Here is a 72,089-nt window from a genome sequence, read left to right on the forward strand (position 1 = left end):
TTTTAACTTGTTGAAGCTTAGGACAGTAGTGGTTAAACAAAATGCTTATAAATAGTACTCCTTTTCTTTTCTCTGTAACCTCCTCCCCCAGTATGTACAAATATATACCCGTCACAGGCAATATACCCCACACACCAAATACACACACATGAGCACACACACATTCAGGTTCTAAGGCAAAAATCTTTCCCAAAAGACAGTATGCTAGAAAACAAGCAATTGTGGGGATGAAAGTCTTCCTTATCCTCCTAAAGCAATAAGGAGTACAATAAATAAGAAAACAGAACTATTTATGATTCACTACAGAAAGAGGTGTTTGTAAGTCTTTTATAGCACCATATAATTATAATCATAAAAGGCAGAGACTTAGAAATAATTCAGAGATGACAGTGATGTTAGAAATCACCCCTTCTCTTTGGGTTCTTGTTTCTTTGAGACAGGGTCTTGCTCTCTCACTCAGGCTGAAGTGCAGTGGTGCGACCCTAGTTCACTGCAGCCTCGACTTCCCAGGCTCAAGCAATCCTTCCACCTCAGCCTCCCAAGTAGGTGGGACCACAGGTGTGCACCACCATGCCCTGCTAATTTTTCTGTGTTTAATAGAGACAGGGTCACACCATGTTGTCCAATATGGTATTGAACTCCTGGGCTCAAGTGATCCTCCTGCTTGGGCCTCCCAAAGTGCTGGGATTATAGGTATGAACCAACACACTGGCCTTTTTTTTTTTTTTTTTTTTTCTTGAAAGCAGTAAACTGATGCTGAGGAGCTACACAGGTAGTTATTGGTGTGTGGGGACCACAGTGTAGGTCTTTTTGCTCCAAGTCCATTCTGTTATATTTTGCAGTAGAAATATCTGTGCAAGGCCGGGGGCAGTGGCTCATGCCTGTAATCCCAGCATTTTGGGAGGCTGAGGCGGGCGGATCACGAAGTCAAGAGATCGAGACCATCCTGCCCAACATGGTGAAACCCTGTCTCTATTAAAAATACAAAAATTAACTGAGTGTGGTGGCGCAAGCCTGTAGTCCCAGCTACTCGGGAGGCTGAGGCAGGAGAATTGCTTGAACCCTGGAGGTGGAGGTTGCAGTGAGCCAAGATGGCGCCAATGCACTCCAGCCTGGTGACGGAGCGAGACTCCATCTCAAAAAAAAAAAAAAAAAAAAAAAAAAGAAATATCTGTGCAAGCTGTCCCTAGCATTGAGAAGCTGATCTTTCTATTAGGTTCTGAAAGCCAAACTATATAAGTAACAAGAATCTGGAAAGGAAGTTCAGTTGGAAAATATTGCCAAATAAAAAATGAATTAGGACATAAAAAGTAAGCCTTCCCTAAAGAGAAGAATTCTAATAGGAACAAAAAAATGCCTAAAAATAAACTATGAAATGGAAGGCTTTATTGTTACTAATTTAGAGCCATTAGTAACAAACATGTAGACACTAAGTAAATGCATGGTTTATATCTTGCTTTTGATTGAACCACAGGAAGAACTATGAATGAGGACATAGAACAGACTTGAGGCTGCTGTGTCTTTAATTTGATACTGCCCCTTTAACATAAAGAATGTAAAAATTATCAAAACCTACCACAGTAATCTGAATACTAATAATAGAGTTGCTGTCTGTGTTTGGTGAGACTACAAATTCAATTAATTCCAATGCTGGTTCCAATAAGCTCTTTATGAGTCTAAAGGGATTATTAACACTGCGAAGTCTGAAAGATTGAATCACAATAACAATTTCTTGCAAGATTTTTGAAGCTTTGAGCAGGCTTGCTTTCATGGAAATAATAATCTGTTAACCTAATGCAGTAGACAGAGCAAGCAGGAAGAGAGGGAGCAAAGGAATGAGGGATAAAAGGTGGAGAGGGGAATCACATGTCTCATTCTGATTCATCTGCCAAGTCAAAGTCTGAGCTCAGTGTCAATGTCAGGTTGGTTTGTTTGGTTTTTTTTTTTTTTTTTGGCTGACCCCAAAAGGATGAGTTTCATTTAGGATCCATTTTGTAAGACTGGGATATTTGACAAAGACTGAATAAGGCTGGGATCTTTTTGAAGTCCACGTGTGCAACTGTAAATAAACTGACTTGGTCTCTGTCTAGGCACCTAGACTGGGCAATGTGTCTAATTGGCAGACATGGTGCTGGTGGTAGTGGCGCTAGTGGTGGCAGGGAAGCGTCATTCCATAATCTGGTACTAGAAAAAAAATAACAAATTATTTGAGAACGCCCTTCAAAAGAAGTAGGAGGTAAGTCTCTACTGGTTTGTTAAATGATTAATTTAGGTCTAAATATTACATTATCATGGGGAAAATACTTCCACACAGTCAGGGTTCAACACAGTCTTCACTCATTTATGGCTAGAGGCAAACCTCATCCTTAGCCCGAGTCTGTACTTTTGTTTTATTTAAAATACATTCAAGGTTTTCATAAATTCAAGGCCTGAATTGAATGACTCTTCTATTTCACCAGAAGCTATGGGGGCCCATATTTTTCCAGAGTCTTATTACGTGGTGTTAGAGTCGTGCTATCCTTGCTATAAAAATACCTTCTCGGCCTGGCACGGTGGCTCACGCCTGTAATCCCAGCACTTTGGGAGGCTGAGGCAGCTGGATCACCTGAGGTCAGAAGTTTGAGACCAGCCTGGCCAACATGGTGAAACTCTGTCTCTACTGAAAATAGAAAATTAGCCAGGTGTGGTGGCACGCACCTGTAATCCCAGCTACTAGGCTGAGGCAGGAGAATCGCTTGAACCCGGGAGATGGAGGTTGCAGTGAGCTGAGATCATGCCATTGCACTATAGCCTGGGCAAAAACAGCAAAACTCCAAAAAAAAAAAAAAAAAAAAAAAAAAAAAAAAAAAAGAAAGAAAGAAAGAAAGAAAGAAAATGCCTTCTGCAACCATATTGTCACATTTCCTTCTCTCAGCCTTTGCAAATGTATAGATCACATCACCCTGGGCTGGGATGGGGTTTCTCCTGCTCTACTTTTATAGGAGTCTGAGCTATTTCTTTAGCCCCCTGGTCCCAAGGACAGGTCTCAGGGCATGCCTCCACCCTGGCTGACTGGCCACGTACTGACATAGTCATTGGTCCTGTCTCTCTTTTCTGGACTTGATAACTCTCCAGGCTTCTCTACCAATACTACCAATTTGCCACCAATTAATCTGTGCCCAGGGTTGAGATGATCCCTCATCTGCTGCTCTGTGGACGTCTCATGTGTCATCTGTTCTGATCTACAATGTCTGGGAACTGCTCCTCGGTCCACTGGAAACTGTTGGGAGTTTCCTCCCCTAGTGAGGGAAGGGATGGCAGAGCCTGCAGGCAGCAAGCTATTTGAATGACCGTTTCTTAAATACAACAAGCCCTTTCTTTACGCCCTTTCCTGTTTCTCTGCTTCCCAAAGACTCCTTTGCTGTATCTATCCAGGATGAAAGGGTTGCCTCAGGCACCTCAAAGATCATTAAAGTGAAAAGCCAGGGAGGGGAGGGGGACTTTGAAAATCCTATTGCTCCACCCTTCACTCTGGCCAGTACTGCGGGTCACACAGACCTCACTGATGTCCCTGTGTTTTCTCTCCCATCATCTGTCTTTCTTCCTGGTGTGGGGCAGTCATGGAGCTGGGTGGGTCGGCCAGAGGGAGTAGGAAAGCATTGCCCGAATGTGGAACCGCTTTCTTACAATGCCTTTATTTTGAGCCATAGGGAGGGTTATGGGAATTAAAAATACCGACTATCCCTTGTAAGGTAGAAATGTTATATTTGGCCAAGTTTGACAAATGATGAGAAGGGAAAATGGAAGTGGGGATAGTAAGAAAACAGACTTCTTGGCACTAAGATTTCTTGGGTCTTGGGCAGCGCAGTTGGATCAGCCTGCTTTGCTAGGCTGTGGGCCTTCTGGTTTCTCATAGGAGAGTCAGCTTTTGTCACTGCATTTTTATTCTGGTCCCAGGAATCAGAGAATGGAGAAGGAGAATTGCTCACATGCCACGTGGGCTCCCTCATTTTCATCTGGAAACAGTTGTAGGAGCCTTTTCAGCATCTCCTGGCTCTTGTTCGTTCGAAGTCCTAGGAAAAGAAGAGGGAGGAATATGAAACCAGAGGGGGAGACTCTGGGTACCCCCAGAGGCTGCCTGCCCACGGAAGGCTGTCCCATGGGCAATGCCATCCATGAGTGATCTTCTCTGCACCCTGAATTGAAAGATCCTGGAGTTGAAAAGACCCCAGCATCATGATTGTTGGGAGAAGCATGAACATTTAAAGTGTCCAGAAGGCCAGGGGAATATATGAACTATGTGAACAATAAAGTCAAGAAATAGAGAATTGAAGCAAAAACTGTTTAGGCAATCCCTGAAGCCCACCTTCAAAAAAGTGGTTACTTGGAATGACTTGACTACCCATTGCTGTCTACCTGGTCTTGAGCTGGAGTTGCTCTCAGTGAGCCAGGAAAAGAAATCACCTTAAATCCGGGGCAGAGCATAAGTTGTGTGCTTGGTCTCAGCCTGACTGGTGATTCCAGTGGCCAAGAGGACAGGATAGAGTTTGGAAGAGAGGAAGAGTGCCGAGTAGGACGGGGTGCCAAGAAGATGCTGCTGGCGATGGAGCAGCTGGCATCTTGCTCTCACTGAGATTGGCTGGCCCAGGAGGATCCTAATTACAGCACAACTGCTGCCTCCATAATCACTGTGACAGGAGCAGTGTGGGCCGGAAGGAGATGTGAGATGGAGCTGGTGGCTGCTGAAGAGGATGTTGGAATCATTGTTCTTTGCCGGGGCTTCATAGGGGGCTGCTGCCAGCTGCCTGCTAAGGTTGAAACAGCTGCCACCAAAAAAGGGGCCAGCCCTTCCTGCCTCATCTCCAGAGGATGCACCAGCTCCAGCCTGTAGGTCTGCCTCCGGGCCCTCTGACTAGAGGGGGATGGCAGGCTTCCAGATAGGCCTTTGAGTAGTTCTGTTTATGGGAGGCTAGAGGGAGAATTCAACAGTATGGTGAGGGGGTTCTGAAGAGCTGGCTGGGAAATGAACCCAGGTTAAAAAACAACAAAATAATACACTTCTATGGAATTATCCTCAAATCAGAGAAAAGAACTGTGAAATTAATCATTTGAGGATACTGTTTAGGTGATCTTCTGGTGTCGTGTCATCAAGGAAAAATAAATCCCTTCCTCAGCCCTCATGCTTCATCTGAGATTTTTTTGTTTGTCTGGCAAAGTCCCAGGTTTAAGGGTGAAAAGTCTCCTGAATGGTGACACGAACAGTACCCTCGAGGCCACCTTTCCAATGGAGTGTGAGAATTAGCTGGGGGCATCAGAGATAAACCAGGGGTGTCAGAACTGGGGTGAAATGCGTGCCAGTGGGAAGGGAGGCAATTGTGGAGACGGATGTATGCCCTGCTTTGATTTGCCTGTTTTGCTTGGCTTTCAGAAAAATACCAAGACTGGCCCCTTACAGGGACTTCCAATAAGGCAGTGGTGTTCTCTGCAAGCTTTTACCAGGTTTTTTGACTTTTGATACTAAGGAAACTTCTGGAAGAAGAAAAGGCATAATGCATTTGTTGGCCAGTCATGTTCCCCTTGGGAGACAGGCAACTGGTTACAATGGCGCTGACATGTGGAAGGGTGAGCTGCTGATGCTCAGAATGGGCTCGCTAGGGGAGAATCCTTGCGCAGTCCTAGAATTTAATAGCTTCTTCCTCCACTTGATTCAGCACAGCACCCATTTTATTGAGCCTCTGGTTCCAATGCATTACATCATCATACTATTTCCTATTGCAGTATGCTGGGCCTTCAGGCTCCTGTGTGTCAAGCCAGTCATTCTCATGTAGTCTTTTCGGGATCTGGGATTTAGCTCTAGATTATGGCTCCTTTTCAGTTGCTTCACTAGATAATAGAACAAAAGTGGTGAAGCTGGGAGGCTGAGATGTCCACATCCTAATTCTTTGTATAAAAAGCTACTTTATATTTTGAGGGAAGAAACTTTTGTTTCCCAGGTTTTCTGTTTATTCCTTACAAATCCTTTTCACTTAGTTTGTAAGACCAAATGTGACTCTAATAACCATTCCCCTTGAAAAGCAGCCAGTGACAGCATCTCTCACGTGTTGTTATCAGAGACTGCAATTTCACCATGAACTTTTAGTTGAGCCTTTGGAGAGCATTTGGAAGAAAAGGGGACTCAAGTTTCTTTTCCACACTTCTGGGAGTGTTGTAGACCCTGATTTTTGACATTTGCGGTAGCCATCAGAGAGATTTGGGCTTTGGATAGGGAGGTGGAATTGGAATTTGGAAAGGGGTAGAAGAACCATTTTAATGTGCTATCACTGCTATAACATTTCATATATCTTCCAGCTTTAAAAATTACAGAAACATTAGAATGATGATATATTAGGCGAATTGGGCATGGTTTGACTGCAATATGTTAGGCTGCATGGCAGCTGGTTTTTCTCTTAAATGATAATCGAAACAAAGAATCTCAAAGAAGACAAGAATAGAATGGCTGTTGGCATTTTAATGAGTGTCGTATTGGAAACAATAATTAGAATCATGTATTCAGGGGGCAAAGATTAATTGAGTAAATAACACCATATACATATATATAGCTTATGGCTGGCCCCAGTGCACCATGAATCAGCTACTATGTGTTCACACATGGAATCATTTATGGCCCTTCGAGTAGGGGGAATGGAAACCATGCAGCCTGGATGGTGTGCTGTTGACATGAACCATTGGAAAGTGTTATTTTCTTCCTCTGGGTATTAGAATCTCCCCACCCCCACACTTGCCCAGTATGGTTTTGGCATTGACTACTAAGGATGGGGTTGAGGATAGAGGTGGATGTCTCCCTGTTCCCCAGATTCACATACAGACCACTCAGACTAATTTAGTTTCCTATAACTTCAAAACTTTGTTTTACATCTAGGCTAAATAAATTACGTAAAGAATTATGTGATTACTTATTGTGTTGTTCTGTTGTGCTTTAATTGGCTTTGTACATACATCTTAAATGTGTGTATACACATTTTTATCATAGCTGATCAAACAGTTGATTTAGTATGGTGTTAACTTGATATTTAATATAATCAAAGTGTTGAACAATAGGTGAAGTTATATAAACTAGTGTATACCCATGTGGATTAATATATAGACATCACTACTAATATTTATGAATGCAAAAATGCTCAATATATGACATTAAGTACCAAGATGAGAATACAAAACTATATATTACAGTGATCTCATATCTGTCAAAATATTGCAGAGGAAAGAAACATATAGAAAATATGCCAAAGTATGAATAGTGGTTATCTGTTGGTAGTGAGATTGCAGTTGATTTTTCTTTTCTGAAAAACATTTTCTACAATAAACACAGTTTTTAAAATCAGAAAGGTATTTTTATTCTAGAATTTTCTCTTGGACAATTTTTAATAAAAATATTTTTTATAATAAAAATAGTTATAACATGGATTTTAAAAAATTTATGTAGCATTGAATATAAGTATTTCCTTTACACCTGCTCAAAGAGTTGACTGAATATATCTAAATAAAATTTGGGAACCAGGCTCTGATCAGGAACATACCACTGTTAGAAAATAGTTTCTAAAAAAAATATGGTCTGAGGATATTTTTACTCTCATTGCCTTCTGTAGGCACCTAATCTGCCAGGAATTGGGGGCCTGCCAGGGGGCTTAACAAATGAGGTTTATAAGCCTTTCTTCAGTTCATATTGGTAGCACTTCCTTACTAAGATGTAAATACCATGGCTGGTGAAGTGGAGCCGTTAGCATTGCGAAGTATATTGGGGGATTTGAAGAAAGGGTCAGGAGAACCATCATGGGCTATGATTGCAGGTCAAAGGCAGGAGATGCTCTTTTCTCCATCCTCTGAAAAGATAGGAAATATTAGCTGGTCATATGTGGAGAAGAGAAAATCCTCTTGCTTTGAGAGCTGACCACACAATGTCTTTTGTAGGAAAGTGCTATTGTTTGGCTTGACCATTTTGCTTGGGTAAAGAAAGCTGTTATGGCCAGGATGATCTGAGCAAGAGAAGTCTTAGTTGAATGACTCTCAGTGAGAATCAGATGGGACATTTGGAGTATAGGAGCCAGTGTAGTAGGGAGGAAAGAGAAGGAGGAGGAGATTAGAGGTGTGGGTATGGTTAACAATGTAGAGTCTTAACAGAAGACAAAAAATTCTGTAGTCATGATAGAGTGATGGTGTTATATGACAGCTGCAGGACTTTTAAGAAGAGGAGCAGGAATTTCTCTTCTGCTAGCGTGTGCTACATTGTACAGAACCATCCCACCTCCTCAGCCAATGTGACCTAGAATTTTCAGTAAAGAGTCTGCTATGTGCCATGGCCATGTGTCAGTAGTCGTTTTGCAAAATAAAAAAGAAGGGGTTGCATCCCATGAATGAGTTGACATAAAAAAGAGAGAGGGGAATGACCACAAGAAGTGAGACATTAGGATTTTGGTATAGAATTGGAGCCAAAGACGTCAATATAAAACATAAGCCTCCCGAGGGTCCCCAGAAATACTGAGAGGCTTGCTGGGCTCCCTGCTGCATTTAGAATAAGGTTTGAAACAATTTGGTCAGAATCTCAAAGGCAGAATCACCCCAGTTGACATCTGTGTTACATTTGTACTTTTGCAAAAGCAGATATTTAATAGGGAGTACTTCCAGGTTAATTGACTAATTGATTTTGGCTAACCAAATGCCTAGTTCAGGAAAAGCTCAGTCCAAAGTTTGGACATTTATCAGGTCCAAGTAGGTTTAGTCTTTCACTGCTTGGTTTAAGTGATACAATTTGTAGTTGAGACTTGCAATTGTCAATTATCTGTTCTCCTGGCAATATTTTAAAAAGTAGGCATGGGAAGAAAATAACCATAAAGACATTTAATCAGTTAGAAGAATGGGGATGATTTCTCCCTACTGGGTGATGTTTTCCAAAAAGTCTTCAGAGAGTTTAAGCTGATTAATATCTGTCACATCAAAACCACATAATCGCAATTCAGCCTATTAGAATGCCCATATCTTATGGCACAGGGCACAGCAATCAACTTGTCACCAAAATTCCATTCGTTTATTACTCAAATAAGAGAGCAGAATTGGATATTATGCATGCTGGTAGTGATTTTTGGGGCTTTTATTTTTCCCTTAGTAATTGAAGTGTTAGATCCGGGATATTTCCAAGTGTAAAAGCCAAATCCATGAGTATGGCAATGGAGCACATCCTGGTATCAGCTATTAATCAAGGTACTGAAAAGTGATGGCAAGAGACCTCATTTTGGACACTTCAGTTTCTTATTCATGAATTCAGAGGATTTTCTTTTTTTAAATGTCTTTTTCCCCCCTCTGTCCTCTGTTTTTTATTAGATGATCTCATTTTATTGGGACCAACTAGGAAAAATGAGTACATAGGGATTATCTGTGCTTAAAAATGCACATTTATGGAAGTGTAATTTCAGGTTGAAGTATTATTAGACAAACTAAATATGGCATACTAAAAAAGGAGTAGAGAGTAGGAGGTTTGGCTTTAGTTTATACTTTATTTCTTGCCAGCTCTTGGATGTTGGGCAAGTCACTTAGCTTTTCAGTCCCTCACTTATCTAATCTACTGGATGGGGATAATGATATATGTCCTACCTGCAGACACAGGATTGAGCTAAATGACAACCTCCCTGCCCTATCTATACAGCACTTTCCCTCCAGAGCCCCTTACCCCACTTTGTTTTTATTCATAGCATTTATCACTACCTGACCTTTTACTATGTATATGCTTGATTTTTTTATTATCTGTTGATCCAAGTAGAAAGTCAGCTCCATGAAAACAGAGCTCTCTCTGTGTTATTGCCAGTACTAGCGCAGTGACTCACATATAGTGTATGATCAATAAATATTTGCTGGAAAGACAAATTCTAGCTCTAAGACCTAGGATTATAAAACAGAAAACAGAATCCGGTATGGTCTGGTGGTTAAGCTCAGTTGTCAAGATGCCATAGTTCAAATCTCAGCTCCATCATTTCTGGTTGTGTGACCTTGGGTAAGTTACTTAGCTCTTTAGGGCTTCAATTTTAGCTTTTGTCACAGGTAATATGGACCTAATAATATGCCTCATAACTCAAAGTTGTTAAATAAATACAATAATTCATGTAAAGTAATCAGCACAGGATCTGAGTTTAGGTCACTTGTTGCTATGCGTGTCTGGGTTCACAAAGCATCGACTCACCTTTTCCAAGCTAGGATGAAAAAATTCAGTGGTATCCCAGAGAAGACTTACAATGACAAATGTTTGTTGTTGTCTTATAATGATACCATCTCCTAGTAATCCAATTTTTAAGATGTAGTTATGTTTGCATTTTTGAGGTGGGAGAACAGACTGAAAGTTCTTTTACCGGATGACCTCCTGTCACTATCTTATGGTCTTACTGCATGGTTAAAGTGACAATCAGGATGGGGACAGGCCAAGTTGAAGTAGGTTATGAATTATTTTGAGGCCTGTTGGCTGTTCTTGTATTGCTATAAAAAATACCTGAGACTGGGTAATTTATAAAGAAAATAGGTTTACTTGGCTCATGATTCTGCAGGCTCTACAGGAAGCATAGTGCTGGCATCTGCTTCTGGAGAAGCATCAGGAAGCTTACAATCATGGAAGAAAGTGAAGGGGGAGCAGGCATCTCACATGGCAAGAGAAGGAGCAAGAGAGGAAGAAGGGAGAAGGGGAGGTACCACATACTTATAAACAACCAGATCTTGCAATAACTCACCACCAAGGAGATGGGCTAAGCCATTCATGAAGGATATGCTCCCATGATCCACTCACCTCCCACCTGGCCCTACCTCCAATACCTGGGATTACAATTCAATGTGAGATTGGTGGGGACAACATCCAGTTGATATCATTCTGTCCCTGGTCCCACAAATCTCACTTCCTTCTCACATTCCAAAATACCATCATCCTTTTCCAATAGTTCCCCAGAGGTCTCAACTCATTTCAGCATCACTCAAAAGTCCAAAGTCCAAAGTCTCATCTGAGACAAGGCAAGTCCCCTTCCACCTACAAGCCTGTAAAATAAAAAAAACAAGTTGTTTACTTCCAAGATACAATGGGGGAACAGGCATTTGGTAAACATTCCCATTTCAAAAGGGAGAAATTGGCTAAAAGAAAGGGTCTACAGTACCCACACAAGTCTAGAACCCAGCAGGGCAGTCATTAAATTATAAAACTCCAAAGTAATCTCCTTTGACTCCATGTCCCATATCCAGGGCACACTAATGTGAGGGCTGGGCTCCCATGGCCTTGGGAAGCTCTGCCTCTGTGGCTTTTCCATGCTGAGCTTGCAAGCTGTTGGTGAATCTACCATTCTGCAGTCTGGAAGGCAGCAGTCCCTTTCCCATAGCTCCACTAAGCAGTGCCGCAGTGAGGGAGTCTATGTGAGGGCTCCAACCCCACACTTCCCCTTGGCACTGCCCTTGTAGAGTTTCTCTGTGAGAGTTCTTCCCCTGCAACAGGCTTCTGCCTGGCCACCCAGGCTTTCTCATACATTCTCTAAAATCTAGTTGGAGACTGCCAAGCCTCCTTCACTCTTGCACTCTGTGCACCTGAAGACTTAACACCACATGGAAGCCATGAAGGCTTATGGCTTGCACCCTTTATAGTGGAGCATAGGCCTGAGCTCCTTTGAGCTGCATCTGGAGCTGGAGCAGCTGGGATATGGGGAGCAGTATCCTGAGGCTGTGTAGAGCAGTGGGGCCCTGGGCCTGCCCTCTGAAATCATTCAGTCCTGCTAGGCCTCTGGGACTGTACTGATCATGGCTGCCTCTTAGATCTCTGAAATGCCTTCCAGGTCTTTTCCCCATTGTCTTGGATATTAACAGTTGTCTCCCTTTTAGTTATTTAAATCTCTCTTACAAGTAATTGCTCCATGACCTGCTTGAGTTCCCTTGGCAATAATGCTTTTTCTTTTCCACATGGCTAGGCTGCAAGTTTTCCAAATTGTAGGCTCTGTTTCCCCTTTAAATATAACTTCCCACTTTAGATCATTTATTTGATCCCATATCTGAACATAGGCTGTTAGAAGCAGCCAGACCACATCTTGAATGCTTTGGATTCAAGGATTGATTGAAGATTAAGTCAGATGGCCCTGAGCTTGTATGGGACTTAGCAGGATGAAGCTGTGCTTCTGCTCAGACCCAATTTCATTCCTCTGCTGTCTTGAAACCACGGAAACCCCAATAGCTGAAGGAGATTAGGGAGGAATAAGGAAGACAGGAAAGTAACATTTACTTAGCACCCCCTATTTGTCAGTTACTGTTCATCATTTTAAAAAGTGGTTATCTCATCTAGTCTTTATAATAATTCTTAAAATAAGAATTTTATTTATTTAATAAAGACCTGAGGCTGAGGAAGGTTAAATAACTCACTCAGCATTGATAGCAAGTAAAGGCCTGTACAGAGGTTTGAATTTAGACTTTTCTGACTCAAAAGACTGTGCTCTTTCAATGTAATAGTCTGATCTCCATAGAGAGGGACAGGACCAGGTGGGCTCAGCACTTAGATCTAGAAGAACTCATGCAGAGCATCTGCAGCAATGGGGAACACTGAGTCAACCTGCTTTTTAGGTGGCTCTTCCATATTTCCCTCCAGCTTAAGATCTGAACTGGACATAGCCTTAAGGTAAAATCATATAGGCTGATGGAGAAGCAGAGTTTACAAACTCTGCTTCGTCCTGGCCCCTCGCTCCCCAAGACTATGCAGATTTAGGTACTTTTCCTGTGCACTCCTATATGGTACTTTGTGAATGCACCCAGCTCTGTAGTTGACTCATTGTTTTCTATCTTCTTATGTGTCTGTCATCTGCTCTAGTATGTGATATCCTTGAGTGCAGGGGAAGTAGCTTAGTCATCATTTTGTCCTTTCTGCCTAATACACTGCCTGGCACAGAGTTGGTATTCATGGCTGCTGAAACTTTGAGTGAGGTGAGTGGATGGGAGTCATAGTTGGAGTTGGCCCTGAAAATGTCAGCAGCTGTTGCTTTGCTTCTGTTATGATGACTCTGTTTTAGTATTTTGGTTCCATGATCTTCCTTCCTGTCTCTACTCTTTCTTCCTGCAGACAGGAATAAAATGGGCAGCAGTGGTTCTAGAAGCAAGGGCACTCTTCTTTCTGTGGGAGAGTGTGGGAAGAAGCTGGTGGTATTGAGCCAAGGCTATTTCATGCACAATTTGTCTATCTTGGGCTAGGTCAAGAAGTTATGCCTTGACTAGGAATGGTTTGCCAGAGTTGAAAAATACTGTAGAAGTCACTGATTGGAGAGATGAAGGTATGTAAAAAATCACAGATGGTACCCATGGGAAGGAAACCTATTATGGTGTTGTCTTTGGTCAAGCATCGTATTTTAATTGAATACCAGCAGCTTTTATGTGTACAATGTAAACTTCTGCCCTGAAGCTAGAGAGGCGGTTTAGTGGAGTAGTTACATGAATGGACTCTGGATCTAGTCTGCATTCGAACCTGATTCTCATACTTACTGGCTCTGCTTGTGGTAAATGTTGGTAAGACCCATGTTTTAGTTTCCTCATCTGTAAAACGGCAATGTTTAGATGATTACATACATTAATTTATATGACACCCTTAGAAGTATGTCTGCCACTTTGGAAGCCTTATTGAGTACATTATTATTATGGGATTGTTCAAAACTTTATAGAAGGATTGTCACACAGATTTCAAAACTTTGAGGATTTGCCTGTCAAACTGGACAGTGTGCATTGATGCTCACTTTACGCTACAGTTTTCAGTACTAAAAAATCAAAGAAGCAAATGACGGGTAAATAACTAAGTGTAGTGGAACAATCACTAGAATCCACTGGATTCAGAATTGAAAGTCCTGCCACTAATAGCAGCATGATCTTGAAAAAGTCCCTTGATCTTTTGGTCTCAATGTTCTTTTCTTTTATTTGAAATGAAACTGTTGAATTAGATCTGAGATGGCAGGTAAGTACAAGTCAGTTGCAAGTCCACCCACCTGTGGCCATGGAAGGCATGGCTAATAGATATCAGCTCACTTTCCTGCTGCTTGTAATGTGGCTGTAGACTGCAGGCCAGGAAGCCATTACCAGTTGATTGGTGTGGGCAAATAAAAAGACGGATTTTCCACTCATCATATCATATGTTCTTGAAGGTCCCTTCTTGCCCTATACATCTGTGATTTAATGACTCAAAAATGAGTGAATATGTTAGAAGTGGATTTTTACAGATTTCATATAGCTAGCATTGGGAGATTTCCAGAAGGCTGAAGGATTCAGGGAGATTGTAAAGCTTTCTTCAAAGTCAGGATAAGAAAATGTTCTCTGATTGTTTACCATGATTCTTATGTTTAAAGGGGAAATCTTTGAAGTAAAAGAAGACCCAGTAAGGAGGAAGTCTGGATGTTCAAAATTCTTTCTTTCTGGTATTGCCCAAACCTGCTTTTTGGAAAGGACTGCATATAGTTTCAGGTAGGCAAGGTGCAGGCACTTTGCCCTTCTGACTGAAGATGTTTGAAGGTACTAATGATATATTTTGATGCGTTTAAAATGGAGAACTTCCCATGAAGAGGGCTGGCTTCAGATCTGTGAGTTGAAAACAAACCAACACAGGGGAGTTATCAGAGGCCAACCATCTTTCCTGGTTTCTATTTATGCTTTCTATAGATATCGTAATCAGATTTTTGACAAGCAACTGATAACCTTGGGTAGAGCCTGGCTTTGTGACAAGGTGCTGTTTATTTGGAATTAAAGTTTGGGACCCTAGCCTATTTGTATAAATATATTTCAAAAAAGTGGTGATGTGGACATCTTTCAGAGAATGGTGTATATTTCAGAAAAGGCTTTGGTGTTGAGTTCCCCTCTGACCCTCATGTTGCTGAAATCTCATTTCTCCTCTGCTTTTGGAGGAAAACTCTGGTGCACGCATTCCTGTTCTTATAATTTCTGAGCTAACAGTTTCTGCATATCTGAGACTGGTAAATAGCAACTGCTGAGAAATCAAGAAATGTAGAACTGAAGAAAGTCACTGTCATCGTGCATTTGGGCTGCTACAACAGAATACCTTAGGCTTCATATTATAAAGGACAGACATTTATTGCTCACAGTTCTTTGACCTGTGAAGTCCAAAATCAAGGTGTCAGTAGATTTGGTGTTTAGTGAAGGTCATTCTCTGCAAAGAATCCTCTAGTATTGCTGGAGCAGTTTTGGGCTTTCCTGAAATTTACATTTGTGTATTTCTCTCACGTGTGTGTGTTTTTTTAAATAGAAAAGTCTTTTCGAGTTTCTTTGAGATGATTGGTGAAACTAGAGCCGAAAATGGCATAAGGAGAAATAGATAAAGTGAATCAACTATTGGAAGGTGGGGATGGTAGAGTAAGATAAGTGAAGTGTGTTTTGGGGTCTTTCTAGTTCCATTAGTTTTGTTCACAAAACTGAAGGTTAGCATGTTTGTGTGTCCTCGTTGCTAACTTTGTCAAAATTTTGCTTTCTTACTAGCTCTAAAATATAAGGGACTGGTTACTCTTAAAGTGTCTCCTTGCTTGGACAACATCCTCTCTATTATTCTGAAATCACTCTGGGAGTGATTACCAACCACGATAATCATACCCACAGTGAACACTTTCTGATCACTCATTATGTATTAGGTGCTGTTCCAAGCACTTTCCATGCTGTCTCTCACATCATCCCACCACTTCCTTTTGTGTTTGGTGTAAACTCTCATCACTGTCTTATAGATGGAGCATGTGAGGGCTATCAGATAACTTGCCTGGGCTCACATAGCTAATACGTGGTGGAGCTGGGATTTCAACCAATGCACTATCAATAATGTTCCAGAAATTTTTTCTCAGGATATCATTTGATCAGGGTTGTTTGATGACATAGTGAAATGTTGCAACTGATAAGGAGAAAATGAAGTTGGCTAAGTATTTTGTATGGACCATAAATGAATTATAACCTGTGTGCTTGGTCTTCCACTTTCAATGGGTTCTCCTGGCAAACGTGATAAGACGTCTGAGAACAAAGCAGTCATGGAGAAGAGAGGAAATCATGGTAGGCTGACAGTCATTGTGGAAATAAAACAAATGTTGAGGTGTCCTTAAAGTCTAATCACTAGTCTTATACTCTAAAGGGAAACTTTGATACCAAGCACGAAGAATTTAACCCTCTTCATAATTCCGAATACTGGGCATATAGTTTGTGTGGGGATTACAACCTGAATCTTCTTAGGTACCTCCGGTTTCTGACACAGCAGCAGTCTTTGAATCACGGAGTGTTTTTTCCCTGCCGCTTAATCTTTGTAGCAGCCAATTTATAGACGGGAGGAGTTTTTACTTTATCTGTTCCAACCACACTTCCACTTTATACCTTTGTACTGGGAAGCAGCTTTGGCTGTCTGTGGCTCAGTGTAGGTGTGCCAATGTGAGTGCACTTTCCTGTATGTGTATCTGGATATTCCTAAAGATGTTGGAAATAATGGTGAACAAGGAAGGGAGGGAGAGGACCTTTATTGTGTAACAAACTGAAGGCACCAAGGAGGCTGCATTTGTTGTGAGTCAAAAGGTTTATACAAAGATTTTCTTAGTAATGTCTAAGATTTTAATAGGGTAATTAATCTTTTTAAATGTTAGTGCCAGATTATGGGATCAGCTATTATCCCTGGCTGCAGAGTGGTCCTTTGTGTGTTGCTATGAACAGGGCTAAGTGAAGAGAATACTCAGGTTGCCAAACAAAGATATGGCTGCAGCTAGCTTGTTTAGGTTTTTAAATGCATTTTCTTGTGCAGTTAAAAGAACTCCTGTTTCCGTGGGGCTATCATTGCCCTTTAATAGCCATTGAGTTGAGGGGAGAGATAGAGAAATAAAATACAGGCTTTGTGCTTTTTACTTCTTAACAACCAATTATTATTATTTTTAAAATAATGATGGGTATATTCATTCGAGACATTATTTTAAGTCAGGAGAAACAATTTAACAGAAAGAAAGCTCTAAAAGAATAGGAGTGAAAGGTTTTCATCTGATTTAAAAGTTCGGCCTGTTTCTCTTTCCTTAACCTAAGTTTAGTGAAAATTGCCAAGCAATCCAGCAAGCCAACAAAAATGAAAGGGAAAACACAGCAGCTAATGAGACTTGGCTGTGGCCTTTAAGCAAGAGTGATTATTTAACATAGCTTATCAAAATATTGATTAAAAATAGATGGCTTGTTTCTTTCAAGTTTTGATACATATGAAAGAAAAAAAGTTCAGAACATAGGGCATCATGTAAAAACCCTGTAGGTATAATGATATTGTTGCAGCCCAGCCATGACCTCTACTCTGGCTTTGCTTAAACTACCCCTTGGCTTCGACTTGGATTTCTGCTCTGGCTGTCTAAATAAGGCAGTTTGTCAGAACCACATGTCTATTTGTTTGGCAATTGATTGTGGTTGCTGCTTATTTTCCAAACTGTTCCAACTATTTTGTTTACATGAACTATTGTGATTCTCAGCTGCTAAATACTGCTGTAGACAAGATTTCTCTTTTGAATTGTAGCTCTGCCCCTGTCCATGGGGCCACACCCTTTGTGTTAGCTCCTGTATTGTAACCAGCTGTGTACCATAGGAAAGATTCCTAGGTTTGTTCTTTCTTGCTCCTTTCCCTTCCTTTCCTTTCCCTTCCTTTCCTTTCCCTTCCTTTCCTTTCCCTTCCTTTCCTTTCCCTTCCTTTCCTTTCCCTTCCCTTCCCTTCCCTCCCTTCCCCTCCCCTCCCCTCCCCTCCCCTTCCCTTCCTTTCCCCTTTCCCCTTTCCCCTTTCTTTTCTTGGAGTCTCACTCTGTCGCCAGGCTGGAGTGCAGTGGTGCGATCTCAGCTCACTGCAACCTCCGCCTCCTGGGTTCAAGTGATTTTCCTGCCTTAGCCTCTCAAGTAGCTGGGACTACAGGCACTTGCCACCATGCCCAGCTAATTTTTGTATTTTTAGTAGAGACGGGATTTCACCACGTTAGCCAGGATGGTCTCCATCTCTTGACATAGTGATCCGCCTGCCTTGGGCTCCCAAAGTGCTGGGATTACAGGCGTGAGCCACCGCGCCTGGCCGGTTTGTTCTTTCTTGAATAACATCTGTATTTGGGGCATTAAGTTCTACTTATGTTTGAGGTACACCAGAGGTTGCTGGTGGACAGTGGGAAGACATTCTGTAATTTTCTTGCCGTTTATATTGAAGTGATATGAGAATGATGACTTACACAAGATGTACCCAAGTATTCTCCTGTGTAGAGTAGAGCGGTGTGTTTTACGCAAAGTTTTGAGGAGTAGGGGAGAACTTGGACTGAATGTTTTAGTGGTCTTAGAGTCATATTAGTGCCTTAAACATATCTCTAAAGCAGCGGTCAGTCATCTCTCCCTATCAAACTTACAGTACCTGAGCTGGTGGGAGGAGGGCCAGAGGAAGAGGGAAAGATGCTCATGAGAGTAAGAGGATGGTTGGGATGCATGGGCATGTCACACAGCCTACATGCCAAAAAATGGGTCATGCAGCAGCCTGGGGTGGGGGTGCATGCCAGTGTAGCCCATATATTTTAGGTGATACTTGCAAGTGATATTCCCGGACTGTTGCTGCTCTTGAGGGAATATTACCCAGCGACTTTCATAATATTATTCAATGATGGTCAAATAAGAAATTATGTTTCTCAACAAAAGGGGTTTAAAAATGCTCTTCTCATTGTCACACCATGCAGAATGTTGATTATGCTGGACAGGTGAATCTAAATAGTACATGCAAAAAAGTGTGTGAGTGGCTGCAGCATCTGGCAGTCATTCCTGTTAATAAGTAAAAGTAACTGCCAACATTTTGCACAGCATATATGTGGGAGAAAAGCATCCTGGATAAATCAATAATACTGATTCAGGATTTAAAATGAGTATTAGCCTTTGAGAAAAGCCCAAGCTTTTGGGGCAATTCTTAGGGATTAGCATGCTGAAGCTATTCAAGAGACAGGAAGAGGGTCAGCACTGCCTGGAAGAATCCCAGGTGGAGAAGAGGAGAGACAATTTGTCAGATGAGGAGGAAGTGGATATTGAAGTTAGGAAACACTGTATACTCCCTATTAGTGGTTTTATATTAGTGTGTGCACGTAGGTTTTATTTCAATGTATGGCTTGTAACATATCCTTTTGTTTTACTAAAACTCTGAATGTTGTTGAGTATTTGGTTGGGTGGACTGTTCTTGACTTTTCCAGGCAAGATTCTGGGTCCCATGCTGGCTCAAATGGAGAAGTAGGAGCTCAGATAGAAAGCTGCCTTGATAAGCCTTACTTCTGAGTGAGTGTGCTCAATGCCAGTATACGTGAATAGTCACAATGGTAAAGTAAATAAGAAAATCCTCATTTAGATTGCATTTGAAATGTTGCTAAGGACATGCTGTCAATGTGGATAGCTAAAAATCTTTCTATGGCTTTTTTTTTCTTTTCTTTTTTTTTTTTTTGCTGGCCATTGTAGAGGTGAAAAAAATTGAGGGGAAGAAGTGATAAGGTGAGATCGAGAGAGACGGTGAGATTCATTCCCCTCGATGGAGAGCAGGTTAGAGTAATACTTTATTCTGCTACAGCCATTTATCTCATTAGGTCAAGTATCCACAGGTTGGAACTCAAACAGTTTTTTCCAGTGCTTTAGTGGGTTCATAACAGCTCCAGCATAAGTCACCAGGAATAGCGAAAAGCAAGCAGAAATTCAACCTGTTGGTGAGAAGAATGACTACACTTTCATATAATTTATCATAGTTTCTCATGTTCTGGAAAATTCCAGATACAGAATTATTTTATGGATGTCAATATATTTATCAACTCAGTTTATGAGAGTCCTAGAGTTTTTTTCACATCAAGCAGCGGGAAATAATAAATCTCTTTTATGTAGAGACTTTATTTTCTTTTTAGTATCTTAAAATTGAGTTTTAGGCTAATTCATGGCCATGGCAAAAAAATCAGAATTAACAAAAGCATATAGTTAGATGTAACAAAATACTGAGTTCTTTTTATTTTAATTTTTTTTGGCAGAGAGTTTGTGTTGCCCTCTTGCATTTTCTAAATAAATAGAAATCACAAATATATGCTTTTAATTTGGAAGCTTCTTCTTTTGCTGTGTTTTATTTTTGTTTTAAAACTCAAGTGTATTGGTTAAATTGGTTTACTTCTTAAGTAAATCGAATCTTAGAAACTCTTCTGTGATCTTGGAAAATGTCCATCAGGTGAAGCTGGAGTTGGGGCCTAATGGGAGGTTATGTTAGGCTGTTCCTGGCATTGATATAGAGAAATACCTGAGACTAGGTAATTTATAAGAAAGAGGTTTAATTGGCTCACAGTTCTGCAGGCTACACAGGAAGCACAACACTGGTATCTGCTTCTGGGGAGGCCTCAGGATGTTTCCAATCATGGTGGAAGGTGAAGGGAGAGCAAGTGTCTCACATGGTGGGAACAGGAAGGCACAAGAGAGAGATAGAGGTGTCACACACTTAACCAGATCTTGCATGAAGTCACTGACTTTTTCAAGGATAGTATCAAGGAGATGTTGCTCAACCATTCATAGAAATCCACCCCCATTATTCAATCACCTCCCACCAGACCCCACCACCAATCTTGGGGATTACAATTCAACGTGATATTTGGGTTGGGATAAATATCCAAATCATAATTCTGCCCTGATCCTCTGAAATCTCATGTTTCTGCCATTTTAAAGTAAAGTCATCTCTTCCCAGCAGTCCCTCCAAGTCTTAACTCATTACAGCATTATCTCAGAAGTCCAAAGTCCAGTGTCTCATCTGAGACAAGGCAAGTCCCTTCCACCTATGAGCCTGTAAAATAAAAAAACAAGTTATTTACCTCCAAGGTACAATGAGGGTCTAGGCACTGGGTAAACATTCGCTTTTCAAAAGGGAAAAATCAGCCAAAAGAAAGGGGCTATAGGCCCCACTCAAGTTTAAAACCCAGCAGGGCAATCATTAAGTCTTAAAGCTCCAAAATAATCTCCTTTGACTCCATGTCCTACATCCAGGGCACACTGGTGTGAAGAGTGGGCTCCCAAGGGCTTAGGCAGCTCTTCTCCTATGGCTTTGCAGGGTTCAGCCCCTGCCAGCTGCTCTCATGTTGTTGAGTATATGCAGCTTTTCTAGGTGCAGGATGCAAGCTGTTGGTGGATCTACCATTCTGGGGTCTGAAGGATGGTGGCCTTCTCACAGCTCTACTAGGCAGTGCCCAAGTGGGGACTCTGTGTGGGAGTTCCAACCTCACATTTCCATACCACACTGCCCTTATAGAGTTTCTCTGTGAGGGCTCTTCCCCCGCAACAGGCTTCTGCCTGGACACCAAGGCTTTTCCATATATCCTCTGAAATCTAGGCAGAGACTCTGTGGCTGGGATGCAGGGAGCAGTGTCCTGAGGCTGCACAAGGCAGCAGGGCCCTGGGTCTGGCCCACAAAACTGTTCTTCCCTCCTAGGCTTCTGGGCCTGTGATGGGAGGGGCTGACATGAAGGTCTCTAAAATGCCTTTGAGACCTTTCTCTGAGTGTCTTGTCTATCAGCATATGGCTTCTTTATGGTTATACAAATCTTGCTAGTAAGTGGTTGCTCCACAGCCTGCTTGGATTCCTCTCTGCAAAATCTTTTCGTTCTTTGCCACATGACCAGGCCGCACATTTTCCAAACTTTTACCAAGCATTTTCCAAATGCTTCCTTTTTAAATACAAGTTCCAACTTCAAGCCATTCCTTTGCTCCCACATCTTCACATAGGCTGTTAGAAGAAGCCAGGCCACAGCTGCTGCTTAGAAATTTCTTCTGCCACATACCCTAGGTTATCACTCTCAAGCTCCAACTTCCACAGATCCCTAAGGCATAGACACAATTCAGCCAAGTTAATTGGTAAGGCATAACAAAAGTGACTTTTGCTCCAGTTCCCAATAAGTTCCTCATTTCTATCTGAGATCTCATCAGCCTGGACTTCACTATCTGTATCACTATCAGCATTTTGGTCAAATCACTATCAGCATTTTGGTCACAACCATTTAATCATTCTCTAAGAAGCTTGAAACTTTTTCTCATCTTGTTGTCTTCTGTTGAATTCTCCAGATTCTTCCAACTTCTGCCTGTTACTCAGTTCCAAAGTTGCTTCCACATTTTTAGGTATCTTTATAGCAATGCCCCACTCCTGGTACCAAGTTTTTTGAGTTAGGCCATTCTTGCATTGCTATAAAGAAATACTTGAGAGTGGGTAATTTATAAGAAAAGAGGTTTAATTGGCTCATGGTTCTGTAGGTTGTACAGGAAGCATAACACTGGTATCTGCTTCTGGTGAGGACTCAGAAAGTTTATAATCATAGTGGAAGGCTAAGGGGGAGCAGCTGTCTCACATGGTGGGATTAGGAAGAAGAGAGAGAGAGAGAGAAAGTGAGATACCACACACTTTTAAACAAGCAGATTTTGAAAGAAGTCACTGGCTTTCAAGCGGACAGCAACAAGGGAGTGGTGCTAAACCATTCCCATTCCTGAGAAATCCACCTTCATGATTCTATCACCTCCCACCAAGCCCCACCTCCAATACTGGGGATTATAATTCAACATGAGATTTGGGCAGGGACATATAGTCAAACTATATCAGAGATGTCCGGGTCATGGGGATGGATCCCTCATGAACAGATTAATGCCTTCCCTGAGGGAGGGGAAGTGAGTGAGTTCTCACTCTATTAGTTCTCATGAGAGCTGGTTGTTAAAAAAAGCCTAGCATCTCCCCGTGCCTCTTGCTTCTTTTCTTACCATGTGATCTCTGCACACATTGGCTACCCTTCACCTTCTGCCATGAGTGGTAGCTTAAGCCCTAAGAACTTAGGCTACCTGCCCAGGGTCATCAAAATATGTTTGTCAGAGCCATGTGCAAAACCCAGACTTTGGACACCCTAACCTTTCCCTATTATAACACTGCATTGTGTGTTTGTTTGCATATCTTTTAGCCAACCTGATTTTGAAAATTAAAAACAGAAAAACAAAGAATGGTACAAACTATGATCACCAATATACCAATATACTCTTGATTATTTGCTAACATTTTGCCACATTTGTCTCTCTCCGTATGTATACATATGTATGCCTGTTTCTATATATGTATATGCATATGTATATCTTTTCTACACTTTCTTTTTCCTTTTTCTCTAACCTATTTGAAAGGAAGTGGCAGCTGTCACCTTTATATAGTTCAGCATGTGTCTTCTAACAACAAAGGCATTTTTTTCTCCATAAGCACAATAAATGATCACAACCAAGATTTTTAACATTGATACATTATTATTATTATATAATATTTAATTTCTATTCTGATTTTCTAGCTCATCATGTAAGTCCTTTAGTTTTTCTTCCTCAATTTAGTGATCTGAGTAAGGATCACACCTTACTTTTAGTTGTCAGATTTGTTTAGTTTCTGTTAATCTGGAATAATTCTCCTGTCAGCTTTTTAAGGGTCTTTTATAACACATTTTTGAAGAGTTAGGCCCTGTTGTCTGGTTGAATTTGGGTTTGTCTGATTGTTTCCCCATGATTAGATTCAAGATAAGCATTTTAAAGGCAAGAACACCCCTTAGGTAATGCTATTTTACTTCCCATTGCATTACATTTATACAAATATATTGTTGGATTGCCCCATTATTGGTGAGTATAATATTTACATTTCTTTCTAATAAATCTGTACAAAAAAGACATTTTAGGGCATGAAAAACACTATGAGAAGAAAATAATCTCACTCAGATAATTCTATGTGTTTGTAATAGAAAAAGTCACACAATCAACACAGACTTAGAAGTAAATTTTGAGTTACTCAAAGCAGTGTGTCTTGCATCTAGGGCATTTAAATCTGATGACTGTTGCTGTAGTCTAAATGTTTGTGAACTCCTCCAAATTTATATGTTGAAACCACAACCCCACAAGGTGATCGTATTGGGAGATGGGACATTTAGGGGGTGATTAGATGATGAGGGCAGAGGCTTCATGGATGGGATTGGTGCTCTTATAAAAGAGGCCCAAGGGAGCTTTTTTCCCCTTCTACCATGTGAGGACACAATTAGAAGACACCATCTACAAATCAGAAAATAGGTCCTCACCAGACATTGAATCTGTTGGCACCTTGATCTTGGATTTCCCAGACTCCAGGACTGTAAGAAACAAATTTCTGTTGTTTACAAGCTATTCAACCTCTGGTATTTTATTACAGCAGCCTGAGCAGACTAAGACAACTGTGTTCCAAGATACCGATTTATCCAAAATTCTCGAATTAGGCATAATTTGAGAACTACATTAAAACTACACTCTCAGCTGTACTAATTCTGGCATTAGCTAAACCCTTAATTAGAAGTTGTCATTCACAGTGGGAAGCAGAGTGGAGTCTGGGGGCAGGGTCCCATAGGAGAAAGATCATGAAGAATTGGGTAGTACTGGAGAAGAGAAAGTAGTAAAAATATTTACATGGGCTCAGACAATCCATAGGTTTAAAGTTCATCCTTTATTCCTTTGATTAAAATGCAAGTTAACAGTCACTTATCACTCAATCACTGGAAGATGAAATGTAATGAATAGGTCTTTAACATGTAAGTCATGCATTTTAGTTATTTCTCCTAAGTCCAGTATGAAGTCTTTATGGAATACAAGAGAAAGCCCTCTATATTATGGAAGAAATTGAATGAATGTGCTACCTTTCCTGGAGTCTTCCACATTACCACCTCTAAGCTTTGTGCCTCACTTTGCTTTCCAGACCATGCTGTCCATCAGTCACTTTTTCTTTGACTCATTGGCCAGTTCCATGCAAGTTATCTTTTCCTGTCTTCTTCCATCCTCATTTTACTTCTTTGGCTTGTAGTCCTCTCAGACATCTTTCAGAGAAATCCACTCTGTGCTAACTTGCCTCTTCTCATATACCTTTTACTCTTACAGCCCTTATCTAGCCCTACAGATAGGATCTGGAAAATTGCCTTAGTTTCTAGAAGTGTGGCATCTGGGCTTTAGTCATCTCACTGTCAATATATAATACTTTTATTAATAAATATCAGATGTTGTGATCACAGTGCAACCTGAGTTTCTCTTTTCCTTCTATATAGAAATTGCTTTCGTTCTTACCTCATAACATGGATTTCTACATTTAAAAATATTGAACATCTCATGTCTTTTTATAACTGGATAACTGTAGGAATACTCAAGGATACCTTGAATGTATTATAAACCCCAAGTCAGAATAGCTTGGCTCATTCCTGCTAAGTGCAGAATGGCATTAGTCCTGAGAGCATGGTTTTCATACAAGGAATACAAAGTGTTAAGGGTGTATTGACATGTACTGCATTCACATGAATCCTGTGTTCAGAACTCACAGGGATGCATTTCAGAAGTGAAGAGGTTGGCTACTTTACATATGGTACCTTATCTTCTCCTTCTATGTCCTGCCCCCAACAAAATGGATGAGTCTTGCAAGCTGAAGGCTATTCTATCAGCTAGCTATGGCTTAATCACTAATTCATAACTGAAAATCTTGAGTGCTAACCTTTTGAGGAATAATTACAATGTCTTTATGTGTGGCCATAAAGAACCGGTGGTAGAACGCAATTAGGAAGGTTTTTTTTTTTTTTTTTTGGTAGAGGAAGTAGACAGGAGGAAGGCTTTCATTTTGTTTTGTTTTGTTTTGATCTTACAGATCATGTCATTATCAAATAACTTGTATCTCCCTCCCTCTCATATTTAGAATTGAGTATCTGAAAATGTAATTCATTTCGTGATTTTTCTTGACTATCTAAATGGCTATTATAAAAAAGATGCCCAAACTCTGTTGATTTTGAAGAAAAAGAACTGCTCAACCGCATTTCAAAAATAAAACCTATTGCTATTCTTTCATTTATAAAAGTCATTCAGACTTTTTATAAGAAATTTTAGAAAATATAGAAAAGCAGAAGGCAGAAGAATTATCATCTAGTCTTTTGCAACCACAATAGTTTTGGTTTATTTGGCCTTTTTTTTCAGCAAAGAGTTTTGCTGATTTTATTACATAGTTGTTACTATATAGAATATGTACATTTTCTTTTTTAAACAAAATGTTATAATTTAAGAATCTATCATAGCAAATTCATAGTAATTATTATTTTAATGGTTGCATAGCCTTCTATTATAATCATGAGCCATAATTTATTTAATATTCTTGTTTGTAATTATATAGTTGCTCTCTAGTCTTAATTATGGGTAAATCTACAATAAAAATCTTTGTAACTAGATATGTTCCTGCATTTTAAACATTTCTTTGGGATGTTGTGAATATTGATACATAGCTTTGCAAAAGAGTAGGGACAGGTTATATTTCTGTTATCAATATCTGTCATTACACAATGTGTGCATATGTGAATAGATAGGCAATAACTTTACCATCAACATTGGATATTATGTTTAGAAAAAGGCTTTGCTAATTTGATAGACAAAGCTTCCATAATATTGGAATATTATGAAGTTATAGCCTTTCTCATGTTCTGTAATCCAGGTGTATTGCCTTTTTCATGAATTATCTATTCATGTCTTTTTTCATTTATCTTTTGGAAGTTTTGATGGTTTAAATATCAAATTTTATTACTTTTTAATAGAACAAAGACAAAAGCCGTTTGTCTATTTTATTTATTATAGACAATAATTTTGTCTTGTTATTTGCCTTTTTTACTTCACCCAGTTTTATCTCTATCTTCTCTATCAAGCAGAAAAACATTTTCACTGGAAAGACTGAAACTAACATGAGTGAAAAAGAACTGAAGCTCAAGAAGGTGAGAAGCACTTTGCTTCTTCAAGTGAGAGAAACTATTCATTCTTTGATCAAGTATTTTGTAAGGTAATGAAAAAATATGAAAATAAGTGAAATCAATATGTCGAAGAGATATCTAACATCCATGTTCATTGCAGCAGAATTCACAATAAACAAGACAGAGAATCAACCTAAGTGTCCATCAGTGGATGAATGGATTAAAAAATGTGGTATATATACACAATGGAATACTGTCCTGCTATAAAAAGAAGGAAATCCTGTAATTTGTGACAACATGGATAAACCTGGAAGACATTGTGTTAAATGAAATAAGCCAGGCAGAAAAAGACAAATACCTCATGATCTCACTCATATGTGGAATCTAAAAAAGTTGATTTCATAGAAGTAGAGAGTAGAATGGTGATCACCAGAGGCTGGGACAATTGGGAAGAGGTTGGGGAGTTGCAGGTCAAAGGCTACAAAATTACAGTTAGATACGAGGAGTAAATTCAGGAGATCTATTGTACAGCATGGTGACTACAGCTAATCATGATTTATTATATTCTCAAAAAATGCTAAGAGAGTGGGTTTTAGGTGCTCTCACCACAAAAATGATAACTATGTGAGGTATTGGATATGTTTGTAAGCTAGAGTTAACTATTCCACCATGCATATATGTACTTCAAAACATCATATTGTATACAATAAATATGTACAATTTTATTGTCAATTTAAAATTAACTAATGTAAAAAAATTTGTAGATGTAATTAAGGAAACAATATTTCTAATCTTTAAGGAAGAACATATTTTTAAAACCACATAAAAACATGAGATCTAAGCTCAATAAGACAATAATTTGATGGCATTGTGGCAAAATTCTAGGCAAACTGTTTATGAGAACTCTTTACAAGAGCAAACACTGATGAGTTAGGGCCAGAATGCATCTTTAAACAACAATTTATGTTAAAGTAACTATTTTTGCATGGGTTATTAGACTGAAAATAGGAGAAATTTTGTGAACATAAACTATTTTATTTCTGCAAGGCATTCATTGGAAAGTTTTATAATATTCTTGCAGGCAAGATGGAGAAGTATGGGCTGAGTGATAATCCTGTTAGGTGGATTAACAACTGGTTAAAGAACTCACACAATAGCATGCAGATTGATGGGAGCCTCAAATGTGTTCAACAGGGCTCCAATATGAGCTATAGTTTAATGAACATTTTTCTAATTATGAGGATAAAGAGATCAAAGCCTTCTTATCAAATATGTATAAGCCCCAACCTGGAAACCTTAACGAATATACTAGATGAAGAAAACTTGTTCAAACATATCTCGATTGATGGAAATCCTGGTAGTAGGCATGCATGTAAAGTATAACAAGCTTAGTTTAAAACAATGAATTGAGCAAGTATCAGATGGGGAGTCTTCATGAAAGTAAAAGAGCTGAGTGCCTCCAATTGCCTGAGAGCTCCAAGCAAGGAGCAAAAAAATATGACCTATTTTTATTTGTATCAGTCAGGATTCTCCAGAGAAAAACAGAACCAATAGGTGACACATATACACACACCTGTACACACACACCTGTACACACACACACACACACACGAATTGGCTCACAGGATTGTCAAGGATGAAATCAGGCTGGCTGGAAATTCTGGCGGGAGTCAATATTGCAGTCTTGAGATTGCAGGCAGTCTGGAGGCAGATATCCTTCCTCTTTTGGGGACCTCAGTCTTTTCTTTTAAGGCTTTCAACTGATTGGATGAAACGCACCCACAATATGGAAGGTAATTGGCTTCACTCAAAGTCTACCCTTCACAGCAACATCTAGGCTGGGATTTGACCAAACAACTGGGCACTGTATCTTAGGCAAGTTGACACATAAATTAACCATCACAATATTATTCATGGAATATTAAGCTGCAGTGATATAATTATTTTATCCAAATTAGTAAGGTCAATATTTATTGTACTGCTCAGAGGACATTTTATATTTAGTTCTGGATAACATAGTTCATGAAGCTCATTTCCAGTGGAGCAAGTCAAGAGATGAATTGATTGAGATGGTGAATATCTAGGAATACTTGCCACTTAAAGAATAATTGGAGAAACTGTGATGCTCCTTAGGAAGGATAAGACTGAGATAAGGTCTATTAGTCAGAACTCTTTTGGTTGGAAATGATTCATATTGACTTAAGAGAAAAGGGAAATTGATTGACTTATGTAACTGAAAAAAACAAAAGTAGACCTGACATCAGGCTCAAATGATATCCGGTTATCAAACCATGTCGTATCTTTTTCTTCTATCTCTTGGCTTTGACTTATTTGGTCTTATTTTCAGGAAAATACCTCTGCATGAGGTGATGCCTGAAATTCTGAGCTTGTATCATTCTAAAACTTTAACAGTGAATAAGAAGAGAGAGTCTCTTGCTGAAGGGCTTCATAAAAACAACCAGAATTGTCACTTTAAAAGGATGACTCACCATGATCAAGTGGGATTTATCCCTGGGATGCAAGGATGGTTCAACATATGCAAGTCAATAAATGTGATACATCACATTAACAGAATGAAGGACAAAAACCATATTATCATCTTAGCAGATATAGAAAAAAACATTTGATAACATTCAACATCCTTTTGTGAAAAAAATCCTCATCAAATTAGGTGTAGAAGGAAAGTATTGCAACACAATAAAGACTATATATCACAAGCTCACAGCTAACATTACACTCAATAGTGAAGAGTCAAAAGCTTTTTCTCCAATATAAAAAATAAGACATAGATGCCCACTCTCACCACTTCTATTCAGCATAGTACTGGAAGTCCTAGACACAGCAATTGGAAAACAGCAAAAAAAAAAAAAAAAAAAGGCTTCCAAATCAGAAAGGAAGAAGTTAAATTGTCTCTGTTTGCAGATGACTTGATGTTATATATCAAAAGCCCTAAAAATGCCACCAAAAACTGTTAGAACTAATAAACAAATTCAGTAAAATTGCAGGATACAAAATCAATATATAAAAATCAGTAGTATTTCTATATACTAACAACTAACTATCCCCAAAAGAACCTAAGAAAACAATACCATTTACAATAGCATAAAAATATTTAGCAATAAATTTAACCAAGGGCATCAAAGACCTATACTCTGAAAACTCTAAAACCAATAAAACATTAATGAAATAAATTAATGAAGACACAAATGAATGGAAAGATATCTTGTGTTCACAGTTTGGAAGAATTTATATTGTTAAAATGTCCAAACCACTCAGAGCAATCAACAGATTCAATGCAATCCCAACAAGATTACAATGAATTTTTTCACAGTAATAGAAAAAAAATTATTAAATTTGTATGGAAGCACAGAAGACCCTGAATAGTCAATGAAATCTTGAGCAAAAACAACAACAACAAAAAAACAAAAACAAACAAACAAACAAAAACAAAGCTGTAAGCATCCCAATGCCCTGATCTCAAAATCTACTAGAAAGCTATTATAATAAAGACAGCATGGTACTGGCACAAAAACAGACATATGGACCAGTGGAACAGAATTAACTGCCCAGAAATAAATCCACTTATTTACAGTTAAATGATCTTTGACAAAAATACTAGGAATACACAATGAGGATAGGATCGTTTCTTTAACAAATAGTGTTGAGAAAACTGAGTATCCATATGTAGAAGAGTGAAATTGGGCACATCTTACCCACATACAAAAGTCAACTCAAAACAGATTAAAGAATGATTTCAGTGTAAGGCCAAAAACTGTAAAACTACTGGAAGAAAACACAGGAAAAATCCTTCTTGATATTGGTCTGGGCAGTGAATTCTTGGATATGACCCCAACAAAAGTAAAAATTGACATATGAGATGGTATCAAACTACAAGGCTTCTGCACAACAAAACAATTAACAGAATGAAGAAACAACCTACAGAATGGGATAAAATATTTGCAAACTGTACATATGATAAGGAGTCAATATCCAAAATATGTAAAAAAACTCAAGCACAAAACCTGATTAAAAATGGACAAAGGACCTGAATAGATATTTCTCAAAAGAAGACCTACAAATGGCCAACAATATATGAAAAAAATGCTTAACATCACCAACCATCAGGGAAATGCAAATTAAAACCACAATGAGATATAATTGCAAAGTTGTTAGAATGGCATTTATTAAAAACAAAAGAAAACAAAAGATAACAAGTATTGCCAAGAATATGGAGAAAAAGGAACTCTTGCATACTGTTCATGAAAATGTAAATTAGTGTAGCCATTTTGAAAAACAGTATGGAGTTTCCTAAAAAATATTAAAAATAAAACTACCGTATGATCCAGTAATTCTGCTCTTGGGTATATATCCGAAGGAAGTGAAATTAGTATCTTGAAGAGATGAGGTACCTTTACTCCTGTGTTCATTGTAGCATTCTTCACAATAGCTAAGATATGGAATCAACCTAAGTGTCTTTAAATGGATGAATGGATAAGGAAAATGTGGTGCCGTGTGCGCACGTGTGCACACGCACACACACACACACACAGAATGGAATACTGATCAGTCTTTAAAAGAAGGAAATCTGTCATTTGCAACAATACAGATGAACCTAGATGACGTTATGCTAGGTAAAATAATCCAAGTACAGAAAGACATATTCTGCACTTGTATGTAAAATTTTAAAAAGTCGAACTCAGAAGCAGAGTAGACTGGTGGTTACCAGTGTCTGGGTTGGATTAGGGGTGGGTGGGAAGAGGGATTGGGGGGCTGTTGCTCCAGGGCACAAAGTTTCAGTTAGACGGGAGGAATAAGTTCTAGAGATCTGTTGTACAGTGTGGTAACTATAGTGAATAATATTGTATTATATACTTGAAAATTGCTGAAAGAGTAGATTTTAAATGTTCTAACCACAAAATAAAAAATAAGGAATAATATTCTCATAGGTATGTGGTGTAAGGTAACCAGTGTCCTGCCCTAGAAGAAGAACCCTCAATCCCTGCAAACTACCACATGGATTAAAATGAGAAAAGTGTGGCGCTAAAGGAAAATTTGATATCGTTACCAGCAGGGAGATGAATGGGTTCTGGCTAGGGAAAAATGGCATTGTTCACTACAAAGGACTTGGTATCTATTTTCAAACATTTGTGGTGCTATAATGTATGGAAAAGATTAGGATTTTTCTAGGTACCCTCAAAGGGAAGAACTGGCATCAATGGAAAGAAGTTAAGGGGACACAGATTTGGCCTGTACCTAAGGAATAATATTCTCATAAGTATGTGGTGTAAGGTAACCAGTGTCCTGCCCTAGAAGAATTTAAGGAGAAATCTGATGGATATTATAGAGGTTTATTCCTGTTTTGAACTCAAGAATTGCCTAGATACATTAGACAATTCCTTCTGTTTCTACGGCTTCTCATTCTGTTCTGCCCACATACATGTGGGTCAAGGCATGCACACAGCTTCGTGTTTATTAGATAACTTAAGAGGGATATTTACCCCAGTTGCCTGATAAGGGTATGACCTAATGTCAATTGTTTTTGAATTGTTACTTCTGTGCTTGCTGACTTGTCTCCTTATTTTTCAGTTCTTTTTGATATAGGCTTACCCAAGACATAAGTAGCTTCAGATGTGGCATGTGAATTTAGTGCTGATTAGGAGAAATGGAGTGGAAAGATAGACAGGTGGGGTTCACTTTCTCCCTGTGTACAGGTGACTTCCACAAATGAATACAATATTCAATTTCCATTTTATATTTTAGATCTGGTACCGAACATTGAGAGAATGTAGACTATAAGGAAGAAATAACACTAAAGGGAAGCCCTCAAAGATAATTCCATCATCCATAACACTAGGCGCTTCCTGGCATTATGACTAATAAAACTCAGCTAAAAACATGTTCTAAATATTTTTATGTGCAAAAAATAGAAAACTGTAATAATATAATGGCTGTTATTTTAAACCATGATTATAAAATGCCCCCGGGACAAAAATGCCTAATTATGAAATAAAACAACTTTTGTATCCCTCAGGCAATGTTTTCAAACTATTGCTGTCTCTACAGTAGTCACTGTAATTAGTCCAATTCCCCTGAAGAAATGAAAAGTGTAGGGGATTTCATTTAGGGCTGTAGTGCGGGGCTGTATCTTGGATTAGGACCAAATGGACTAGTAAAAAGTTAGTGTGAAATAAATGTAAGAGTATCAGGGGTCAGAGGAAAATTTCTATCAGGAATTAGCTAATATTTCTTTGAGTTGTGATATTCATATGTTTGCCTTTCAAGCAGGTGAGTGCAGAGTTATGAATTCTAGAAGTTGAATGACCTTTGGTGAAAGTTTATTCCCAACACAATTTAGCTGTGCCATCTCTCCATGCCTCAGCTTTCCCATCTCACAAATGGGGTTAAAAATGTCTCTGCCTATTTATAAACATGCAGACTTAAAAAACATCTAAGAGGCAAGAATTGGAGGGAAACCTTCAAGATTGCTTCTGTGTTTCTCTCTGAAATATCTTACTTACAGTGCTATAGTATTAGATGGGGCAAATATTCTAGAATTATGATCATCATTATTAGGACAAATTTTTAAAATATTGCTACCTGGAATTTTTTCCTACTGAATTATTTCTAAAGATGCTTATTTAGAATTATTTTGTGTATTATTTGTTACAATATATTGTATAATTTTTTTTTCTACTCTAAAGTCAGGCAGTGCAGTCCCACATTTTAAAATGAGTTGGATACTTTCTAGCTCCCAGAGATCATTGCTGTTTTCTCAAGCTAAGATGCTGTGCCTTCTATGTGGGTTTCCTTTAGTTGACTTTGGATCTGTAGCTGTTTCCCTTTCTTAATTTGTTCTCAGAATGGTAGTTGAATACAGTCTATGTGTCAGTTGAGGTCCTGGAAGGAAACTGGGTAATTTGAACAGAATTTCACAAAGGGACATTTTACAACAGTGTGTTCAGATGGTAGAGAAATGACAAGGTATAATCCAGAATGATTGAAAGGAGGAGTTCCCAGAGTCCTGAGAGAGAGACTTATATGGAGAGGGTTGCCTGACAAAAGTTTTGACCTTCAGTCTAGAGACAGAGCCAGCCTGTAGTGACACTGCAGAGAGGGAGCTGGATGAATGAATACTGACCTCCATCTTTTCCTCTCTCTGATATCCTGTCTACTCTAATGAGCTCTTCTCACTGGAGAATCCAACTGGCTGCCTGAATGGAGGAAGCGTGCTGATGTGGAAATCCATAGAGGTCAGCCTCCCAAGTACCCAGAGGGGAAGAGTGCACAGTGAATTTGGATGGGGCTAGCAGAAAAGGTCCAGTGCTGTCTATAGTAACAACCACTTTTCAAAAGCAGAAATGGAATAATAGGCCGCTAACATATTTGACTAGGTTTGAAATGAAACCTCAGAGGTGGCTATAGGAGAGTTTCGTTATCCTATTAGAGAATAAAACACACATTTAGATCTCTGGTCAAGGGATGTAGCCTGAGAGTTTATCAAGCCATGGCTTGTTGCAGCAAGCCCCCCACAAGATCCAGTCCTCAGTTTTCCTGCTTGCTTCCTTCTGGTTCTTATTTTCGTCTTCTGCAACATGAAATAAATTTGCCTGGATTTAGAAATATCACATATTAGAAAGGGTTGAAAGATAGGTGTCTTACACTGGGTCAATCGTCAAAACTGGCTCAACCAGTTTTCCAAAGGCCATGGAGAGGATAAGGGAATATTAGACACTGAGAGCACTATAGGTGACAGCTCAGAATATGAGATGATTTAAAAGGTTACCTATGGCAAGAAGGCATATCCAGGGAGATTTTCCCGTCTTTCCCCACCCCTTAGCTAATCCTATGAAAATGAAACATTTTTAAGAGGGTAATACTAAGTCCAGAAAACCAACCATCTTATTCTTTTCTTTTTCTTTTTCTCTTTAAAATTAGGTAATTCATTTCTTAGAAGGATTTTCTCTACTTGTTAAATATTGGCTTTACTCAGAAAGGGTAATAATTTCAATAATCATTTTCTTTTTCTTTTTCTTCTTCTTCTTCTTCTTTTTTTTTTTGTGAGATGGAGTCTTGCTCTGTTGCCCAGGCTGGAGTACAGTGGCGTGATCTCCGCCCACTGCAACCTCCATCTCCTGGGTTCAAGCGATTCTCATGCCTTAGTCTCCCCAGTAGATGGGATTACAGGCATGTGCCAGCACGCCGACTAATTTTTGTATTTTTAGTAGAGGCGGGGTTTCACCATGTTGGCCAGGCTGGTCTCGAACTCCTGACCTCAAGTGATCCGCCCGCCTCAGCTTCCCAAAGTTCTGGGATTACAGATATAAGCCACCACATGATTATAAGCCCAATAATGATTATAAGCCCAATAATCATTTTATAATTATTATCTGATTATATTATGTTAACTATTATATCACTTATGTTAATTTTACAAGTAACAAATATCTTCAAATAAAATATCTATTTTAAAGGGTCTCCTTAAACACAAAGCTATATCCATTATTGTTTTCTTCAAAATTTTTATTTCCTCTCTTTCACTTATCTTAAATCTCAAATCTGGGGAACATGGTGTTGACTCACCCATGGTTTCAAAGTTTTCACAATTTACTCGAGTCATAGATATGTTTTGAGAATAAATAAAATCATACCTGTAAAAGTATTCTGAGCCTTGATGGAGAGGAGTTATATGAATTCAAGGTGGCATTGTTAACCAAAGAAGCCATTACTCTCCACATAGGAGTACAGGCAGAGCATAGGAAGATCCCTGGGAGGGTGTCATCTTTCAAAACCTGTAGTTCATTTTACAAATAACAAAGTGAATGAGCACTGTCTGAATTGTAGGGTAGATGCCTGCAGATACGAGAGACATCTTGTGTGTGATGCCTTATTTGACAGAAGGGAACAATATAGAAATGCATCTCTAACTCTGAGATTCTTTCCAAGAAGATAAAATAGGATTTGGTCTACTAGAGTGGACATCTAGTCAGGCTATGATCATGATTTAAACTTTGAAGCTGCCCAGGACTTGTGAATTCAGAGATTAGCCCCTGGATTGCTCATCAGTTATGAGTCATAGGACTGTGACCTTTCTCATGTTGTCACGACCAAGAGGTCACAAGAACCAGAAAAATCTAACTGGAGGTTAGTCTTAGCCAAATGGAGACTGACAAACTCATAAGGGGAATTGAGATCAATATTTCTCTTCATGTGTTTAGTTCTAAGAGCTTCAGAGAAAAAAGGTTTATTAAAATCTCAGAGCATAATTGGTCTTACAAAAGCTATCAGTACACTGAAAATCAAATTGTGGAAGAGAAGTTAATTCATTTCCCAAAGTTAGCATTCTCCCTTGCTTAACCTAAGTCAGTAGAAAAGTGTGACATTGGATTGGTATGAAATTTATCTTCCTAATCAGACCAGTGGGTTATTTTGAAAGCTCTTTTGACGTGATGTGGTTGATATAGCATCATTGGAACAGAATTTTTTTCTGGTTCATTTTCCTTTTTTTTTTCTATATTTGGAGAGAAGATGCTGAAATTATAAGCTTGTGGCTTAAGTTTTTCGAATTTTATATCTGAAGGTAGAGCTGTATCTGTAAGAAATTTATGTGTTTTAAAAAAATAAAAAATAGAATGATTTATAGGGACATGAATGGAGGTGGAGGCCATTATCCTTAGCAAACTGACACAGGAACAGAAAACGAAATACCACATGTTCTCACTTAAAAGTGGAAGCTAAATGATGCGAACACGTGGATACATAGAGGGGAACAACAGACACGGGCCCATCAGAGGGGAAGGAGTAGGAGAAGGGAGAGGATCAGGAAAAATACCTGATGGGTACTAGGCTGAATACCTGGGTGATGAAATAATCTGCACATCAAACTCCCAAGACACAAGTTTACCTCTGTAACAAACCAGCACTTGTACCCCTGAACTTAAAATAAAAGTTAAAAAAATAAAAAAAAATTTAAAGTGTGTGGCTATCTAGTTTTGAGAGGATGTAAACCTGAGTAAAGAGATCAGGAGTAGATGTGAAAAGGGAGGGGAAGCAGGAGATATTATAGAAGAGAATTGCCTGAGTGTTCTGGTGGGGAGGCAAATCAGAGATAATTCCAGGGCTTTGTGTCTGGGTGCCTGAGAGAATCCCATTAACATGAATAGAACAAGGAGGTTTGAGGGCAAATTGTTTCTAGAGGGTGAAGGTAAGATGGGGAAAGAATATACAGTAGAATCTTGACATTCACAGATACAACTTTTACAGCATCTATTCCGTAATGACATTACAATGTTTCATGATGTGTTAGTTTGTAACAGTGAAGGTAACTCCCTTATTGAGTTGTGAGGATTAACTGAGACAACGTATATAAAGTGCTTAGGGATGATGATTATGATCATCATCATGGCAAAATGTTAAGCAAGTATTGAACAATGATTATGTGTCCAATGTCGCTGTAGGATTGTTGCACATAATAACTAATTTAATTTTCTGATGGCTGTAAGAAGTAGACACTGATAGTATCTCATTTTACAGGTGGGGAGATGGAAGCACAGTATGAGGTGAAGCAACCTTGCTTGAGATTATATTAAGAAGAAGACCTCAGACTCAATTCAGGTAGTCTGACTCTAGAATTCAGCTCCTAATCGCTCTCTTCTAGAGACTCCTGGGCAGAATTTGAACTGACAATTCTACAAGACTGCAGAGCAGTAGCAAAATTTCAGGAGCAATCCTAGCTAATAGCCCTGCATTTGTATCTCAGTTAGTAAACTCATGAATTTGAGGATGCTCAAATGATCCGGGGGAAGTCGATGGGCCTATGAACATAAAAGAAAAGGCTTCAGCACTTTGGTAAATTTATAAAGACACCTAGTCAATTCTTTAAAATACTCAGAAATAAAAGGGTTCACAGTAATGTAATCATAATTTCATCTCTCTTGGTGTTAATTTATTTGACAAATGTTTTTGGAGCAGCACCTATTGAAGTGCTAAACACTATGGGGTATTTCATGGTAAAGAAGAACATGCTTTCTCTTAGCAAGCTCACTGTGTAGTGGGAGAGACCGATGAATGAAATGCAAATACAATCTTGTGATGTAATGAATAGGTGGAAATAAGTAGTCAACTAACTTGGTCTTAGGAGGGTCAGATGTAAAGCTTTCTGGAAGGAATGATGTAAAAATCTGGAACTTGAGGGATGAATAAGGGATTAGTGCAGGCAAAATGAGAAGGGAAGTGGAGAACTGAGACAGAACAGGCTGGCCTGTGCTTTTGAAACTAAGTAAGTTCACTGTGGCTGAAAGATACAATTTGCTGGGGGTGAGCATCAGATAAAGCTGGAGAAGTGCACAGCAGCCAGATCACGAAGGCTTTCGAGGATGCAGTGAGGAGTTTGATATCTATCTTGAGAACTAATAGAAGCTGCTGATGTGATTTAAGCAGAGAAGTGCTATGGTCCAGTAGCATGCTTGCAATATATCCAAAACAGACAGATATGCTGGTCTAGTACTAATCTTGCAGGGCCTTTGGAGAGTACATTATTATTTATTCCAAACTCACACTGATAACTCTTAACATGTATAAGGAGCTTGTAAACTCTATGAAAGAAAGAGAAACCTGCACCTAAATCTTAGCATGCAGCATGCCCTCATTTTCTAATCAGCATATTTTCATTCTGTTATAAACAGAAGAAAAAATGTGTACAGTCAGATTGTTTCACTGCAAAACCACCAGCTGTTTGTCCGGAGAGGTGATTGAACTTGATTTCTAGCCTTAACTGTGCTCTGTGACATTGGGACAAATCAGTTAGCCATCTTAGGCCTTGGTTTTCTTATTTGCAACATGAGAAAGTTGAAGTGAATGACCATGTAAGTTTTCTTTAAATTCTAAAATTCACCTACTGTGGTTTGAAACTTCCCAAACATCACAGTCATGTGGAAAGGGAATATTTTTAATAACATGCTGCTCTTTTCATTGTTTCTCCCTCTTCCTCTTGGGCGGTTTCAGTGGTGGTTCTTGTTGCAGAAAGGAGCTGAAATGACAATAGGATATTCAAGCTAAACATAAATTTAGAGACTGTCTTGTCCATTATTACATGTGATGGGCGAGGACACTGAGGCTCCTTATTAATGTCACTTATACAAATTTCAGTAGTGGGTCAGCGACAGAGTGAAGTCCAGAACCCAAGAGTCTTCTGACCGCTACCCAGTCCTCTTTCAACTCTTGGGGATCACGTTCCTCACCTCTGCTAGTGATGTAGGGTGACATTGCAGGTAATCAATTCGGACTAAGTTGGGTGCCATGGATGATTTCAGCTGCTCTTAAGTAGAAGTGACCGTATCACTGCCAGTTAGGGCTGCTGTTCATTTTTCTGGCTTCAAGTTCCTTAAAGTTTTTTTTCTCTCTTAATTTTGAGTGATTTTTCCTTTTGTGCTGTTATCCTCTCTAGTTTCTCTAAAACGATTTTTTTTTCTCCTCCCCTCACCCCCAGTTCTCTTACATCAGAAATAGAACGATCTCCTTCTTAGTTGGGGAAGGTGGAAGCCTCCAATCTGCAGCCTTTAGATAACCAGCTAATTAAGGGAAAGCAGGTGTGGATGAATCTATTCAGCCTGTAAATAAGTGCCAAAAATTAAAGTTATTGGTCTGTGAGTGCTAGCAGGTGGAAGCACTGCTTTATACCTTTAATAGAGGAGGGGAGAAGAGGGGGTTAGAAGGCCTTAAGTGTAGGGAAGAAAAAAATTACTTTTGTGACTAAAAGCTCTTCAAAAGAGAATGCGTCTATTTCTAAATCATTGTCTTGTTTGGGATTCATCTTAAAGACATATAATTGCCTGCCCTAAGAGTGTAGTGTTCTCTGAGCAGGGCTCCATGAACTGCATGGCTTGAGCAGAAATAATTCATAGTCTCAAGCTGATACTAGCAAAACCCACGATTGACTACAGACCTAAGTGCCTGTGTTCTTTTGTGATTTCTCTTCCCAATTTCTTACATATGCTCAGATGCCCAAAGTTCCCTATCTGCAAAACCCCTCACTTAAATGCTGAGAAAAATGATCTACTGTTGCATTACTTCATGCATTACTTAATAAAGCAATTTGAAAATAAAATTTATATGAGGAATTGAGTTCCTGCGAGCATACTTCTCCCTTTGTCATTTCTTTTCTATTCCTGATTTTTTCTCTTTTTTTCCTCCCTTGTGTTTAATAATTTATTTCAGCATTTTGAAACTGGAGAACATTTTTCAGTAGGGTGTTATGGCAGAAGACCACAAAAGCATCATATATCACGCATTCAAAATACATTAATATACGGCTGAAATGCTAACCCGCACAATGGAATAATTATAGTGTATCTTCATTGAAATTGTACACATGGCTTTGTGATCATGCTCATTAATTTAGATCCAAATGAAGCAAAATTATTCTGCATAGCTGCTGAGTTAATTTATGTGATATAAGTATAAAGTTAAATAAAGTGTGGTAGAAAATGAGATTGAGGCTCAGCAATTAGGTTCAGAAGAAGAGGTTCACTCATCTCCCCAGGCTCCCTGGTTCCTCTTTCCTGCAAGGATTATTCATGTTATTGCAAAAATTTGTCCATTTTAATACTGTATCTTAGAATGTCTTGATTGACATTCTGAAGCATCTTCTTCACAGCTAATCTTTTGGGAGGAGGAATAAAGCACCAGTGTGATAGACGCTTTTGCTCGGGACTATTCAAATATCCAGGTAAAAGAACACAATAGTTTTTCTGTTTTTGTGAGCCTGAACTCCTGGCAGGATGGGGAAAATGCTGTGCTACTCTGAGTGTTAATTTTAGGGGCTTGAAAAACTTATAAGTGAAGTGCATGTGTGTCTTGTTTCAAATAGACAAAAAATAGGCCATTTCTTAATTTAAAAAGAAAACTGTGTCACCACGATTTTCTACTAGGGCAATAATGTATGTAGGACAGGTCTTATAAAATGCTACCCCATTGCTTTCTATCTTCTTCCAGCCCATTTCAAGGTACTTGAAAGTGATAACTAGTTTCAATTTTGTAATCAGTGGAAAAATAATTTATCTTACAAGATAGAGGGGTGATTATATTTCTATACGTAGAAATGAGACCAATTTTGAATCTGAATACCATTTAAAGGTGGCATCCACAAAAGCCTCTATTCTTCATTTCTCTGAGAGAAAAGCAGACTTAATTCAATTAGAAAAACTTTCATTGGCCCCAATTCTGGAGATGCAAAGATAAATAAGACATGGCCTGTACCTGCCTGATTGCTTGAATCTAATAGATCAAAAGAAAAGAAAAGGACATGCAAATAGTGAACAAACTCCTGACATAGCCTGGAGATGGTTCACACGGCAATAGAAATAGTCAAAGAGAAATACTTCAGATCTAAGTGGGGTGAGATAAGGACAGGCTTCACGAAGAAAATGACCTTTGGTATTGACCTGTAAGGATGGCATGGGCCCTGATAGGCAGATAGGACACAGAGACTGGGGACAAGGGGGGCACATAATGAGGCAAAGTAGTCAAGAGTCCTGCAAGTTGTTGGAGTACAGGGTCCGGGGTGGCGAAGCAATCATGAGAAGTGATTCTAGAAAGGTAAACTGGGATAGCACTGTGGTGATTCTGAAGGCTGGGTTGAGGCATATTTATTTGACTTGGAGGAAAGGAAGAGACAGTGAAAGTTTGTGAGTACGTAAGTACTGTTAGTGATATGGGGGTGGATTAAAACAGATACTTTGGAAGCTGGGAGGTCATTTGGAAATTATGGCAACTCCTCAGGCAAGTGGTGGTGAAGCTAGGAAGATGTCAATGGGAAAGATACCAGGGAAACTGTGGCAAGGGGATTTGCAGACCCAACTGGTTGGATGTTGGGGGAGGGGAAATGAGAAGAAAGGGCTAGATGGCGGTACTTTAACAGAAATCCAAAGGAGTTGCAGATTGTGGTGGGAAGGTAAATTCAGTTGAAAACTTATGCTTTTTGAGGTGCTTCTGGAACATTTAGGAATGATGTTTAGGAGTCAGTTGGAAGTTCAGGTTTGAGCTACTTTGAGAACTTGAGCCTAGAGGGACGCTTGGAAGGTCAAACACATAATGATAATGGTTGAAGCCATAGGAGTGAACGACATTGCTCTGGAACAAAAAGTAGAGTGAGAGTAAAGCAAGATGTAATGACTTTGGAGGGAGATTAATTCACGTAGGGCAAGAAGCAGAAATGGAAGAACAGAGAGGAGTCATCAGAGACACAGGGGACCATGAGGATGTTGTAACTTCAGTGAAATGTGAGAAGAGAATTTCAAGAAGGACAAGGTGAAACAGGGTGGCTGATGAGGAGGACCACAGAGGCAAGACTATTGAATCTGGTATTCCAAAGGTTATGGTCACTTCAGTGTGATGATGGAGATGGAAAACAGATTGTAAATTGCTGAGGAGCAGACTGAATGAGGAAGTGGAGCAGTGGCTGCAGGGTGCCACACCTTCAAGGTGAATAAAGAATGCTGAGATCCACCTAGAAAAAGGGTTCTTTTGAAAAGACTGGGTGTAGATCTTTGAGCCTTCTCTGATAAATTTTCCACTGAAGTCCCCTGCTCCTTTGGGCATGAACTCCATCCCATCATTGATTCTCTCATCATTTGCTAAGATTATCTGGAGTAGGGAGGTCGTTTCTCAGTAAGAACCCTCTCCTCTCATATATTGACCATGAACATCTTTCTTATATTAAAAGACTTCATTTTCACATCTACATGTTGCTTTTCTGCCATGTTTCTGTAGAATCTCCTGCCATTGGGAAAGTTGAGGGTCATGTTCTGGAATATGGCAGCTCATACAGGTAGGAGTGCATTTAACTGCCACACAAAGATAGAGAGCCAGTTAGCCAAGAACCAAATTTCAAACCTACTCCCACTCTTCCTGGAGTCTTTTTCAAGAGTTTGCCTTCCATTCAGTGGGGTTTTATGCCTCAGTCTACTTTGGAACTCTTAGATCTGTTATCTCACAGGGACCAGTTATAAAGCCTGTATAAAATTTGAGTAATATTTTGATCGGAGGAATCGGAAGGAAAGAGGGAGAAAGATAATAAGGAAAATAATTAAACGGAATAGAGTAAGTACAGATTCCAAATTTATTTGACAAGCGTCTCCTTTCTATTGTTACCATGAATGGAGCGATTGTCCATTGCCTCTTTTGCCTTTCATTCTATCACTCTATTGACAATGTTTGTTGTTAATGCTGCTTTACTTAATGTGGAAAGTACAATGTCAAGGACTAAAAAAAAAAAATAGTCAAATCTTCGTTCCCAAGAGTCTAAAGATAAATGGCAATACTTTCTGGCACTAACTTTTTAATTTAACCCTTTGGAATATTTTATTTTTCATTCTATTCTGTGCCACATGATTTATTTAATTATTGCCTTGGTTTAAGGCACTTGAAAATAAGGTCCTCTTTTGCATCCCAAGCAGTGTACAAAGTTTCAAGTATTCTCTCAGATATTATGAGATTACTCAGGGGAAAAGTGCTGCCTCAGCAGAAATGTTGTAGCTGTCACTGATTTGTGGAGACATCAAAAGGCAATGAAGGGAGACCAAAGACTGAATAAAGCAGTCATTTCGAGTATAAGTAATCCCAAGAACAAAGTTTTGCTCATTTATAGTTTCTACAATTTTAGAAAGTTAGTGCCTGGGGATTTTCCTTGGCCCCTTCTGTTTGTGTAAAATTATCTTGAGATTGATTTTCTAGCAAATGATATGCTCAAAAATGAGAGTAATTCATGAGAATGTATTTATTCAGTGACTCATTAAAACTACATTCACATTTTTACTAAGCTATACAGTTTTGATTTTCTATGTGAGCTGCTTGGCATAGCAAATATATATATATATATTTTTGCTTTGGAATGTTTATATTTAATTTTTATGATAGTTTGGCCACTATTTCCTTTAAATTATCAGTCTAATTTTAACTTTTTAAAAAAACCTTAATATAACTCCCTTCCTCTATCTCTGTTCCCTTCTTCAATTAGCTGTAGTTCCCTATCCTCTTCTTAGGAATTTAAATGCCTCCTTTAGCAGCCTAAATTTGCCTACAATTAAAAATTCTGCCTCACAAAGCATGGTTTGTGCCCACTCACAATTCCCTGTGCTGACTCATCACTCTTTTGCATGACCTCTGTATCACCCTATATCTCTAATGTCTTCCTGTGCTGACCTTCCACCCCTGACTCGGATATACTTTGGCTTTAGGTTTGGGGAGTCCATGATAAGTATTTTTTCTCTGTTGTGAGCTGAATCATGTCTCCTCAAAAGGTATATTCAAATCTTAAGTACCTGTAAATGTGGAAATAGGATCTTTGCAGATCCAAGCAAGTTAAAATGGTCATACTGGATTGGGGTGAGTCCTAGTCCAATGATTGGTGTCCTTGTAAGAGAAGCAAGTTTGGACACAGACAGATACACAGGGGGAACACTGTGAAAACAGAAGAAGAGATTAGAATGATGTACCTACAAGCCAAAGACTGCCAAGAATTGCCAGAAAACCACCAGAAATTGTTTCTCCTTTCTCCTAGGGAGAGAGGCATGAAGCAGATTCTTCTTTAGAGTCTCCAGAAGGAACCAACCTGGCCAGCACCTTAGTTTTATAACTTTAGCATCCAGAGTTGTGAGGGAATAAATTTCTTTTGTTTTAAGTGATCCAGTTTATACTACTCCTAGGACAGCAGCCCTAGGAAATGAATACACCTTTCTTCTATATATTTATAACAAATTATTTAATGTTAACAAAAATAAAATTAGGCCTCTGGGTATCAAAGAATGGAAACTGATGTTTGCCATTTTAACTAGAAATAGAATGTATTGGGATGATGGAATCAGCTTATGGAATCAACAGGAAAGCTGGAGAACTGGGCTGGAGACCAGGGCACAGAGGCAAGCCATGGATCAGTTTTGAGGCATCATGGCTACTGAACATACCCTATCACTGTGGCTGAACTCCTTTATCTTCACAGTAAAATCCATCTATGATTTTGCTGACTGTGAACTTGAGTTAGCCCTTCAGGGGTTCATCTACCAGTGAGAGCGTTACAGGTTGAGCCTCGGCCATGGGTCTGTGCCTTGGCTGGGAAGGGGTAGGGACGCATCTCTTGTGACTCCAAGAGTAGGGAGCAGTTCTTTCTGGTGACTCTTATCTGAACTTGTCTAAGAATCTGTGTAAAAAAAAATTCCCACTGGACATTTGTTAAAAATGGCAAGACAGATTTTATTCAAGCTATTGCAGCAGGGGAGAAAGATGTCAGGACTTAGCTGAGCTCAACTCTAAATACAGCAAAGACAGCTGGGTACTTATAGCCAACAAGCAAAGTGAAGGGGTCAGTGGATGAAAAATGACAAGAGGAACTTGATCACATATCAAAAGTGGCGGAACTTAGTAAACTGACTTTAACAAGGAGTCTTTGCTAAAAGTGAGCTCAACGAGACAAAGTTGAGGCCTGGTTGAGCAGAAAGCTCCAAGGAGCCTGTCTAAAGTTTGGCCAGGGAGAGAGTCTTCCTCACCTGTTCACACCCAAGGGATGTGAATAAGAAGATAATGGCCTAGTTGTCTTGACAGTGATCTATTAGGAACTTGAAAGAAAGAGGCAAGCAGCACCTTTTAAAGGGAATCTGCCTTGACTTGAAAATGAGTGTTAATTGTCACTAGTTGGAGTCCGAAATAATGTTGCTTTGATATTATTTACCCAGCATGATTCAGCCCTTACTTAGACTCTCCTGTAATTTGTCTGGTTGGGGGAAGTTGTGTTCCTTTTTGATGTTCCCTTTTTTTTTTTTTTAAAAACTTCCAACCTTCTTCAGCACCTAAAGAAGAAAGGATAAACCTGTCCCCTGTGTGGGTTTTTCTCCATTTTCCCAGACCAATTCTCTGCCATCCTCTCCCAACTTGTTTCCTCAGGAGGCTCCTCTGCCTGGACTGGCTTCTCACTGGGGTTGACCAGTGGGAGACACTGGTAAATTGAAGGGCAGAGGCGAGAGAGGTCTTGGCTCTCTACTTTGAGGGCATGGTTCTGGCAGCAGTTACATCTTCTGTGTCCATGGCTCCTGGCGAGGATCCAGCTTTCAATGGAGCCCCATGACAGCTTCTTCCATTTACTCCTTCAGTCTAAGTATGGAAATTACTTCTCTCTGGTTCCCTTCATCCTATCCATAACTCTGCAAGTAATCTCTTCATTAAAAATCTCTTTTGTTCAGCCCTCAGACCTGTATCATTTCCTGTAAACCCGCTGGGCGCTTGGCCCAATTATCTTCATACTTAGCTATTCTCTTCTCTCAACCATTCTTTCTCAAAAATATTGAGAACTATTCTTTCTCAATAGAAAGAACAGAATATTCTTTCTATTCTTCAAAATTCCAGTCAAAACCCATTTTCTCTTTAAAGCCTTCCCAGAAAGCCTTGCTACTTCCACAACATTTTCAATGGGTACACTTTCTTTTGAGATATTTGTATATCTGTGTACTTTTACTTCCAATTTGCTCAACTCTATAATTAGATTTCAAGTGCCTCAAGGTTGGGAACTGTGTATACTGTTTAATTTAAAATACTCTTTTTAAAAAATACCCTGCCCAATAGGCCTCTACAAGATCTTGCATATGCTGTATGTGGTAGGATAAATTGACTGAAAAAATCAAGTCCAAGAGTATAAAAAGTCACATTTTTGAATATTGTAGTTGTGGAGTATGTTGCATTTAATATTTATTATAGGAGATGCTTTGAATTTCTAGAAAGCAAAGTATAGGCAATTATATTCTCAAGGATTTTTATGATTTAAGGAAGTGGGGAAAAAAGTTTGTTTGTTCTTAAGTCAACTACTATGCCCCTTTTAACTAGCTGCAATGAGTAAGAATCATGAAAACCTACAATATAAGGAAAATGCCAGTTCCATGGCAGGCAAGTGTCACACTATTAATAGTGGATTAGAAAAAGAAGCCAGAGCTTTGTACTTCTCTCTTAGTGCAAAGACAACCTAGCATGGTAGAATGTACATAGACCTTGGTATTACATAGACTTGAGTTGGAATCCACTTTCACAGTGTAATACTTAGAAGATTTCCTAACTCTCTGGGTTTCAGTTTCCTTACTGGTAAAGGGAGGAAATCCATCTACTTTTCAAGACTGTTATGAAGAATAATGAATCATAACTTAATGTCCATAGACATCTGGCTAATGGAAGGGCTGGCAAATATGTTTCCTTCTCACCTCCTCTTTCTGCCTATGCAACTAGTCAGTGTAATTTCTCAGCTGTCTGTGTTGGGCCCTTGCATTGGGTCAAGTTCTTTGCAAGATGGTTCCTGGTGTCTAATAAGTGATTGTATTATCCATGGGCTGGTGCATGTCAAATGACCCTTTTCACTATGGTAGTGGGAAACTAAAAGAGGGGAATGATTATGTAACAGAGCTTCCTATGAATGTTTGGAGAAGCAATTTTTATGTAGCTTGTTGTACTTCTTCCTTGCTTAGAATCACTGTTGAAGCCTCACTAGAAATGGAAAGTTAGCTTGGGATAATGGGGAGAATAGCACTTTAAGTCCGAAAGTTTATTTTGAAGTTCAAATGGGATACACACACACACACACACACACACACACACACACACACACAGAGGTTGAGTATCCCTTATCCAAAATGCTTGGGACCCGAGGTGTTTGGGTTTCAGATTTTTTTTTGATTTTGGAATATCTGCATTATACCAGTTCAGCATCCCAAATCCAAAAATCTGAAATCTAAAATGCTCCAATGAGCATTTCTTTTAAGCCTCTTGCCAGTGCTCAGAAAGTTTTGGATTTTGGAACTTATGGATTTTGGGTTTTCAGATTATACACACACAAAGAGTCATGTAAGGAACTGAGGAGGGAAACAGCTGACTATGACAGAATGACAAGCTTCCTGCCATATAACATATGAAGATGAAATCTTAAGCTACTAGCAGTGTGACTCTGGGCTAGTCATTTGTCCCCCATGAGACCCTAATGCAGAGTCTTTGCTCATTTGAATTCAACATGTATTTACTTAGCCCCTGACTCATTTAAGTCACTCAGCTAGAATATGAACTCTACCTTATGTCAAGGCTTTCATCCTACCTGGTGGTCTATTGAGTTAATTAGCCATCTTGAATCCTATGCAAATACTTTTACTGAACTCTTATAAAACAAAGAAACAAACAAAATATCCCGCTTAGACTGGAACTATGTAACAATAATTTACTTAAGCATATTCAGATACTTTCTAATTTATGTACTTACTTTTCTTAGTGAAATGAAACAGAACTCTAACTATGTCCTTTCGTTGGATTTCCTTAGTTCCCATAATAGTTGAAGAAATAGTCCCAATCTCAGGAAGCATGGCCCAAGAAGCTCTACTCAGAATCAATTTTCTTGGTTAGGTGGAATTGGTTAGCACAATCTCCACCTCCTGCTACCACGAGTCATGCTATGGGAAAAGGAAGTTGGCAGATAGACTTTAGGATGCCCCTCTCTGCTGATATGCACATCCTTACATATTTCCTCTTCTTGAGTGTGGGTGGAAGCCATGACTTGCTTCTGACCAACAGAATAAAACAAAGGTAATGGATGTCACTCCTGCGATTATGTTATAAAAGATTCAGTCTTACTAATAGTCTTTCTCTAGAGACTCTCTCCCCTAGCTGGATTTGAGAAAGTAAGCAACCATGTTGGGAGGTACATGTGGCAAGTAACTGGGGTAGCCTCTACTTGCTGAGGGTAACCTCCAGCTGACCACCAGCAAGAAGCCAGGACCCTCAGTCCTATGCTAAGGAAAAAAATTCTGCCAACAATCTGAGTGAACTTGGAAGTGGATTCTTCTCCAGCTGAGTCTCCAGAGGAAACCTCAGCCCCAGCTAACATCTTGAATAGCTAAGACTTTACAGCCCTGTAAGGCCCAGAACAGAGGACCTGCTAAGTTGTGCCTAAACTCCTGTTCTACAGAAACCATGAGATATAATAATAAGTATGCATTGCTTTAAACCCCTATGTTTGTGGTAATTTGTTACCCAGCAGTAGATAACTAATACAAGAAAGTAGGTAGTCTATATTATGCAATTTGTTATATAGCTGTTTATGATCAGAAAAATACACTGGGAATCTAAATTTTTTCAATATTTTAGAGTTACTTTCTTTTCAGTATAAGAAGCCAATAAGAAAATAATAGCTTCTTTGCAAACATTATAAACCACCCCTTTTAAATCTGTTTTAGTCCTTTAAGGATACAAAACAGTTGTGAACTAGGAAAAACATGTTTTCTTCTCTATGCTTATAGTCTGATACACAAACATTTGGGATTAGGAGGGAAAGAAGATATTATTAAATGTCCATTGATGAGTGTTACATTGATTGCATGTGGCAACTTCCCTTCAGCAAAATATAGTGCATCAACCATTTGGAACTTTATTTAATATTTTTTCTCATTATTGATGCTTTTAGTTTGATAACACAGATACATTGGTAAAAAACAGATGGTTTGGCAAAAGTCTGGGCTTTTGAGGCCTTATGAGCAAGGCACTGCCCTCATACAGCATCAAAGAGCTTCCATGGGCAGGAACCTTTCTTTTTAGTGATCCACAACAACCTCCCAGAGATAGGAAGCTGGGGCCCAGGCACTAAAGTCTAATGAGCCAGTCATGCAGCAGCAAGGAGAACTAACTCCTCAGAGGCTGAGAAAATTTCTCCTTCATAGCACAGAGTCACTTAATAAGAATATGTAAAAATTCCCTTTCCTTTTCTTCAAGAGAATGCACAGAATTTATCAGAATAGAGAATATACACTCAAACTCAGAGTGTTTTATTTTCAAATAGTATATCAATGAATATAACCATTTGCCAGTAGCCACAGTACATTTTATCAATAACAAATACTAGTGAGATATTCAAATCTTGTTAATATGAGATATCATTGCTCTGGGAATTGCCATAGGAAGTCTTTGAGCACTACATATAAACCAGTGATTCTCAGTCTTAGCTGCATACTGGAATCTCTGCAGAGCTTTAAACATCTCAATGCCCAGGTTACAGAATTACATTAGAATTTCAGGGGGGAGTTGAAGCCATCACAATTTTTTAAAGCTCCCTAGGTGATTTCCAAGGTGATGTAGTATTGAGAACTACAGAGACTTTATAGTTATATTAACACTTTCCCTGTGGTCACACATTTAATGATTTGAACTAAAAGGTAACTCAGGTAAAAATCAGGAAGTAAGCAAAAGCACATAAACAAAGCAACAAAATCACAAGAACAAAGCAACAGTAACAACTATAAACTTTTGTTTTTTTACTCCCAAAGGCGCATTTTCTCTTCCATTACATGCTTACTGAACACTTAATTTATACATTCTGCTAAGGGCTGGTAATCAGAACAATGACCCAGACCCTAACCATGTAGATTTTTTTTTTTTTTTTTTTTTTGAGACAGAGTCTTGCTCTATTGTCCGGGCTGGAGTGCAGTGGTGTGATCATGGCTCACTGCAATCTCGACCTCCCCAGGCTCAGGTTGATCCTTCCATCTCAGACAGGTACGCACCACCACACCTGGCTAATTTTTAATTTTTTAGAGATGGTGTTTCACCCTGTTGCTCAGGCTGGTCTCAAACTGCTGGGCTTGAGTGATCTGCCCACCTTGGCCTCCTAAAGTGTTGGGATTACAGGTGTGAGCCACTGCACCCAGCCTGAGGTAGAATTTTTAATCTGCTGACCGATACAGATAAGTTAATAATTAGAACTTCAATAGTAGAAACTTTTTTGCATAAAATAAAGGGTGTTGGATAAACGCAAAGGAGAGGGACATAGGCCTAGGGTGTGCGAAAGCTTATTGAATTAGTTGACACTTTATTTGAGTCTGAAAGAAAGGAGATTGATGGAGAAGTGTGGACAAGAACTACAGGCTAAGGGAATAGGATGATACAGACACAAAGGCAAGTAAGAACATGGTCCCTGATGTAGGCCCCTCCTCTGTCTCCTGCAAGATGTCCACGTCCTAATCCCTGGAACCTGTGGATATGTTATGTTACATGACAGAGGAGATTGAGTTTCCTGGTCAGTTAACCTTAAAATAGAGAGATTATCCTGGATTATTCAGAGGGACCCAATATAGTCACCAAAGACCCTTTAAAGTGGAGGAGAGAGACAGGGGAAGGTCAAAGTCAGAGAGAGAAGTAAAATGCTATGCTGCTGTCTTAGAAGACAAGGGAGGGGGCCAGGAGCCAAGGAATACAGTTGGCCTTTAGAAGCTGGAGAAGGCAAGGTAATGGATTCTCCTCAAGAGCCTGCAGAAGAAACATAGCCCTGCTAACACCTTGGTTATAGACTTCGGACCTCCATAACTTTGGGATAATATAGTTGTGTCATTTTAAAACCATTAAGTTCATAGTAAATTGTTATAACAGCAATAGGAAGCGAATACAGTTCTGCTCAGGGAAATGCAAGTGAGGATATGTCTGGGATAAAGTGTTAGTAAACCATTGAACAACTTTTGGCAGGGGAAGAAATGAAGCAGGATCATATTATAGAAAAGCCCTACTTACAGCAATATTGATGATAGTTTGAAATAGGGTCAACTCCAGGCCGGTCGCGGTGGCTCAAGCCTGTAATCCCAGCACTTTTGGAGGCTGAGGCAGGTGGATCACGAGGTCAGGAGATGGAGATCATCCTGGCTAACACAGTGAAACCCCGTCTCTACTTAAAATACAAAAAAATTAGCCGGGTGTGGTGGCGGGCGCCTGTAGTCCCAGCTATTCGGGAGGCTGAGGCAGGAGAATGGCGTGAACCTGGGAGGTGGAGCTTGCAGTGAGCAGAGATCGCGCCACTGCACTGCAGCCTAGGCGACAGAGTGATACTCCATCTTAAAAAAAGAAAAAAGGGTCAACTCTACAAGGCAGCAGGATATGAGGGAGGATGATTAGAGAGGAGACTGATGTAGTAATTTGGGTAAGAATAATAATAAAAAAGGTAATAGCTGCTTTTTATTGAAGGTTTATGCATAACCCTGTATTTTATAGCTTAAATCTAATCTTTTATTCTTAAAAAAGTCTCAAAGGAAGTATTAATACTCATATTTTATAGAAGAGGTAACTGAGGCTTGGAGAACTTAATGAAGTTCCTGAAGATTATGCAGCTAATTAGTGATGATCTAGGTTTGGGATCAGGTCTGTTGAACTTAAAGCATGTGTTCTTTCCACTACATCACTGTGCCTGAAAAGAAAGACAGATAGCAGCTCACCGAGGAGTGAATGAGAAAATTTTTTAAAGTGCAAGAAATCAGGGCCATTGGAAACGGTCTTCAGTATCGCAGAAGCATTTGAAGGTTTCAGAATAATAACCGAAGTTCAAGAAAGTGAGCCTAAGTCATGAAGGAAAAAGAAAATGTTAAATATTGACTTTCTTTTTCTGTTAAATTCTCAAACCCTTTATGACTATGTCAATAACTTTTACCAATGTATAAAAGATTCGCTGCCATCGGTATCCACACTGGTGCTGTCTGATGGGTGAGAGCTGAGCTGATACAATCAGTGTAGAGTGAGGGGAACTCTGTGTGATAGGTAATAGGCAGAGTGTAACACCAAATCCAAATCAAGAAAGGTGGCTCACTTTCTGGGAAAATGGAAGAAATTTCTGCAGGATACTAAAGGAGATGTTGTTGTTGTTGTTGTTTGAGACGGAGTCTCGCTGTGTCGCCCAGGATGGGGTACAGCCGTGGTGTGATCTCGGCTCAATGCAACCTCTGCCTCCCAGGTTCAAGTGATTCCCCTGCCTCAGCCTCCCGAGTAGCTGGTACTACAGGTGCACACCACCATACCCGGCTAATTTTTTTTGTATTTTAGTAGAGATGGGGTTTCACCATGTTGGCCAGGATGGTCTCGATCTCCTGACGTCATGATCCACCTGCCTTGGCCTCCCAAAGTGCTGGGATTACAGGCGTGAGCCACTGTGCCCAGCCCTAAAAGAGATCTTGATCAGGGATGCTCCTAGCTCGCTACTCAAATACCTACCTGATTCTGAAAGACAACTAAGTGTATAGTGGATAAACTCAACTTCTTAATTGTGTCATCAACATTCAAATATTCAAGAGTGCTCATCAAAACTCAAAAAGGCTGAGAATTACTGGAATATGTTTTGTTCACCTCTGTCTCCTCAGTGCCTAATGGGGGTCATGTTGATATTTATTGACTTGACTAAATGAAACATGTTCAATTTTCATTTTTCTTGTTACTGTTACTGGTTTGGTTACATATAGTGCCAAGATCTTAGCTCTAATCAATTATAGCTCCTGCCTATTCATTAATGATCTCTAAGGAAAATCCAAATTCTTAGGTTGTACTATTAATTCATAATGAGTATTGTCTGAAGTAAGGGTGCCTTTGATTAGGTTAAGCTAGAATCTTTTCTTTTATAATCCAAGAAGATTTTCATTAAATGATTGTTTCAGTGTGATATGGTCTGTGTTATTGCTATCATATTTGGTTTGCATGTGATTTGGCTCACAAGACCACAAATGTTTTCCTTTTAAAAAAGATTTATTTATTTTATTTTGAATGTGCTCTATTTTTTGAGCAGTTTCAGGTTTAGAAAAAAATTGTGCAGGAAGTATAGAGAGTTTCCATATATCCCCTCTGCTTCCACCCTCTAGTTTCCAGTATTATTAACATTTTGCATTCCTGTGGTATATTTGTTATAATTGATGAACCAATATTGACACATTAATATCAACCGAGTATACAGTTTACATTAGGTTTCACTCTTAGTATTGAACATAATTCAGGTTTGGACAAATGCATAAAGTCAGGTATCTACCATTAAAGTATAATACAGAACAGTTTTGTTGCCCTAAAATTATTCTGCATTCCACCTATTCATTCCCTACTCCCAACGCCAAGCCTCTGGCAACTACTGAACTTTTTACTGTCTTCATAGTTTATCTTTGTCCAGAATGTCTCACAATTCAGATCATACCAGTATGTAGCCTTTTCAGACTGTCTTCTTTCACTTAGCAATATGCATTTAAGGTTCCTCCCCATCTTTTCATGTCTTAATAGCTCATTTCTTTTAAGTCTGAATAATACACAGCTGTATTCTATGGGGGTCATACAAAGAATTAATAAGGAAATCTGAAAGGGGAGAAAACCGCAAATAGGACTTCACCATTGTGGTCTCAAAACTGAACACACACCAATGTGAAGATGGACAGAGACACAAAATCCCCAGAACCATAGGAGGAGAGTGAAATCGATGAGCAGACTTAGAAAGTGCAGAGCAAAACAAAACAGTGCAGACTGAAAAATAGAGAAGCCGTCAATAGGTCAGAGGCTGAGAGATGCTGAGTTAAAGAGATATCACAGACTACTGAGATGGAGAAATTCTGCTCACTGATTGCATGGATCAATATGAGAGACGCTGCTAAAATACCTCCTCCATGTCACGTTATCATAAATCTGTCCAAAGAGAGGCTCCCTTCAATCCCCAAGCTGTTCATCTTCATCTTTCAGATACCAATTTTACTATCAAGCTTAGCTTCTGTCATATTTCCAGTGTATATGCTTTTAGTCTCGGGTTTGCATTAAGTATTTATGAAATGTTGAGATTAATTGAATTCTCTAATTGTTTATATTTAGGGCAACTGAATACATTATACCAGTTTCTGGAGGTCCTTTAGTTCAGTGGTCCCCAAATGCTGGCTCAGAGATTAGCTGTGCCAGAATCCTCTTGAAGGAATACACGAATGATAGCTTTGTAGCTCTTGCCTCTGGAGAGTCTCATTCACTGTGTCTGATGGTGCCCAAGTATCTGTATTTTTACAAAGTGCCTCAGGGGACTCTAATACGGGGATTTGTGAGCTGAGCTTCTTCTGTAGAAGGCAAGAAAGTAAGTATTTAAGACATTGGGGCTACATGGTCTTTGTTACCACCACTGAACTCTGCCATCTTAGCATGAAAGCAAACGCAGACAACACATAAACAAATGAGCAGAGCTGTCTTGCAATAAAACTTTATTTATAAAAGCAGGCAGCAGGTTCCTTAAAAAGTTAAACAGGCCAAGCTCTGTGGCTTACAACTGTAATCCCAGTACTTTGAGAGGCTGAGGTGGCAGGATCACTTGAGCTCAGGAGTTTGAGAACATCCTGGGCAACATAGTGGGCCCCTGTCTCTACAAAGAATTAGCCAGGCTTGGTGGCACATGCCTGTGTTCCCAGCTATTCAGGAGGCTGAGGTGGGAGGATCACTTGAATCCAGGAGGTGGAGGCTGTAGTGAGCCATGTTCGTGCCACTGCACTCCAGCCTGGGTGACAGAGTGAGATCCTTTTGAAAACAACAGCATAAAAAGTTAAACATAGAATTACCATATGGTCTAGAAATTCCACTACTAGATATATACCCCCAAATGATTGAAAGCAAGAACTTGAACATATATTTGTATACCAATGTTCATAGCAGCACTATTCGCAATAGCCAAAAGGTGCAAGCAACACATGACCATCAGCAGATAAATGGATAAACAAAATATGGTCTACACATACAATGGAATATTATTCAACCTTAAAAAGGAAAGAAATTCTGACGCATACCACAGCATGGATGAACCTTGAGGATAATTGCTAAGAGAAATAAGCCAGACACAAACAGACAACTATTGTATGATTCCACTTATATTAGACACCTAGAATAGTCAAATTCATAGCAGGAGAAAGTATAATGATAGTTTCTAGCAGTTGGAGGGAGTGGAGAAGGGGCAGTTGTTTAATGGGTGCAGTTTCAGTTTGGGAGGATGAAAAAGTTCTAGCGATGGATGGTGGTGATGTTTGCACAACAGTGTGAATGTGCTTGATGCCCCTGAATTGTACACTTGAGGAAGGCTAAATGGTAAAGTTTTTGTTGTGTATATTTTACCACAATAAAAAAATAAACTAAAAAACATGATTAAGAAGGAGAAAATAGAAACAAAAAACAAATGGAAGGAGGCATGAATTTGGCCCATGGATGTAGTTTACTAACCTCTGGTCTAATGAGCAGCCAGGGTATGGAATCACCAGCAAGAGTTCATTTCCTCTTGGAGTTAGAATGGCAGCCAAGTCCACCTTTATTTTCTTTTGACTGGGAATTATTTCTGGAGATGGAAATCCCTGGTGTTTAACAGCATGCAATCTTTGCCAACTTCCATGGTAAACAAGGGACTCTTAGTGTCATATTCTGATCAAATGGCATTCCATATGACTATGTTCTACTCCAGTCCTCCAAAATCTGCCTGGCACCAAATACCAGATAGGGCTTCTCATGAGGAGGTATTCCAAGTGCATTATTTGCCTTCAGAAGTTTTTTATTCCCTGTACATCCCTCTCTGTCTCTGTCTCTCTCCCTTGATTCTTGTGTCAGTTAAATTGCTTTTCTTCCGCACAGAAAAGCAAGTGAGCACAGAGAGACCTGAAGGGTTTTTCTAAAACTACTGTCTGTTGGCAGTGGAATAGAAGTCCTCATTTGTGGAGACATGAGGAGTTTGATGACAACCATTCCCCTTCCAAATGCTATTAATTTACTTATCTTTTCCCAATGATAGTTTAATGATCAAACTGTAGCAAAGTGCCTACTCAATTACAAATCTGGAATCAGCGAATTAGTACAAATTAATGAGACTTTATCATTTATAAAGGGATGACATTACTTTTATATATAAAACTAGAATGATATTTAAAATGAGGCAACCATAGACGTTTTATCTATAGAAGTTTCTTTAATTCAACAAAATTTTGTACTTTCAAGACTGAAGTGAACTAAAACTGGTTTCCTTATTCAGAACAGTTTCCTTTGCCCCCTTAATTTTCTGATCAGACATCTCAGAGAAGTCACAAAATGGCATGTCCAATCAGGTTGGTAAAATAATGCACTTATTAGCTAGGGCATAGATTAATGCTTAAAGGAGTATACTTTTTAGGTTCACAGCAAAACCTCATTTTAAAACTAAAAACTGCTCTAAAAATGAAGTCTACTAAAAAAAAAAAGAAAGTTTATTGGCTCAATTGATAAGTTTTTATCTTTATCTCATTGCTTGTTAACATACACTAAAGTAGTTTCTTTTTTCTATTTTTGTCACTGAGGCTTATACACCTCAGGTGCCCTTAAAAAAGTGTAGAAGAACAATTAATGGTGGGAGTAAGGAATTAATGGAAGAAGGTGTGTTTGTGTGTGTGTGTGTGTGTGTGTGCTGAATATGCAGTTGTTGTAAAGCAGCTTAGGTAAGAGAGGTGGAAGTTTACATATCTTTCCATGTATTACATGAAGTAAGTTTCTGTAGTGCTGTGATCTGAATGTTTGTGTTTCCCCAAAATTCCTATGTTGAAACCTAAGGCTTAATGTGATGGTATTAGGAGGTGGGACTTTTGGGGTGGTTAGATCATGGAGGCACAGCCCACACGGATGGGATTAGTGCCCTTATAAGTGGCTGGAAAGACCAGAGGTCTTCCCTTTCACCATGTGAGGACCTAGCAAGAAGGCACCATCCGACAAGAAAGTGGGACCTCATCAGATACCAAATCTGCTGGTGCCTTAGTCATAAAATTCTCAGCCTCCAGAACAGTGAGAAATAAATATTTGTTGTTTATAAGCCATCTAGTTTATAGTAATTTGATAGCATTTTGTTATAACATCCTGAATAGACTAAGACATCTATCTACCTGGCCTAATCGTGTTCCTACATATTATTTCAGTTTCCCTGAGGGATTTTAAAATGGCATACTATTTTACAACTCTCAGGTAGTCCTCCCAGAGTTGGCTGTTGTTTCAAAACTCCTTTTCCTGAGGAAAATATCTATGGTGGTAGTCAGGCCATCTGAGTGAGCTGTGGTCTACACAAATTTACGTGCTTAAGCACAGGTACTGATGTGCTTCATTCATTCACATGTTTATGCGACAGCAAGCACTTCCTTTGTCCAAGTAGGCAATGTGGTAGAGCTGCCAGGGATGGGGACACAAAGAAGGCATGATTGCAGCAGTAAGGGCCCTAACCTAGATCAGAGGTGGGAAAAATAAAAAAGAGCAGTTGAAATAAGGATTAGAAACACAGCAATGACCTCACAGATAAGGAGCTCATCCTATTGGCCAATCCCATGAAAATTGCTTAACATATTCACATTCTTTTAGTTCTTAGCAACACCATGTAGGCCCTATCATGCCCATTTTACAGGGAGCATGAATAACCATCATTACTGGTAGAACTGGAATTCAAACCCAGTGTTTAATTCTAGAGTCTAAGCTCTTAATCTTATGCTCTTTAGCAAAATGCTGCCATTGTCTTTATATACTTTGGATGGGCAAAAAAATGCCACTACTGGTGGTGCAGGAACTAATGCCTTAAAAAAGTGACAACATAAGGGTATCTAGCATGGCAGTAGAGTGAAGATTGGCTCTATGTTCTAACTCAAGGAAGCTTGAGTTACGGTCCATGGGAATATTGCTTAACCCCTCATGTTTCTCATTGCTTAACCTCATGCTCCTCAAGTGTGATTGGATGTCAGCTATATAGTTCATAGGATTATCATAAGAATTAAATGAGATAGTGCATGAATAGTGCCTTGCTCAGTACTTGGCAGAAAGAATAGGAGTTCAATAGAAACTGCTCTGTTTTGATGATGATTAAGATGAAATGTGCCGGGCTAACTCCATATTCCAGAGTTACTCTGCCATTGATTCTGTATGAGTAAATGATTGGTAATCATTGTTCATAATTTTTTCTATGGGATACTTATTTGTTTGAATAAGGGTCATGGAATTTGGAAGCTGAAATCAAAACTAATACACTTAAAATGAAAGAAAATCAAACAACGATTGAGTAATCTATCTAACCCATCACTGAGTTTTGTTTGGTAACAATGATAGGACATAAAGAGCATACTTAAATTGCATCTCAAGTCATGGCAAATAATTCTTGGTGTTTTAGAGAGCAGATCCCCTTCCCAAAGACTTCTGAGCATGTGGCTGAAATATCTTAAACATTCCTCAAATGAGGTTCAAATTATGGCCATCCTATTTCCCACCTAGTGACTGTGTTGTCCTGGCAAGTCTTTAGTCTACATTCGCTATTCACTTCATCAAATAAAATAAATAATATTGTTAGACTCTAATGAATGAAGAATATACAATGTGGCAGCTACTTAGTGCACATTCAATAGCAGTAAACTTCACCTTTCCTGTCACCTCAAAATAATATCCAATAACAAAAGCGTTTTCTTGGGTGGGGTCAAGATGGCCGACTACAAACAGTGGTGATCAGAGGCTCCAACTGAAAAGAACCATAGTTAGCATGTGAATCCTTCACCAGCAACCAGGGTATCCAGATTCTCTCATCAGAACTGACTAGGCAGCTGGCATGACCCAAGGAGAGGAAGGAAGAGCAGTGAGGTGTGGTGGCCCACCTCAGAGCCACAAAAGGCAGGGAAGCCCCCACCCTCTAGCTAAGGGAGGGGATGAGTGAGCATGCTCCCCAGCCAGGGAAACCATGGTTGTTCCACAGAACTGTGCAACCCACAGATTGGAAGATCCCACTCGCAAACTCACGCCACCAGGACCTAGGGTCCCAACCCTGGAGCCACACAGATTCTTAATAGCCTCTCAGCTGGAATATGCCTAGGCCTGCCAAGCTCCTGGGGGAGGGGCAACTGGCACCACAGCTGTGGCTGCCTGCTGCCTAGGCCATTTGAACTCCTTGGGGGAGGGGCAGCAGCCAGCACTGGGACTCATAATTGCCTAACGCTAAGCTCCCTGGGCAGGGGAAGGGCGGCATCCATCCACCAGGCCGTGCTTTTCCCCTCCTGGAGCCAGGGAACCTGGACGGCTTGGTCCCCAAGAGGGCCCCACAGCCCAACACACTGGCTACGGCAGACTATGGCCAGAGCACCTCTTCAAGCCTGACCCTGACACATCCTTCCTCACTGGGCGGGGCTTCCCTGCAGGAACTCCAACAACTCTAGTCAGAGGCTCAGGGACAGAATCTGGATCTCCTTGGGCCTGAGCCCCTAGGGGTCAGGGTGGCCACAGTCTCTGCGGACCAGCAGACTTAGCCTTTCCTCCTGGTAGTTCTGAGGAATCTGGGCAGCCCAGAAGAGTGGGTTTTCCCCCAGCAAAGCACACCCCCCTCCACCAGGGGACATTCAAAGTGCTTTGTTAAATGGGTCCTGTTCCCTGTGCCATCCAACTGGGTGAGACCCTCCAACAGGGTTTGTCAGACACCCTATACAGGAGTGATACTACTGGCATCAGGTTGGTGCCCCTCAAGGTCAGAGATCCCAGGAGAAGGAGCAGGTACCCATCTTTGCTTCTTTCCAGCCTCCTTGAGTGACATCTCCAGGTATGAGAGCAAACCAGATGAATAGGGCCTGAAGTGAACCGCTGGCAAACCACAGCAGCCCTATAGAAGAGAGACCTGACCATTGAAAGAAAAAAAACCCAAACAAACAGAAAGCAACAACAATAGCATCAACAATAACAAAAAATCTCCATAAAAACCCCATCCAAGGGTCACTAGCCTCAAAGATTGAAACTAGACAAACTCAAGAAGATGAGAAAGAATCAACAAAAAACATGCTGAAAACCCAAAAGGCCAGAGTGCCTCTTCTTCTCCAAATGATTGCAACACCTCTCCACCAAGGGTGCAGAACTGGACGGAGGATGAGATGAATGAATTGGCAGAAGTAGGCTTCAGAAGATGGGTAATAAAAAGCTTCACTGGGCTAAAGGAGCATGTTCTAAACCCAGTGCAAAGAAGCTAAGAACCTTGATAGAATGTTAGAGGAGCTGCTGACTAGAATAACCAGTTTAGAGAGAAACATAAATGACCTGATGGAGCTGAAAAACACAACACGAGAACTTCGTGAAGCATAACCAAGTGTCAATAGCTGAATCGACCAAGCTGAAGAAAAGATATCAGAGTTTGAAGACAATCTTGCTGAAATAAGCTATGCAGACAAGATTAGAGAAAAAAGAACGAAAAGGAATGAACAAAGCCTTCAAGCAATATGGGATTTGGTAAAAAGATTGAACCTATAATTGATTGGAGTACTTGAAGGAGACAGGGAGAATGGAAACAAGCCAGAAAACAAACTTCAGGATATTATCCAGGAGAACTTCCCCAACCTAGCAAGACAGGCCAACATGCAAATTCAGGAAATACAGAGAACACCACTAAGATTCTTCATGAGAAGATCAACCCCAAGACACATAATCATCAGATTCTCCAAGGTCAAAATGAAGGAAAAAAATGTGAAGAGCAGCCAGAGAGAAAGGCCAGGTCACCAACAAAGGGAAGCCCATCAGACTGACAGCAGACCTCTCAGCAGAAACTCTACAATCCAGAAGAGACTGGGGGCCAATATTAAACATTCTTAAATAAAAGAATTTTCAACCCAGAGTTTCATATCCATCCAAACTAAGCTTCATAAATGAAGGAGAAATAAAATCCTTTCCAGAGAAGCAAAAGCTGAGGGATTTCATTACCACCAGGCCTGCCTTGCAAGAGCTCCTGAAAGAAGCACTAAATATGGAAAGGAAAGACCAGCCACTGCAAAAACACACCAATATAAAGACCAATGACACTATGAAGAAACTGCATCAACTAGTGTGCAAAATAACCAGATAACATCATGATGACAGGATCAAATTTACACATAACAATATTAACCTTAAATGTAAATGGGCTAAATGCCCCAATTAAAAGACAAGGACTGGCAAATTGGATAAAGGGTCAAGACCCATTGGTGCGCTGTATTCAGGAGACCCATCTCATGTGCAAAGACATACATGGGCTCAAAATAAAGGGATGGAGGAAAATTTACCAAGCAAATGGAAAGCAAAAAAAAAAAAAAAAAAACAAAAAACAAAAAAAGAAAAAAAGAAAAGCAGGGATTGCAATCCTAGTCTCTGGCAAAACAGACTTTCAACCAACAAAGATCAAAAAAGACAAAGAAGGGCATTACATAATAGTAAAGGGAGCAATTAAACAAGAACAGCTAACTATTGTAAATATATACGCACCCAATACAAGAGTACCCAGATTCATAAAACAAGTTCTTAGAGACCCTCAAAGAGACTTAGACTCCCACACAATAATAGTGGGAGATTTTAACACCCCACTGTCAATATTAGACAGATCAGTGAGACAGAAAATTAACAAGGATATTCAGGACTTGAACTCAGCTTTGGGTCAAGTGGGCCTAATAGACATCTACGGAACTCTCCACCCCAAATCAACAGCATATACATTTTTCTCAGTGCCACATGACACTTATTCTAAAATCGACCATGTAATTGGAAGTAAAACACTCCTCAGCAAATGTAAAAGAACTGAAATAATAACAAACAGTCTCTCAAACCACAGTGCAATCAACTCAGAACTCAGGATTAAGAAACTCACTCGAAACCACACAATTACATAAAAATTGAACAGCCTGCTCCTCAATGACTCCTGGGTAAATAATGAAATCAAGGCAGAAATCAAGTTCTTTGAAACCAATGAGAACAAAGACACAATGTAGCAGAATCTCTGGGACACAGCTAAAGCAGTGTTAAGAGGGAAATTTATAGCACTAAATACCCACATCAGAAAGCTAGAAAGATCTCAAATCAACACCCTAACATCACAATTAAAACAGCTACAGAGGCAAGAGCAAACTAATCCAAAAGGTAGCAGAAGACAAGAAATTACGAAGATCAGAGCAGAATTGAAGGAGATAGAGACATGAAAAACCAGGAGCTGATTTGTTGAAAAAACTTAACAAAATAGACCATTAGCTAGAGTAATAAAGAAGAAAAGAGAGAAGAATCAAATAGACACAATAAAAAATGAAAAATGAAAAAGGAGATATCACCACTGACTGAAAGAAATACAAACTACCATCGGAGAATGTTACAAACACCTCTATAACAAACTAGAAAATCTAGAAGAAATGGATAAATTCCTGGACACATACACCCTCCCAAGACTAAACCAGGAAGAAGTCAAATCCCTGAATAGACCAGTAACAAGTTCTGAAATTGAGGCAGTAGTTAATAGCCTACCAACCAAAAAAAGCCCAGGGACTGATGGATTCACAGCCAAATTACACTAGAGGTACAAAGAGGAGATGGTATTATTCATTCTGAAACTATTCCAAACAATTGAAAATGAAGGACTCCTCCATAACTCATTTTATGAAGCCAACATCATCCTGATACAAAAAAGGGGCAGAGACACAACAACCACAAAAAACTTCAGGCCAATATCCCTGATGAACATCGATGTGAAAATCCTCACTAAAATACTGGCAAACAGAATCCAGCAGCACATCAAAATCTTATCCATCATGATCAAGTTGACGTCATCCCTGGGATGCAAGGCCGGTTCAACATATGCAAATCAACAAACGTAATCCATCACATAAACAGAACCAAAGACAAAAGCCACGTGACTATCTCAATAGATGCAGAAAAGGCCTTTGATAAAATTCAATATCCCTTCATGCTAAAAACTCTCAATAAACTAGGTATTGATGGAACATATCTCAAAATAATAAGAGCTATTTATGACAAACCCACAGCCAATATCATATTGAATGGGCAAAAGCTGGAAGCATTCCCTTTGAAAAATGGTACAAGACAAGAATGCTCTGTCTTACCACTCCTATTCAACATAGTATTGGAAGTTCTGGGCCAGGTCTATCAGGCAAGAGAAAGAAATAAAGTGTATTCAGATAGGAAGAGAGAAAGTCAAATTGTCTCTGTTTGCAGGTGACATGATTTTATATTTAGAAAACCCCATCTTCTCAGCCCCAAAACTCCTTAAGCTGATAAGCAACTTCAGCAAAGTCTCAGGATACAAAATCGATGTGCAAAAATCACAAGCATTCCTTTACACCAGCAATAGACAAACAGAGAGCCGAATCATGAATGAACTCCCATTCACAATCGCTACAAAGAGAATAAAATGTCTAAGAATACAGCTAATAAGAGATGTGAAAGAACTACAAACCACTGCTGAAGGAAATAAGAGAGGACACAAGCAAATGGAAAAACATTTCATCCTCATGGATAGGAAGAATCAATATCATGAAAATGGCCATAGTGCCCTAAGTAATTTATAGATTAAATGCTATTCCCATCAAACTATCATTGACATTTTTCACAGAATTAGAAAAAAACTACTTTAAATTTCATATGGAATCAAAGAAGACCTTGTATAGCCTAGACAATCCTAGGCAAAAATAACAAAACTGGAGGCAACTGACCTCGAACTATACTACAAGGCTACAGTAACCAAAACAGCATGATACTGGTACCAAAACAGACATATAGACGAATGGAACAGAACATAGACCTCAGAAATAACACCACACATCTACAACCATCTGATCTTCAACAAACCTACAAAAACAAGCAATGAGGAAAGGATCTTCTATTCAATAAATGATTCTGGGAAAACTGGCTAGCCATATGCAGAAAACTGAAACTAGACCCCTTCCTTACACCTTATAAAAAAATTAACTCAGGATGGATTAAAGACTTAACTGTAAAACCCCAAACCATAAAAACCCTAGAAGAAAACCTAGGCAATACCACCAGGACATAGGCATGGGCAAAGACTTCATGATGAAAATGCCAAAAGGAATTGCAACAAAAGCCAAAATGGACAAATAGAATCTAATTAAAATAAAGAGCTTCTTCACAGCAAAAGAAACTATCATCAGAGTGAACAGGCAACCTACAGAACAGGAGAAAATTTTTGCAATGTACTCATTTGACAAATGTCTTATATCCAGAATTTGCAAGGAACTTAAATTTACAAGAAGAAAACAACTCCATCAAAAAGTGGGCAAAGGATATGAACAGACACTTCTCAAAAGAAGATATTTATGCAGACAACAAACATTAAAAAATCCCCAACATCATTGATCGTTAGAGAAATTCAAATCAAAACCACAATGAGATACCATCTCATGCCAGTCAGCATGGTGATTATTAAGAAGTCAAGAAACAATAGATGCTGGTGAGGCTGTGGAGAAATAGGAATGCTTTTACACTTTGGTGGGAATGTAAATTAGTTCAACCATTGTGGAAGACGGTATGGGGATTCCTCAAGGATCTCGAATCAGAAATACCATTTGACCCAGCAATCCCATTACTGGGTATATACTCAGAGGAATATAAATCATTCTTCTATAAAGACACATGCACATGTATGTTTATTGCAGCACTGTTTACAATAGCAAAGTCATGGATGCCCAAATGCCCATCAATGATAGACTGGATAAAGAAAATGTGGTACATATTCACTATAGAATACTACACAGACATAAAAAGGAATGAGATCATGTCCTTTGCAGGGACATGGGTGAAGTTGGAAGCCATCATCCTTAGCAAACTAACAGAGGAACAGAAAACCAAACACTGCATGTTCTCGCTCATAAGTGGGAGTTGAGCAATGAGAACACATGGACACAGGGAGGGGAACATCACACACCAGGGCCTGAGGGTGTTGTGGGGTGGGGGCAGTGGGGAGGGAACTTAGAGGATGAGTCAATAGGTGCAGCAAACCACCACGGCACACGTATACCTATGTAACAAATCTGCACGTTCTGCACATGGATCCTGGAACTTAAAATTAAAAAAAAAATACAATAAAAAAGTTTTCTTTATTCTTTTCACAAAGCAAAAAATGTTATAGAAGCCTCAATGTCTGAGTCTCTTGCTTGTCATATTGGTCTTGAAGAGACTCTCAATATACTGCCCAATTGCTTTTCTCAAGATTAGTGGTTCCAGCACCTTAATTAGGAATTCTGCTTATAGATTTCATGATTCTTAGAAAAGGAACATGTTTTCCAGTTGAGAGGAAATGTGTCTTACAGCTGGTAGCTCAGCTGTACTAGGGAAGGTATTGTTATCTTGCCCAAAGCAAACTTCTAGGGCCATCTTTGTACCTTGGGGATGGGATAGCCAATGACTGGAAGCCAAGAAAGCAGAGGCAGGAGGAGCTACATTCAGCTTTTTCCAACCCTGGAAATCGGTCAACCCAGCCCAAGCATATTGTTGGTGTTTTATTAAAAGGGTTGATTTGGGGAATGTTGTGTTTGCCATGCAATGTCATGCCTCAAAGCCTTGGTTTCCAGCCTTTATTTATATGCTTAATTGTTGCTATGGAAATTCAATATTTAAAGAGGTAATTATTGCTGATCTTGTTGCATGTGTCCATTTCTGATGTCCAGCTGTTAGCTCTTTAGCTCCAGTCTAGCAGATTAATTACTGCTATTGATTACTTTGAGCTTCTCTCTTCACACCTGCAGTCTGTGTAATTAGCTGGTGGCCTCCTCTGAAAATTAGGAGCAGTTTCATTCTGGCACTTTGCCATTTCCCAGCCATGTGCACTGCACTGATGAACAAAAGCAAATCTATTTTAAATAGAGATATCTGGGTAATGAACTCTTTGTGTTTTTGAACTATCCGTGGATAATTCAAATTACCCTCTGTTAGCAAATATTGTACCTCATTTGATGACTATCTGCAAAGAAAAAAATTCCAAAACACTAGTTTTTATTCCCATTTCCACCTTGCAGAAATTTGCTCCTGTGTGTGGTTTTAAAAAATCAAAACAACTTTCTAATTCTGCTGCTCAGGGTATTGGGGTACTGAAATAGGCTTCCTAATGGAGCCCAGTGGAAGCAGCTGAGTTTGCACTCTGAGTATTGCAAACATCCAGGTATTAATGTGCATCCCTTCATTAGATTCACACTCCTAGTTTGAGAGACAAATCGCCATTCTTGGGAGTCACTGATATGCATTGGGAATAAAAAAGTTTCCTATTAAAAATGATTGAGTCAGAGACATGAGAGAGATATTTGATATTCTTCCCAACTTTGTTCCAGTTAATAAGATTTTTTTTTTCCTCCATGCTCACTGGAAACTGAATCTGGAAATGCCAAACATTCAAATCTAGAGTTCTGTGTCTGATGTCCTGTTTCAATACTTCCTCATCTGTCATGTGTTACTGCCTAAACACTCAGGAAATACAAGTTGGTGGTAGAATTGGGAGTGGACTTCCCAAGTAATGGTATGCAATGATTACTAACATGGCCAGCTGTTCCTTTCCATGCTGACAGGGTCCCACTAATGTTCCCTTTAGCTATTTAACTTGTGTTGAGTTATTATCCTAAGGGTTATTGCTTATTGTAGGAAAAAATAAAGTGTTTTCTTCCTGCCCATGGCATGCATCTGCCAGCTTTCATTTGAAGCTTTAAGTGAGTAAGTACGTCCCAAAGCCCACTCAGCGCGTGGAAGGAAAAAAGTTCAGAAAGTTACCACTTGTCAGAATGATAAAAGTATCATTCCACTACCACAAGCACAAATGTGTTTAGTTGGATCACAGCAAACTGGGAATGTTCCATCAGCTCCAAGACAGCCTCTACGGAAGCAAAGAAAGATGACCTTCTGAGGTTCCAAGCAATCAGGTGGGCGATGGTACGCAGCAGAAAAGAGTAGAGAGATAAGGGGCACTCACTCATCAACTCAATGAAGCTTTGAGGCATCTAATCGGGAGGCTGAACACCGGCCCTCAGACCAGAAGGTCCCCAGCTGGAATCTCATCATTTCCACCGCTTCCAGATTAAAATTTAAATTGTGTGCTGCCATTTGGAGGCCTTCTGGGCAGGGTCTCACAGAGTCACCAGTTATTAGGAATGCCTCCTATTATCACAACCCTAAAAGCTATTTGAACAGCAGCCTAATGTGATTGTGATATCCAAGGACCATTTGCTGTTATTGCAGCTCTGCTCGGATGTGAGTGGGAGCGACTAACCAAAGTTGCCTTCTCATAGTACCAGAGAGGAGAATCAGAGGCACCAGAGAAAGATTTAACTGGCCATAAATGTAAATTCATCCCCAATAAACAATCTTTTGTTCCCCCCATTTGGGCAAGGTCATCTCTCATTCTGGCAAATAGCAATACTCTTTCCCGTACAAGAGTGTAAACTTTAGAAATTCATATTAATTATAATTTCAACTCCACTGGAAATATGAAAATTATGAAAACATAGTTTTAAAGAGGTACTATAGTAAAATACGAAGGGATAGTTTTACATAATATTCCATACTTATGGGTGATAGACAGGGATTTAAACATGTATGTAGTTTCTCTTTGAAGCCAATGCAAAAATTAAACACACTAACCTTATGAATATCTGAGGCTACGCACAGTATATGTGGTATAATGTTAGACATGTCACAGATCTCTGATGTATGGAGTTACTTCAGTCATTGGTTTTTCACCACCAGCAGAAGAAAAATGCAAAATATCTAGTTTAGTTTTTTAAACCTGATGTTTAAAACCAGCTAAGTATTTTTTTTTTTTTTGAGACGGGGTCTCACTCTGTTGCCTGGGGCGGAGTGCACTGGCGCGATCTCGGCTCACTGCAACCTCCGCCTCCTGGTTTCAAGCAATTCTCCTGCCTCAGCCTCCCGAGTAGCTGGGATTACAGGCTTGCACCACCACACCTGGCTAATTTTGTTTTTGTTTTTGTTTTTTGAGATGCAGTTTTGCTCTTGTTGCTCAGACTGGAGTGCAATGGTGTGATCTCGGTTCACCACAACCTCTGCCTCCCGGGTTCAAGTGATTCTCCTGCCTCAGCCCCCCAAGTAGCTGGGATTACAGGTGCCGACCACTACTCCCAGCTAATATTTTGTATTTTTAGTGGAGACGTTGTTTCACCATGTTGGCCAGGCTGGTCTCCAACTCCTGACCTCATGATTTGCCTGCCTCGGCCTCCCAACGTGCTGGGATTACAGATGTGAGCCACTGCGCCTGGCCAAAACCAGCCAAGTTTTTAAAAACATGATGAAGAATACGTGTGTGCATGTGTGTGTGTGTTCAAAGTTACTGGGAGTATATAACCTGTACTCCATTATACCACCATAGGCTGTAATAAAAAGTTACCTGAAATTACAATTGAGAAATTATCTAGTGAATAATAAAAATAGTGCAGCAGATAGGTATGCAGTACATATTATGTGCCAGGTGTTGTGCTAAGCGCTTTGAATAAATCACCTATTTTAATCCTTGCAGCAAATTATCTGGATTTTACAGAGGAAGGAGGACATTGAAGATTGGAGGTTGCATAGCCTGACCATGTTTACATCTAGTAAGTGACTTTTTTTTCTTCTAAGCCAGACTTTTATCTACTTCTGCTCATTTTATTCCAGTTTTGTAGCCTTGATGATGTTTTGTAGAGCCTTGATTAATTTATGTGAATTCTTTAATATTTTAATGAAATATCCATTCATAGATGTGGTGTCTTTGGGCCTAACTAATATTATATAAGGCTTAGTCTAAAATGTAGTTTTTTCCTTAATTTATTTTTACTTATTGCAAGAAGTTGCATAAGGAGTTCCAAGGTCCTGTTGTCTTGTCTATCAGGAAAGAGCCCATTTAACCAAATGGGGAGAGAGCAGAACTGGGCACCTGTGCTACTGTTGCTTGACCAGGGTCAGGAAGAACACTCAGTGACTGTCATCGGTTCTCCCGTGGGGAAGCCTTTTTGCTGGAAGAATACAGATTATTATTGATTCCATTACTGGAAATGCAGGAAAGTCTTCCCCCACAACCTTGCTGCTGTTTCTTTCTTGGTGCATACAATTATTTTTGTTTCACTTGGATGCTTGAAAAATTTATTACAAGAAAACAACCAAATAATGTCTCTTTTTATTTATGTGTAACACATATGTACGATATGTTTCACTTTTCTACATATATATGGAAAAACAAAATAGATATCATTATATATAAGTATATATAAAATATATTTACTTTATATATAAAGTACTTTATATATATATAAAGTAAATATAAAATATATTTACTTTCTATATATATAAAGTAAATATAAAATATATTTACTTTCTATATATAAAGTATATATAAAATATATTTACTTTATATATATAAAGTATATATAAAATATATTTACTTTATATATATAAAGTATATATAAAATATATTTACTTTATATATATAAAGTATATATAAAATATATATACTTTATATGTATATAAAGTATATATAAAATATATATACTTTATATATATATAAAGTATATATAAAATATATATACTTTATATACATATAAAGTATATATATTTTATATATACTTTATATGTATATAAAGTATATATAAAATATATATACTTTATATATATAAAGTATATATAAAATATATATACTTTATATGTATATAAAGTATATATAAAATATATTTACTTTATATATATAAAGTATATATATTTTATATATACTTTATATATATAAAGTATATATAAAATATATATACTTTATATATATAAAGTATATATAAAATATATTTACTTTATATATATATAAAGTATATATAAAATATATTTCATATATATAAAGTATATATAAAATATATTTACTTATATATATAAAGTATAAAATATATTTACTTTATATATATACTTTATATATAAAGTATATATAAAATATATTTTATATATAAGTATATATATAAAATATATTTACTTATATATAAGTATATATAAGATATATTTACTTATATATGAGTAAATATAAAATATATATACTTATATATAAGTATATATAAAATATATTTACTTATATATATAAAGTATATATAAAATATATTTACTTTATATATATAAAGTATATATATAAAATATATATACTTTATATATATACAAAATATATATACTTTATATATATACAAAATATATATACTTTATATATATAAAGTATATATAAAAATATAAAATATATAATATAAAATATATATCTGTGTGCATTGCTGTTCCATACACCATGGACACACAAGTGCATGCACAACACACATACACACAATTGCAGTTCCATGCAGTGTTTCTAAGATGTTTTCTGGCAAGGGCCTTTGAAAGAATAAAGGGCATAGCCTTCTCAGTGTCAGTACATGTGTAAATATCTTCAGATTCTGTGAAAACATCTTCAGTTTTTCAATCATAGATTGTTTGGAGGGCAGTTTTATGATCTATAGTACACATTAGATAGCCTTCAAGGAATTCTTCTGCAAAAACAGAGGAAGTCAGAATTTTTTGATTTTATTTTTTCCCTTTCTATGTCTAAAAATGTCCCATCTCCAGAATCAACTCTTGCCCTAATGAGCTGAAACTACATTAGCAAAATCTTAGGCAGATAAATGGACTCAAACCTTGGTTTGATGATCCTACTTAAGACATTCAATTAATTCTGTTTTGCTACAAGCTAATTTATGACTTTGTATTTATTCAAAAAATGTTGAACATACAAAGCAGTGGGAGACAAAGTAATGAATTATTCTACCTTCCTTCATGTGCTCTCCTGTGTTCACTACAGTAAGGGAGGAAGAGAAACAGGAAAGAAATGCTTTTGATGTAAGATATGTGGGTATTTTCTTGTCATACGAGGCAGCCTTTCTCTGATATAAACACATATACAAGCCCTGTAGGAGATGCTAATTAATACATTAAATGTTCCTTTATTAATTGCTGTTACAATTTTCTTTATTTACCCTGTAAATAGTTTTTTCTCCTTCCTTTCTTACTTTCTTGATTCCTTCATTTTTTCCTTCCTTCCTTTCTCCCTCCCTACCTTCCTTCCTTCTTCCCTCTTTCTGTCCCTCCCTGTTTCCTTCTTCACTGCCTCCCTGCCTCCCTCTCTGTCTTTGTTCCTTTTCTTTGTGATAAGATTTAGTTTAACGTGGTCATAAAACTTGCTTGCTTTATGGTGGATCATGAGTGGCAGCTTGATAAAACTGTGATACATTGACAGATATTATGATCCACTTTTCTGTGGCAAAGCTTAATAATTGATCTGTATAATTTGAGAGAGAAGAAAAATCTGAGAGCTTTAAAGTAATTTACAGCCCCATGCCACACTCGGTGTGTTTTTAATGAGCTTCTCTAGATCTACAGGTAGTGAAAGTTTTCTCTGCTGATGTGCAGGGCAACTTGTCAAGACATCCTGCAGGGAAGTGTGTTCAAAGAAGGTCAGCCAGGGAATGGAACTGCATGAGGTGATGCTGTGGTACATAATTGACTTCCTGTTTCTCTGGAAAGTGATAGAAGGTGAGGTTGAGAGGAAGCTGCCCCTTCTCAATTCCCTCTCCCTCTTTCTCAGTTTATTAAAACTGCTTTTCTTATCTCCCCCTCTACTATTTATCTTTCCTCTTTGCATTCTGCAGCCTAAAACTCTAATCGCAACCCATGTTGCTTTTGTTGCTGAATTAAGAATATTAAATA

Source organism: Pan paniscus, chromosome 5 (assembly GCF_029289425.2).
Source record: "Pan paniscus chromosome 5, NHGRI_mPanPan1-v2.0_pri, whole genome shotgun sequence".
NCBI lineage: Eukaryota > Metazoa > Chordata > Mammalia > Primates > Hominidae > Pan > Pan paniscus.